Genomic DNA, 72,089 nt, shown 5'->3' with positions numbered 1-72,089 from the left:
ATAGTTGTTGCCAAGTTTGTCATGAGTACGTTGGTACCCCATATGTGGGGGTAAACCACTGTTTGGGCACACGTCAGGGCTCGGAAGGGAGGGAGCACCATTTGACTTTTTGAACGCAAGATTGGCTGGAATCAATGGTGGCACCATGTTGCGTTTGGAGACCCCTGATGTGCCTAAACAGTGGAAACCTCTCAATTCTAACTTCAACACTAACCCAACACACACCCCTAACCCTAATCCCAACTGTAGCCATAACCCTAATCACAAACCTAACCCCAATACACCCCTAACCACAACCCTAACCCCAACACACCCGTAACCCCAATCCCAACCCTAAGCCTAATTCCAACCCTAACCACAACTTTAACCCCAACACACCCCTAACCCTAACCATAACCCTATCCACAAGCCTAATCTTAAACCTATTTCCAACCCTAACCCTAATTCCAACCCTTCACTCTAATTCCAACCCTAACCCTAAGGCAATGTGCCCAAGTTGTGGATTCGTGTGAGATTTTTCCCCACGATTTTTGAAAAATCTGCAGGTAAAAGGCACTACGTTTTACCTGCAGATTTACAGCGTATTTCCAGTGTTTTTTTGTGCGGATTTCATCTGCGGATTCCTATTGAGGAACAGGTGTAAAACGCTGTGGAATCCGCACAAAGAATTGACATGTTGCGGAAAATACAACGCAGCGTTTCCGCGCGGTATCTTCCGCACCATTGGCACAACAGATTTGGTTTTCCATAGGTCTACATGGTACTGTAAACCTGATGGAAAACTGCTACAAATCCGCAGCGGCCAATCCGCTGCGGATCCGCGGCCACTCCGCTTTGGATCCGCGGCCCAATCCGCACCGTGTGCACATAGCCTAATTCTAACCCTAGCCCTAACCCTAATCCTAACCCTAACCCTAATCCTAGTTCTAACCCTAACCCTAGTGGAAAAAATAAAAATAAATATATTTTCTTTATTTTATTATTGTCCCTACCTATGGGGTGATAAAGGGGGGGGGTCATTTACTATTTTTTTTATTTTGATCACTGTGATCAAAATATACCTGGAACGAATCTGCCGGCCGGCAGATTCAACGGGCGCACTGCGCATGCGCCCGCCATTTTGGAAGATGGCGGCGCCCATGGAGAAGACGGACGGACACCAGGAGGCACGGTAAGTATGAGGGGGGGATTGGAGCATGGGGGGGATCATAGCACGGGGGTGGGATCGGAACAAGGGGGGAGCGGGCAGGAGGACGTAGGGGAGCGGACCGCAGAACGGAGGACTGGGGAGGAGATCGGTGGCGGGGGGCAGATCAGGGTGTCCAGCCATGGCTGATGATATTGCAGCATCGGCCATGGCTGGATTGTAATATTTCACCAGTTTTCATAGGTGAAATATTACAAATCGCTCTGTTTGGCAGTTTCACTTTCAACAGCCAATCAGAGCGATCGTAGCCACGGGGGAGTGAAGCCACCCCCCCCAGGTTGAAGTACCACTCCCCCTGTCCCTGCAGATCAGGTGAAATTGGAGTTAACCTTTTCACCCGATCTGCAGGGATGCGATCCCTCCATGACGCCACATAGGCGTCACAGGTCGGATTGGCACCGAATTTCATGACACCTACATGGCTTCACAGGTCGGGAAGGGGTTAAATTGTCCTATCATGAACTTGAGAATTTATAACGCTGCCTCAGGCCTTTAGAATCTGAGCTGTAGATATTAGGTTTTCTTATTTCAGCTTCTCTTATCATTGCAAAGTCTGACTTTGGAGTGAGTTTCCTTGGTGCCTTTTTCTAGGAAGATTGTACATTTTCTTCCATCTTTCACACTATAGATTGATGGACACAAACTTATTTGGAAATGGCCTTATAACTAGTGATTAGCAAGTATGCTCGCTACTAGAGTTTTCGGGGCATGCTCGGGTGTTCTCCAAATATTTTGGGCGTGCTCAGAGTTTATGCTTGAGTCTTTGCAGCTGCATGATTTGGGGATTGCCTGTTTGTTAGGGAATCCACACTTATATTGAGACTATCTAGCAAACGCAAATCATGCAGCTGCAAAGACTCAAACATAATCTCCAGCTTTCAACTTCTCCACAACAATATCACGGACCTGCCTGTTGTGTTCCTTGGACTTCATGGTGCTCTCTGTGCTTCAAACAGAACCCTGAGACTATCACAGAGCAGATGCATTTATACGGAGACTTGATTACACAGAGGTGGATTATATTTATCATCAGTAGGCATTTAAGACAACATTGGATCATTCAGAGATCCACAATGAACTTCTGGAGTGAGTTTTCTGCACTGAAAGTTAAGGGGCAGAATAATATTGCACGCCCCACTTTTCAATTTTGGAATTTCCACAAAAATTTTAAATACATTTCGTTCAACTTCACAATGGTGTTCCACTTGTTGTTGATTTTTCACCAAAAATTTACATTTGGTATCTTTATGTTTGAAGCATGATATGTGGGAAAAGGTTGAAAAGTTCCAGGGGCCCGAATACTTTCACAAGGCACTGTATAACTTCTTAATAAAATTATGTTTCAAACATTATGGTTAAGTAAAGTAGACATGTGGAAAATGTTATTTATTAACTATTTTGTGTGACATGACTCTGATTTAAGAGAATAAACATTAATAGTTTGAAAATTGCTAAATTTTTAACATATTCACCAAGTTTCCAATTTTTCTCCAAATAAACATAAGTCATATCAGACAAAAATTATCACTAACATGAAGTTCAATATGTCATTCTCAGAATCAGTGTGTTAGGAGTTGAGTTTCCTCTGCTGCACAGGTGGAATCTCGATCCGTGTCTGCTGCGGTCTCCCATTCTGCATCAGCCGCAATGGGGTCTGCTCAGCGGAGGCGTCGCTCCCAGCGTCTCGCTGGGGCTGATTCTGTGCAAAGGGTTGCTACTGCCTTTTCTGGCTCTCCCATTGTACCCTGCACTGATCTGCGGCGAGCAGACTTCTCTGGGACTAAGTCCTTATTTTCACACACTGAGCATGCCCAGGGCAAGATCTCTCAGTGGAGGTCTAGGGTCACACGCTCAGGTACTGCAGCGACTCCCATTGGTCCTTCTCATGGAAGATCCTGCAGGTACTAGGACTAGTTCTGCTTTGCGCACTGAGCATGCCCAGGGCAGGATCTCTCAGTGGAGGTCTGGGGTCACGTGCTCAGGTGCTGCAGCAATTCCATTGGTCCTTCTTTCACAGGTCCTGAATGTGCTGCAGCTATTTAAGGTTCGCATGGCCGCACGGCCATGCGCTAGTATTGTCTTTATATTATGTGTGTGTGTAGATGGATGAATGTCGAAGGATGAAAGCTCCTAAATATCCCATTCCTAGTGTTGTTGTCTGTTTGTGGATGGTGGTAGCTATATAGCGCCCGACTAGCCATCAGCACGTAACACACATTACAGCGTCCAGTTGCTGTGTCCGCCAGTACGGCGCCGTGCGCTTTCTCTGCGCTTTCCTGGCCCAAGCCTGGGTGGTTAGTGGCGTCCATCGGTCCGGCACCGCACGCACTCTCGTGCCTTTGTATATTATTATTTCTGTTTCTCTGACACCCCAGTTGCCGTGTCGAGCGCATTAGGTCTTTGAACTCAAATCCTCAGTCTTGGGATTGAGATTAGAGACTCCTTGCTTGCGCTCTATGTACGGTACCGCGGTCCTGTGACGCAACAGGGTTCGCTTCCAGCATTCAGGGTGAAGTTAACCCATGAGTGTATTTTTATAGTACCGCCATATAGTCCGTCTCTACTAGCAGCAGGGTTTTTACCTGCACGGTGGACCTCGGACTGCGAACGCACCTAATTCCATAACATCTTATTCTTGGTGCGTTCCGCCAGTCCTTAACATAATACCAAGGTCTGGCTAGTAAATGACGGACGATCAGCGTTCACAGCGGTACATCCAGCAGCTGTAGGGAAGGTTGGCGGCTCTCGAGCGTTCAACCTCAGCTGTGGATGTCACTGCTGTCGCTGTTCAGGCTGCTAGTGTGGCTGCAGCCACCTTGTCCACTGCCGCCCCTGTACCGACTCTATCTCACCTCCCGCTACCAGAGAAATTTTCTGTTGGCAGTAAGTTCTGTAGGGGTTTCGTGAGTCAGCGCTCAATACATCTCGAGCTTCTGGCCTCTCGTTTCCCCACAGAGCGGGCTAAGGTGGGGTTTATTGTATCTCTACTGTCGGACAGGGCGTTGCAGTGGGCTACGCCACTGTGGGAGCGTGGCGATCATGTGGTGCAGAGTGCTCCGTTGTTTCTGAGCACTCTGAAAGAGGTCTTTTTAGGACCCCGTGTCACCCATGATACGGCGCTCCAACTGTTGGCATTGACTCAGGGCTCGTCCTTGGTCAGCCATTTTGCTGTCCACTTCCGCACCTTAGCATCTGAGTTGGAGTTGTCGGATAAAGCCCTTATTCCAATATTTTGGAGGGGGTTGGCTGACCATGTTAAGGATGCCCTGGCCACTAGCGAGATTCCCGCCACACTGGAGGAATTAATAACCGTATCCACTCGTATTGACCTCCGTTTTCTCGAGCGGAGGTTAGAGCGGGCCCAGTGTAGGCAGAGGTTTCGGCTGGCTCCCACCTTCGCCAAACCTTTGGAATCTCCAGTCCAGGCACCTGAGTACCATGAGCCTGTGGTAGTGTCACGAGCGGGATCTAAGTCCCGGACCGTTTGTGCACAGGTTTGTCATGTTTGCCAACAGTCAGGACATCTTGCCGCCAGATGTTCCCAGCGGTCGAGGAAACGTCAGCGTCTAGTGGTAGTAGGTGGAGGTGCACTAGACACGGCGACATTTGCCTCCAAATTGTCCTTTAAGGGGACAATAACATTAGGCTCATCTTTCCACTCGGTAGAGCTCTGCGTGGATTCTGGGGCGGAGAGCAATTTCATGTCTTCTGCCTTCGCCCAACGTCACGCAGTACCCCTGGTTATGCTACCTAAACCAGTAACAGTGCGAGTGGTGAATGGGTCGACACTCCCCGCACAGATAACACATCAGACTATCCCTTTTACTCTGTCCATGTCACCATCTCATCAGGAGATTATATCTCTGCTCATCATTCCTAAAGGAATTGATGAGGTCCTGTTGGGGATACCTTGGCTACGGTACCACTCTCCCCATATCGAGTGGTCCTCGGGCAGAATTCTGGGATGGGGTGAATCTTGTGGGGGCAGGTGTCATCAAGAGTGCGTTCAGGTTGCTACTACAGAGGTACCCGCAGATCTTTCCTCTCTCCCCAAGCAATATGGGTCTTATGCAGACGTGTTCTCCAAAAAGGCGGAGGAGACCCTTCCGCCCCATCGCCCCTATGACTGTCCTATTGATCTCTTGCCTGGTGCTGAGCCTCCCCGGGGTCGAGTTTATCCACTATCTCTTCCGGAGACGGAGGCAATGTCTCAGTACATTCAAGAGAATTTGGCAAGAGGGTTCATCAGGAAGTCAGTGTCACCTGCTTGGGCAGGGTTCTTTTTTGTGCAGAAGAAGAATGGGGAACTACGTCCATGCATAGACTACAGGGGCCTTAACGCTATCACCGTTAAGAACAATTATCCTTTGCACTTGATATCTGAGCTCTTCGATAGGCTTCGGGGAGCTAGAGTGTTTACTAAACTAGATCTGCGGGGTGCTTATAACCTGATTCACATCCGTGAAGGAGACGAATGGAAAACGGCGTTTAACACTAGAGATGGGCACTATGAATATCTGGTGATGCCCTTCGGGCTCTGTAATGCACCTGCCGTTTTCCAAGACTTTGTCAACGACATCTTCCGGGATATGCTTTCCACCTCAGTTGTAGTCTATCTGGATGATATTCTCATCTTTTCTGCAGATATTGATTCCCACCGGAGAGATGTTGGCAGAGTCTTCGACCTCCTACGGGCAAACTCTCTGTATGCTAAGTTGGAGAAGTGTGTGTTTGAGCAGGAGTCTTTACCTTTCCTGGGCTATATCATCTCCGCCCAGGGATTGGCTATGGATCCTGCCAAACTACAGGCTGTGATGGACTGGCAGGAGCCCCACTCTCTTAAGGTGGTGCAGCGCTTTATGGGGTTCATTCATTATTACCGCCAGTTCATTCCCCACTTCTCAACTCTGGTAGCTCCCTTGGTAGCCCTCACCAAGAAGGGAGCGAATCCCAAATTGTGGTCGGAAGAGATCTCCAAGGCCTTCACTGCTATTAAGTCTCATTTTGCTAGCGCTCCCATCCTACATCGCCCTGATGTGGATAAGTCATTCTTAATGGAGGTGGATGCCTCATCCGTTGGTGCTGGAGCAGTCCTCTATCAAAAGGATGCTCAAGGTCGGAAGCATCCTTGCTTCTTCTTCTCCAAGACCTTCACACCAGCGGAGAGAAATTACTCCATCGGGGATAGGGAGTTGCTAGCAATGAAGTTGGCCTTTTCGGAGTGGAGACACCTTCTGGAAGGTGCGCGGTTTCCCTTCCAAGTTTTCACGGACCACAAAAATTTGGTTTATCTACACACTGCCCAGCGGCTGAATTCTCGTCAGGACAGATGGTCCTTATTAGGGTTGAGCGAAACGGGTCGAACATTTTCAAAAGTCGCCGACTTTTGGCTAAGTCGGGGTTTCATGAAACCCGATCCGACCCCTGTGCGGGGTCGGCCATGCGGTACGCGACTTTCGCGCCAAAGTCGCTTTTCAATGACGCGAAAAGCGCCATTTCTCAGCCAATGAAGGTAAACGCAGAGTGTGGGCAGCGTGATGACATAGGTCCTGGTCCCCACCATCTTAGAGAAGGGCATTGCAGTGATTGGCTTGCTGTCTGCGACGTCACAGGGGCTATAAAGAGGCGTTCCCGCCGACCGCCATCTTACTGCTGCTGATCTGAGCTTAGGGAGAGGTTGCTGCCGCTTTGTCAGAAGCAGGGATAGCGTTAGGCAGGGTCCATTAACCACAAAACCGCTTGTGCTGCAGCGATTTGCACTGTCCAACACCACCCTCGGTGTGCAGGGACAGTGGAAGTTTTTTTTTTTTTTTTTTTCCCCTCAGCGCTGTAGCTCATTGGGCTGCCCTAGAAGGCTCCCTGATAGCTGCATTGCTGTGTGTACGCCGCTGTGCAAACCAACTGCTTTTTTCAAAGCACAAATCCTCTTGTTCCTTCCTTTCTGCACAGCTATCTTTTTTGTTTGTCCACACTTTTTATTTCATTTGTGCATCAGTCCACTCCTTATTGCTGCCTGCCATACCTGGCTGAGATTACTGCAGGCAGGGAGATAGTAGCTGCCTGCCATACCTGGCTGAGATTACTGCAGGCAGGGAGATAGTAATTGTAGGACATTCCCTGTTTTTTTTTTTTTTTTGGTGGGAGATTAAGATTGGCAATTTGGCATTTCTGCTAGAGTGCCATCCCTGTGTGTGCCATCTCTCTCACATAGTGGGCCATAGAAAGCCTTTTCATTTTTCTGTATTTTTTTTTGTGGGGTGTATAAATTCTCCCTGATAAAAATACAGTGGGAGATTAATATTGGCCTTTGGGCTTGTGTGCCAGTCCTGAGTGTGCCATCTCTCTCACAAATAGTGGGCCATAGAAAGCCTATTTTATTTTTTTTGGGGTTTTATAAATTCTCCCTGAAAAAAAGGGAGATTAATATTGGCCTCTGGGCTTGTGTGCCAGTCCTGAGCGTGCCATCTGTGCCAGCCCTAGGCGTGCCATCTCTCTCACAAATAGTGGGCCATAGAAAGCCTATTTATTTTTTTTTTTGGTTTTATAAATTCTCCCTGAAAAAAAGGGAGATTAATATTGGCCTCTGGGCTTGTGTGCCAGTCCTGAGCGTGCCATCTGTGCCAGCCCTGAGCGTGCCATCTCTCTCACAAATAGTGGGCCATAGAAAGCCTATTTAATTTTTTTTTTTGTTTTATAAATTTTCCCTGAAAAAAGGGAGATTAATATTGGCCTCTGGGCTTGTGTGCCAGTTGTGAGCGTGCCATCTGTGCCAGTCCTGAGCGTGCCATCTCTCTCACAAATAGTGGGCCATAGAAAGCCTATTTAAATATTTTTTTGGTTTTATAAATTCTCCCAGAAAAAAAGGGAGATTAATATTGGCCTCTGGGCTTCTGTGCCAGTCCTGAGCGTGCCATCTGTGCCAGTCCTGAGCGTCCCATCTCTCTCACAAATAGTGGGCCATAGAAAGCCTATTTTATTTTTTTTTTGGGTTTTAGAAATTCTCCCTGAAAAAAGGGAGATTAATATTGGCCTCTGGGCTTGTGTGCCAGTTGTGAGCGTGCCATCTGTGCCAGTCCTGAGCGTGCCATCTCTCTCACAAATAGTGGGCCATAGAAAGCCTATTTAAATATTTTTTTGGTTTTATAAATTGTCCCAGAAAAAAAGGGAGATTAATATTGGCCTCTGGGCTTCTGTGCCAGTCCTGAGCGTGCCATCTGTGCCAGTCATGAGCGTCCCATCTCTCTCACAAATAGTGGGCCATAGAAAGCCTATTTTATTTTTTTGGGGGGTTTTATAAATTCTCCCTGAAAAAAAGGGAGATTAATATTGGCCTCTGGGCTTGTGTGCCAGTCCTGAGCGTGCCATCTGTGCCAGCCCTGAGCGTGCCATCTCTCTCACAAATAGTGGGCCATAGAAAGCCTATTTAATTTTTTTTTTTGTTTTATCAATTTTCCCTGAAAAAAGGGAGATTAATATTGGCCTCTGGGCTTGTGTGCCAGTTGTGAGCGTGCCATCTGTGCCAGTCCTGAGCGTGCCATCTCTCTCACAAATAGTGGGCCATAGAAAGCCTATTTAAATATTTTTTTGGTTTTATAAATTCTCCCTGAAAAAATCATTTTATTTTATTTGGTTTCTAAATTCTTCCTGATAAAATCATATTTTTTTTATTATTTTTTTTTCTAAAGTCTCCCTGAAAAAAAAAAAAAAAAAAAAAAAAAAACAGTGGGAGATTAATATTGGCCTTTCTGCTTGTGTGCCAGTCTTGACTCCTGGGTGTGCCATCTCTCTCTCTCTCTCTCTCCAATTGTGGTCCATAGAAAGCCTACATTTTTTTTCCTTGATTTGGGTTCCAAAATCTACCAGAGAAAATAACTCCATCAATCATTGGTAGAAAAATATTGGCCTCTGGGCTTGTGTGCCACTCCTGATTCCTGTGTGCGTCATCTCTCACTCAGTGGCCCATAGAAAGCATATAGTTTGTTACATTTGTTTTCTAAATTCTCCCTGCAAAAATCTATTTTTTTTTTTTTGGGGGGTTTCTAAAGTGTTCCTGAAAAAAATAAAAATAAAAAAAAAATAATAGTGTGACATTAATATTAACATTTGTGCTTCAGTGACAGTCCTGCGTGTGGGGCATCTCTCTAATTTGCAGCCACCAAAAAAAGAGTGTGTAACATTGGGCCTGATTTTCGCTGTGGTCTCACCAACCTGTAAAGGGGTAGCTAAATCATACTGAAGTTATAGCTCACCGTGTAAGTTGTGTGACTGCAACAAATAACGTTAGTTTGGTTACGTTTTTAAAACAATGAGGAAGTCTAGTGGAAGAGGTCGTGGCCGGGGGCGTTCATTGTCAGCTGGTAATGAGGGTAGTGGTAGTGGTGGAGCATCAGGTGGTCGTGGGGGAAAAAATATTGCACCTAAGTCTGGAGCTGTGGAGCCAGGTTCGTCGTCCGGCTACACAAGGCCTCGAACGCTCCCTTTTCTGGGATTAGGAAAACCGCTTTTAAAGCCGGAGCAGCAAGAGCAAGTTTTGGCTTATCTTGCTGACTCAGCCTCTAGCTCTTTTGCCTCATCTCGTGAAACTGGTAAAAGTAAAAGCAGCGCGTCGTTAGTGGATGTTCACGGTCAGGGACAAGTCACTTCCTTGTCCTCTTCAGCAAAAACAACAACAGAGAAGAATGCAGCAGGCGACACAACGGGTTACTCCATGGAGCTCTTTACACATACCGTCCCTGGCTTAGAAAGTGAAGCAGTTAACAGTCCATGCCCATTACAAATTGAATCTGACATGGAGTGCACTGACGCACAGCCACAGCCAGACTACTATGCTGGTCCTTTGACTCAGACCACAACATTGCCCTCGCAGGGTGCTGATCAAGAATCAGACCCTGATGAGACTATGTTGCCCCATCACAAACGCTATACCACCGAACGACACGGTGACACAGACGAAGTTGCGCAGGAGGTACAAGAAGAGTTATTAGATGACCCAGTTCTTGACCCCGATTGGCAGCCATTGGGGGAACAGGGTGCAGGCGGCAGCAGTTCTGAAGCAGAGGAGGAGGAGGGGCCGCAGCAGGCATCAACATCGCCACAGGTTCCATCTGCCGGGCCCGTATCTTGCCCAAAACGCGTGGCAAAGCCAAAACCTGGTGGAGGACAGCGTGGCCATCCGGTTAAAGCTCAGTCTGCAATGCCTGAAAAGGTATCCGATGCTAGAAAGAGTGCAGTCTGGCATTTTTTTAAACAACATCCAATTGATCAGCGCAAAGTCATCTGTCAAAAATGTTCTACTTCCCTAAGCAGAGGTCAGAATCTGAAAAGTCTCAATACTAGTTGCATGCATAGACATTTAACCACCATGCATTTGAAAGCTTGGACTAACTACCAAACGTCCCTTAAGGTTGTTGCACCCTCGGCCAATGAAGCTAGTCATCAACGCAACATCCCTTCCGGCAGTGTAGGACCACCATTTAGCGCACCACCTGCTGTATCTGTGCAGGTATCTTTGCCAGGCCAAAGCAGTCAGGGTCAGGGAATCACCAGTTTCGTAGTAGGAAACACTGCATCTAGGGCACCGGCGGCAACAATACCATCTCCCACCGTCTCTCAGTCTGCCATGTCCACCGGCACCCCCGCTAGTTCCACGATCTCCAGCTCTCCAGTCCAGCTCACCCTACATGAGACTATGGTTAGAAAAAGGAAATACTTAGCCTCGCATCCGCGTACACAGGGTTTGAACGCCCACATAGCTAGACTAATCTCGTTAGAGATGATGCCCTACCGGTTAGTTGAAAGCGAAGCTTTCAAAGACCTGATGGACTACGCTGTACCACGCTACGAGCTACCCAGTCGACACTTTTTTTCCAGAAAAGCCATCCCAGCCCTCCACCAGCATGTTAAAGAGCGCATCGTCCATGCACTCAGGCAATCTGTGAGCACAAAGGTGCACCTGACAACAGATGCATGGACCAGTAGGCATGGCCAGGGACGTTACGTGTCCATCACGGCACACTGGGTAAATGTGGTGGATTCAGGGTCCACAGGGGACAGCAAGTTTGGGACAGTTCTGCCTAGCCCACGGTCTAGTAAACAGTTGTCTGTAGCCGTTCGCACCCCCTCCTCCTCCTCCTCCTCGTCCTCCTGCAGAAGCAAGAGCTCGTCCACAGACCGCAGTCGCACAAACACTCCATCCGCACCTGCCACTGTTGCACACCAGGTCTCCCATTATGGGGCAGCTACTGGCATACGTCAGCAGGCTGTATTGGCTATGAAGTGTTTGGGCGACAATAGACACACCGCGGAAGTTCTGTCCGAGTTCTTGCAGCAAGAAACGCAGTCGTGGCTGGGCACTGTAGATCTTGAGGCAGGCAAGGTAGTGAGTGATAACGGAAGGAATTTCATGGCTGCCATCTCCCTTTCCCAACTGAAACACATTCCTTGCCTGGCTCACACCTTAAACCTGGTGGTGCAGTGCTTCCTGAAAAGTTATCCGGGGTTATCCGACCTGCTCCTCAAAGTGCGTGGACTTTGCGCACATATCCGCCGTTCGCCTGTACACTCCAGCCGTATGCAGACCTATCAGCGTTCTTTGAACCTTCCCCAGCATCGCCTAATCATAGACGTTGCAACAAGGTGGAACTCAACACTGCACATGCTTCAGAGACTGTGCGAACAGAGGCGGGCTGTTATGTTTTTGTGGGAGGATACACATACACGGGCAGGCAGTAGGATGGCAGACATGGAGTTGTCAGGTGTGCAGTGGTCGAAGATTCAAGACATGTGTCAAGTCCTTCAGTGTTTTGAGGAATGCACACGGCTGGTTAGTGCAGACAACGCCATAATAAGCATGAGCATCCCCCTAATGCGTCTGCTGATGCAAAGTTTGACGCACATAAAGGATCAGGCGTCTGCACCAGAGGAAGAGGAAAGCCTTGATGACAGTCAGCGATTGTCTGGTCAGGGCAGTGTACATGACGAGGTACCGGGCGAAGAGGAGGTGGAGGATGAGGAGGATGATGGGGATGAGTATATTTTTAATGAGGAAGCTTTCCCGGGGGCACGGGAAATTGGTGGCGTGGCAAGGCCGGGTTCTGGTTTTTTGAGGGACACAAGTGACGTAGATTTGCCTGCAACTGCCCCTCAACCAAGCACAACCGCAGATTTGACAACGGGAACTTTGGCCCACATGGCGGATTATGCCTTGCGTATCCTCAAAAGGGACACACGCATTACAAAAATGATGAACGATGACGATTACTGGTTGGCCTGCCTCCTTGATCCTCGCTATAAAGGCAAATTGCAAAATATTATGCCACATGAGAACTTGGAACTAATATTAGCAACAAAACAATCAACTCTTGTTGACCGTTTGCTTCTGGCATTCCCTGCACACAGCGCCCGTGATCGTTCTCACACGAGCTCCAGGGGCCAGCAGACCAGAGGTGTTAGAGGGGCAGAAATCAGAAGTGGCGTTGGACAGAGGGGTTTTCTGACCAGGTTGTGGAGTGATTTTTCTATGACCGCAGACAGGACAGGTACTGCAGCATCAATTCAAAGTGACAGGAGACAACATTTGTCCAGTATGGTTACAAACTATTTTTCATCCCTTATCGACGTTCTCCCTCAACCGTCATTCCCATTTGATTACTGGGCATCCAAATTAGACACCTGGCCAGAATTGGCAGAATATGCATTGCAGGAGCTTGCTTGCCCGGCAGCTAGTGTCCTATCAGAAAGAGTATTCAGTGCTGCAGGTTCAATACTAACAGAAAAAAGGACTCGTCTGGCTACCCAAAATGTAGATGATCTAACCTTCATTAAAATGAACCACAACTGGATTTCAAAATCTTTTGCCCCACCCTGCCCGGCTGACACCTAGCTTTCCTATGAAAAGGTCTTGCCTGTGGACTATTCTGAATGACTTTTCCAATCTCGTAATTTTCTTCACCTGATTGTCCAGCATACGACATGTTTCCACCTCACGAAATGGCCAAACTCCCCACACGGGGCCGTGCTATCGCCACTTTGCGCTTGGACCCTTGAGAGTGCTGTTTGTCTGAAGAGGTGGGTGTGGCCGCTTTTGGTCGACGGCACTGCCACTGGGTCCCTCATAGTACAATAAAGTGTCTCTGGCGGTGGTGGTGCGCACCCAACGTCAGACACACCGTTGTAATATGAGGGGCCCTGTGCCTGTACCGCCGGCCACAAGACAGTTCCCCCCCCCAGCTCAAACAGTGCTCTACCACTAGCAAAATTATCTCTCACAGCTTCACCAATGTGTAGTCTAGCCGCTGACATCCTTCAATGCCTGGCACTGACAATACCATTGTTTTGACATTTTTGTTATGTTAGGCCTTCGAAGCCTGTCTGCGGTCCCTTCTTTCTACAACTACTACACTGACCAGGCCACTGCTGGCCGTGTTACCCTGGAACCAATTTAAAAGTGCCTACAGTCAGCCCAATTTTGTTATGTTAGGCCTTCGAAGACTGTCTGCCGTCACTCCTTCCACTAGACTTCCACTGACCATACACTGCTGCCCGTGTACCCCTGGAACCAATTTAAAATTGCCTACAGCCATGTGTTATTATTTTAGGCCTTCGATGCCTGTCTGCGGTCACTCCTTCCACTAGGCCTCCACTGACCACACCACTGCTGTCCGTGTACCCCTGGAACCAATTTAAAATTGCCTACAGCCATGTGTTATTATTTTAGGCATTCGATGCCTGTCTGCGGTCCATTTTTTCAACTACTACTACACTGACCAGGTCACTGCTGCCCGTGTACCCCGGGAACCAATTTAAAATTGCCTACAGCCATGTGTTATTATTTTAGGCATTCGATGCCTGTCTGCGGTCACTCCTTCCACTAGGCCTCCACTGACCACACCACTGCTGTCCGTGTACCCCTGGAACCAATTTAAAATTGCCTACAGCCATGTGTTATTATTTTAGGCATTCGATGCCTGTCTGCGGTCCATTTTTTCAACTACTACTACACTGACCAGGTCACTGCTGCCCGTGTACCCCTGGAACCAATTTAAAATTGCCTACAGCCATGTGTTATTATTTTAGGCCTTCGATGCCTGTCTGCGGTCACTCCTTCCACTAGGCCTCCACTGACCACACCACTGCTGTCCGTGTACCCCTGGAACCAATTTAAAATTGCCTACAGCCATGTGTTATTATTTTAGGCATTCGATGCCTGTCTGCGGTCCATTTTTTCAACTACTACTACACTGACCAGGTCACTGCTGCCCGTGTACCCCTGGAACCAATTTAAAATTGCCTACAGCCATGTGTTATTATTTTAGGCCTTCGATGCCTGTCTGCGGTCACTCCTTCCACTAGGCCTCCACTGACCACACCACTGCTGTCCGTGTACCCCTGGAACCAATTTAAAATTGCCTACAGCCATGTGTTATTATTTTAGGCATTCGATGCCTGTCTGCGGTCCATTTTTTCAACTACTACTACACTGACCAGGTCACTGCTGCCCGTGTACCCCTGGAACCAATTTAAAATTGCCTACAGCCATGTGTTATTATTTTAGGCCTTCGATGCCTGTCTGCGGTCACTCCTTCCACTAGGCCTCCACTGACCACACCACTGCTGTCCGTGTACCCCTGGAACCAATTTAAAATTGCCTACAGCCAGCCCAATTTTTTTATTTTAGGCCTTCGATGCCTGTCTGCGGTCCATTCTTTCAACTACTACTACACTGACCAGGTCACTGCTGCCCGTGTACCCCTGGAACCAATTTAAAATTGCCTACAGCCATGTGTTATTATTTTAGGCCTTCGATGCCTGTCTGCGGTCACTCCTTCCACTAGGCCTCCACTGACCACACCACTGCTGTCCGTGTACCCCTGGAACCAATTTAAAATTGCCTACAGCCATGTGTTATTATTTTAGGCCTTCGATGCCTGTCTGCGGTCCATTCTTTCAACTACTACTACACTGACCAGGGCACTGCTGGCCGTGTACCCCTGGAACCAACATCAGAAAATATAAAAATAAGTATTTTGCTTATAAAAAAGAAAATACTGGTGAGATATCAAATGCAGACATTTTAACATTAAAAACAAACACACAACTAAAATCTGGTACAGTACTAAAAATGGCCACCAGCTACAATTACTTTCTCCTGCAAGTAGTTAACTGAAAGTTTTTTTAAATTGAAAACACACATATGGCATCCACCGAGTGTTGTCCTGTCGCGTCTTCTTTATATTATTGCCGAGAAGATGCAAAATAATGAAAATAATAAAATCATTAATTACCAAAATAATAGAGAAAGTCAACACCACATTGCAAATAAACATTCATTCCAAATAAAGAAGCAGGGCGCGTCCGAGGGTGAGTATATACCTAATAAGAATATAATCACCCTCGGACGCGCAATGCTTATTTCCAACAGCCTTCCTTCCTAAGAATCAGCCCTTCCGTCGTGTAGAGAGACGTTGTGTTACACTCCAAGGTGTTCCCCAGGTTGCCTTTCCTGAGCTTCGATCTTCAGGCTCTCGTTTAGTAGTTCTTGGAAACTACTCTGCATTAGGCCTTCAAATTGGGTATGGGGTGTAGAGAGATGGTGTGTTACACTCCAAGGTGTTCCCCAGGTTGCCTTTCCTGAGCTTCGATCTTCCGGCTCTCGTTTAGTAGTTGTTGGAAACTACGCTGCATTAGGCCTTCAAATTGGGTATGGGGTGTAGCGAGAGGGTGTGTTACACTCCAAGGTGTTCCCCAGGTTGCCTTTCCTGAGCTTCGATCTTCCGGCTCTCGTTTAGTAGTTCTTGGAAACTACACTGCATTAGGCCTTCAAATTGGGTATGGGGTGTAGAGAGAGGGTGTGTTACACTCCAAGGTGTTCCCCAGGTTGCCTTTCCTGAGCTTCGATATTCCGGCTCTCGTTTAGTAGTTGTCGGAAACTACGCTGCATTAGGCCTACAAATTGGGTATGGGGTGTAGAGAGAGGGTTTGTTACACTCCAAGGTGTTCCCCAGGTTGCCTTTCCTGAGCTTCGATCTTCCGGCTCTCGTTTAGTAGTTCTTGGAAACTACACTGCATTAGGCCTTCAAATTGGGTATGGGGTGTAGAGAGAGGGTGTGTTACACTCCAAGGTGTTCCCCAGGTTGCCTTTCCTGAGCTTCGATATTCCGGCTCTCGTTTAGTAGTTGTCGGAAACTACGCTGCATTAGGCCTACAAATTGGGTATGGGGTGTAGAGAGAGGGTTTGTTACACTCCAAGGTGTTCCCCAGGTTGCCTTTCCTGAGCTTCGATCTTCCGGCTCTCGTTTAGTAGTTCTTGGAAACTACACTGCATTAGGCCTTCAAATTGGGTATGGGGTGTAGAGAGAGGGTGTGTTACACTCCAAGGTGTTCCCCAGGTTGCCTTTCCTGAGCTTCGATATTCCGGCTCTCGTTTAGTAGTTGTCGGAAACTACGCTGCATTAGGCCTACAAATTGGGTATGGGGCGTAGAGAGAGGGTGTGTTACACTCCAAGGTGTTCCCCAGGTTGCCTTTCCTGAGCTTCGATATTCCGGCTCTCGTTTAGTAGTTGTCGGAAACTACGCTGCATTAGGCCTACAAATTGGGTATGGGGTGTAGAGAGAGGGTGTGTTACACTCCAAGGTGTTCCCCAGGTTGCCTTTCCTGAGCTTCGATTTTCATGCTCTCGTTTAGTAGTTGTCGGAAACTACGCTGCATTAGGCCTACAAATTGGGTATGGGGTGTAGAGAGAGGGTTTGTTACACTCCAAGGTGTTCCCCAGGTTGCCTTTCCTGAGCTTCGATCTTCCGGCTCTCGTTTAGTAGTTCTTGGAAACTACACTGCATTAGGCCTTCAAATTGGGTATGGGGTGTAGAGAGAGGGTGTGTTACACTCCAAGGTGTTCCCCAGGTTGCCTTTCCTGAGCTTCGATATTCCGGCTCTCGTTTAGTAGTTGTCGGAAACTACGCTGCATTAGGCCTACAAATTGGGTATGGGGTGTAGAGAGAGGGTGTGTTACACTCCAAGGTGTTCCCCAGGTTGCCTTTCCTGAGCTTCGATATTCCGGCTCTCGTTTAGTAGTTGTCGGAAACTACGCTGCATTAGGCCTACAAATTGGGTATGGGGTGTAGAGAGAGGGTGTGTTACACTCCAAGGTGTTCCCCAGGTTGCCTTTCCTGAGCTTCGATCTTCATGCTCTCGTTTAGTAGTTGTCGGAAACTACGCTGCATTAGGCCTACAAATTGGGTATGGGGTGTAGAGAGAGGGTTTGTTACACTCCAAGGTGTTCCCCAGGTTGCCTTTCCTGAGCTTCGATCTTCCGGCTCTCGTTTAGTAGTTGTTGGAAACTACGCTGCATTAGGCCTTCAAATTGGGTATGGGGTGTAGCGAGAGGGTGTGTTACACTCCAAGGTGTTCCCCAGGTTGCCTTTCCTGAGCTTCGATCTTCCGGCTCTCGTTTAGTAGTTCTTGGAAACTACACTGCATTAGGCCTTCAAATTGGGTATGGGGTGTAGCGAGAGGGTGTGTTACACTCCAAGGTGTTCCCCAGGTTGCCTTTCCTGAGCTTCGATCTTCCGGCTCTCGTTTAGTAGTTCTTGGAAACTACACTGCATTAGGCCTTCAAATTGGGTATGGGGTGTAGAGAGAGGGTGTGTTACACTCCAAGGTGTTCCCCAGGTTGCCTTTCCTGAGCTTCGATATTCCGGCTCTCGTTTAGTAGTTGTCGGAAACTACGCTGCATTAGGCCTACAAATTGGGTATGGGGTGTAGAGAGAGGGTTTGTTACACTCCAAGGTGTTCCCCAGGTTGCCTTTCCTGAGCTTCGATCTTCCGGCTCTCGTTTAGTAGTTCTTGGAAACTACACTGCATTAGGCCTTCAAATTGGGTATGGGGTGTAGAGAGAGGGTGTGTTACACTCCAAGGTGTTCCCCAGGTTGCCTTTCCTGAGCTTCGATATTCCGGCTCTCGTTTAGTAGTTGTCGGAAACTACGCTGCATTAGGCCTACAAATTGGGTATGGGGCGTAGAGAGAGGGTGTGTTACACTCCAAGGTGTTCCCCAGGTTGCCTTTCCTGAGCTTCGATATTCCGGCTCTCGTTTAGTAGTTGTCGGAAACTACGCTGCATTAGGCCTACAAATTGGGTATGGGGTGTAGAGAGAGGGTGTGTTACACTCCAAGGTGTTCCCCAGGTTGCCTTTCCTGAGCTTCGATTTTCATGCTCTCGTTTAGTAGTTGTCGGAAACTACGCTGCATTAGGCCTACAAATTGGGTATGGGGTGTAGAGAGAGGGTTTGTTACACTCCAAGGTGTTCCCCAGGTTGCCTTTCCTGAGCTTCGATCTTCCGGCTCTCGTTTAGTAGTTCTTGGAAACTACACTGCATTAGGCCTTCAAATTGGGTATGGGGTGTAGAGAGAGGGTGTGTTACACTCCAAGGTGTTCCCCAGGTTGCCTTTCCTGAGCTTCGATATTCCGGCTCTCGTTTAGTAGTTGTCGGAAACTACGCTGCATTAGGCCTACAAATTGGGTATGGGGTGTAGAGAGAGGGTGTGTTACACTCCAAGGTGTTCCCCAGGTTGCCTTTCCTGAGCTTCGATATTCCGGCTCTCGTTTAGTAGTTGTCGGAAACTACGCTGCATTAGGCCTACAAATTGGGTATGGGGTGTAGAGAGAGGGTGTGTTACACTCCAAGGTGTTCCCCAGGTTGCCTTTCCTGAGCTTCGATCTTCATGCTCTCGTTTAGTAGTTGTCGGAAACTACGCTGCATTAGGCCTACAAATTGGGTATGGGGTGTAGAGAGAGGGTTTGTTACACTCCAAGGTGTTCCCCAGGTTGCCTTTCCTGAGCTTCGATCTTCCGGCTCTCGTTTAGTAGTTGTTGGAAACTACGCTGCATTAGGCCTTCAAATTGGGTATGGGGTGTAGCGAGAGGGTGTGTTACACTCCAAGGTGTTCCCCAGGTTGCCTTTCCTGAGCTTCGATCTTCCGGCTCTCGTTTAGTAGTTCTTGGAAACTACACTGCATTAGACCTTCAAATTGGGTATGGGGTGTAGAGAGAGGGTGTGTTACACTCTAAGGTGTTCCCCAGGTTTCCTTGCCATTGCTTCGGTCTTCCGACTCTCGTTTAGTAGTTGTAGAAAAGTACACTGCATTAGGCCATACAAAATGGGTATGGGGTGGAGAGAGATGGTGTGTTACACTCCAAGGTGTTCCCCAGGTTGCCTTTCCTGAGCTTCTATCTTCAGGCTCTCATTAAATTGTGGTTAAATGGAACAACTGCATTTGGCGTACTAGTTGGTTTGGGGCCTACTATCGGTGTCTGCCACTCCTTGCTGTTCTCCTCCACTGAACAAAGCTGTGCCGCCTGTTTACTACGGTTGCCAATTTTGAACTGCATTTCGACTACTTACTGATTTGGCCCTACTCTCTGTGTCAGCCTCTCATTCCAGTTGTCCTCCACTGCAATGCCCCCTGGTTATTCCTGTGTTACCAATTTTGAACTGCATTTAGCCCACTTTCTTCTTTGGGCCTATATCTGTGTTTCCACTTCATCGTGCCCATTGCCCAGCCAGTGATAGATGAGTCTGCTGGTACATTGACCCATAACGCAACATTCCCCGTGCACGCTACACAACAACATTGTGACCCTGCTGAAAGTCAGGTTGCTCTTCCCGCATACCATACCACCTTACACGGGGACAAAGAGGAAGGTGCAGATGAAAGTGCAGGTTCCTTCATCAGGTGGGGGGAGGAATACTAGTTGGCGACGTCACTGGCACAGGGCCTCTCATAGTACGCAAAAGTGTTGCTGCCGGTGGGAGGCGCCCCCGCCGTGCAAACACACCGCTGTACTTTGAGGGGCCCTGTGCCAGTGCCAATGCCAACGAGTGGGCCCCCCCTGCTTGCTCAGGTTCACAGCACTTGCAAAGTTGAAATACTTACCTCTCCCTGCTCCACTGCCGTGACGTGGTCCAGATTTCCTGGGCCCACTAATTACTTGAACCAGCCCTACCCCCCACAACTTTAGCCAAATGACCCCCAATTTCAAATGCCTTCCAATTATTATAAGGTAAATTACGCTTGACAAGCTTCATTAAGAAGAATGGATGGTTTTGACATTAAAATGGCCACTCTAGGTGTTTTCCTGGCCCCCACTCACTGCCGACTATGCTGCCCCATTGACTTGCATTGGGTTTCGTGTTTCGGTCGATCCCGACTTTACGTCATAATCGGCCGATTTCACTCGACCCGACTTTGGACATAGTCGGGTTTCGCAAAACCCGGCTCGACTCTAAAAAGGTCAAGGTCGCTCAACTCTAGTCCTTATTTTTCTCCCAGTTTCATTTTACTCTGCATTATCTCGCCGGGGAGAAGAATATTCGTGCCGACGCTCTCTCTCGCTCCCTTATGTCAACTGAAGAGGAGGAAGAGGAGCCTCGGCTTATTGTCCCTTCAGAGAGCCTGAGGACCGTAGCGCCGGTTTCGCTAGAGTCTGTGCCTCCGGGTAAGACTTTTGTGCCCATTAATCTGCGACCGGAGGTTCTCTCTTGGGCTCATTCGTCCAGGGTGGGTGGACACTTTGGGACAAAAAGGACATCTGAGCTACTGGCGAGGACGTATTGGTGGCCACATATGGTCCGGGATGTCAGAGGTTACATTCAGGCGTGTGTCTCTTGCGCCAAAAATAAATCTCCCCGTCAAAGGCCAGCTGGGTTACTCTGTTATGACCTGGTGGTTAGGAGCACCCGACCTGATAGTTAAACTCATACAGGACGAGCTCTGGGATGTGGGAGCTCTGCTGACCGCAAGCCCTAATCCTATCGCACACACTAAAAATAGCCGTGGAGCGCTCCTGACGCTCCCTAGGCGCCTCGTCACAGCCTCAGAGCTAGCTAGCCCTAGAGATAGAAAATAAAGCCTACCTTGCCTCAGAGAAATTCCCCAAAGGAATACGTAGCCCCCCACATATAATGACTGTGAGTAAAGATGAAAGTCACAAACGCAGAAATGAAATAGGTTTCAGCAAAGGGAGGCTAGACTTACTAAATAGACAGAGGATAGGAAAGGAATCTTTGCGGTCAGCACAAAAACCTACAAAAGACCAAGCAGAGTGTGCAAAAGGGTCCTCCGCACCGACTCACGGTGCGGGGTGCCACTCTGCATCCTAGAGCTTCCAGCTAGCAAGACAAAATCAGGATAACCAGCTGGACAAAGAAACAATGAGCAAAAATAACAATAAGGAACTTAGCTTCTGCAGGAGAAGACAGGTCACCAGGCAGATCCAGGAGCGAACTGAACCAATGCTAAAACATTGACAGCTGGCATGGAGTAACGATCTGAGTGGAGTTAAATAGAGAAGCCAACCAAAGGATAAACCACATCACCTGTGTAAGGAACCTCAGAAGCAGCAGCTTCACTCATAGCCACCAGAGGGAGCCCATAGACAGAACTCGCCGAAGTACCATTCACGACCACAGGAGGGAGTTCGACAACAGAATTCACAACAGTACCCCCCTTGAGGAGGGGTCACCGAACCCTCACCAGAGCCCCCAGGCCGATCAGGATGAGCCAAATGAAAGGCACGAACAAGATCGGCAGCATGAACATCAGAGGCAAAAACCCAGGAATTATCTTCTTGACCATAACCCTTCCACTTGACCAGGTACTGGAGTTTCCATCTCGAAACACGAGAATCCAAAATCTTCTCCACCACATACTCCAACTCCCCCTCGACCAACACCGGGGCAGGAGGATCAACGGAGGGAACCATAGGCGCCTCGTATCTCCGCAACAACGACCTATGGAACACATTATGGATGGCAAAAGAAGCTGGAAGGTCCAAACGAAATGACACAGGATTAAGAACCTCAGAAATCTTATATGGTCCAATGAAACGAGGCTTAAACTTAGGAGAGGAAACCTTCATAGGAACGTGACGAGATGACAACCAAACCAAATCCCCAACACGAAGTCGGGGACCAACACAACGCCGGCGGTTAGCAAAACATTGAGCCTTCTCCTGGGACAATGTCAAATTGTCCACCACATGAGTCCAAATCTGCTGCAACCTGTCCACCACCGCATCCACACCAGGACAGTCCGAAGGCTCAACCTGCCCTGAAGAGAAACGAGGATGGAAACCAGAATTGCAGAAAAAAGGAGAAACTAAAGTAGCCGAGCTGGCCCGATTATTGAGGGCGAACTCAGCCAAAGGCAAGAGGAACACCCAATCATCCTGATCAGCAGAAACAAAGCATCTCAGATATGTCTCCAAAGTCTGATTAGTTCGTTTGGTTTGGCCATTAGTCTGAGGATGTAAAGCCGAAGAAAAAGACAAATCAATGCCCATCTTAGCGCAAAAGGACCGCCAAAACCTCGAAACAAACTGGGAACCTCTGTCCGAGACGATGTTCTCCGGAATGCCATGCAAACTAACCACATGCTGGAAAAACAATGGCACCAAATCAGAGGAGGAAGGCAGTTTAGATAAGGGTACCAAATGGACCATCTAAGAGAAGCGATCACAAACCACCCAAATGACCGACATCTTTATAGAAACAGGGAGATCAGAAATAAAATCCATGGAAATATGCGTCCAGGGCCTCTTCGGAATCGGCAAGGGCAAAAGCAACCCACTGGCACGAGAACAACAGGGCTTAGCCCGAGCACAAATCCCACAGGACTGCACAAAAGAACGCACATCCCATGACAAAGAAGGCCACCAAAAAGATCTAGCCACCAAATCTCTGGTACCAAAGATTCCAGGATGACCAGCCAATACTGAACAATGAATCTCTGAGATAACTCTACCAGTCCATCTATCAGGGACAAACAGTTTCTCCGTAGGACAACGGTCAGGTCTATCAGCCTGAAACTTTTGCAGCACACGCCGCAAATCAGGGGAAATGGCAGACAAAATTACCCCTTCTTTAAGAATACCCACCGGCTCCGGAACACCCGGAGAGTCAGGCACAAAACTCCTTGACAGGGCATCAGCCTTCACATTCTTAGATCCCGGAAGGTATGAAACCACAAAATCAAAACGGGAGAAAAAGAGCGACCATCGAGCCTGTCTAGGATTCAACCGTTTGGCAGACTCGAGATAAGTCAAATTCTTGTGATCCGTCAAGACCACCACGCGATGTTTAGCTCCTTCAAGCCAATGTCGCCACTCCTCGAATGCCCACTTCATGGCCAACAACTCCTGATTGCCCACATCATAATTGCGCTCAGCAGGCGAGAATTTTCTAGAAAAGAAGGCACAGGGTTTCATCACCGAGCCATCAGAACGTCTTTGCGACAAAACAGCCCCTGCTCCAATTTCAGAAGCATCAACCTCCACCTGAAAAGGGAGCGAAACATCTGACTGGCACAACACAGGGGCAGAAGCAAAACGACGCTTCAACTCCTGAAAAGCCGCTACAGCCGCAGAGGACCAATTGACCACATCAGCACCTTTCTTGGTCAAATCAGTCAACGGTTTAGCAATACTGGAAAAATTAGCGATGAAGCGACGATAAAAATTAGCAAAGCCCAGGAACTTCTGCAAGCTCTTCACAGATGTCGGCTGAGTCCAATCGTAAATGGCCTGAACTTTAACAGGGTCCATCTCGATAGTAGAAGGGGAAAAAATGAAACCCAAAAATGAAACCTTCTGAACAGCAAAGAGACACTTTGACCCCTTCACAAACAAGGAATTCGCACGAAGGACCTGGAACACCATTCTGACCTGCTTCACATGAGACTCCCAATCATCCGAAAAGACGAAAATGTCATCCAAATATACAATCATAAATCTATCCAGGTACTCTCAGAAGATGTCATGCATAAAGGACTGAAACACAGATGGAGCATTAGAAAGCCCGAATGGCATAACCAGGTACTCAAAATGGCCCTCGGGCGTATTAAATGCTGTTTTCCATTCATCACCCTGTTTAATTCGCACAAGATTATACGCCCCTCGAAGATCTATCTTGGTGAACCAACTAGCCCCCTTAATCCGAGCAAATAAATCAGACACCAGCGGCAAAGGATACTGAAATTTGACTGTGATCTTATTAAGAAGGCTGTATTCAATACAAGGTCTCAAAGAACCATCCTTCTTGGCCACAAAAAAGAACCCTGCTCCCAATGGTGACGACGACGGACGAATATGACCCTTCTCCAAGGATTCCTTTATATAACTCCACATAGCGGCGTGCTCTGGCACAGATAAATTAAACAGACGGCCCTTAGGAAACTTACTACCCGGAATCAAATTAATAGCACAGTCACAATCCCTATAAGGAGGTAGGGCACCAGATTTGGGCTCTTCAAATACATCCCGGTAATCTGATAAAAACTCAGGGACTTCAGAAGGAGTTGAAGGCGAAATTGACAGCAATGGAACATCACCATGTACTCCCTGACAACCCCAGCTGGACACAGACATAGATTTCCAATCCAACACTGGATTATGGACCTGTAGCAATGGCAACCCCAAAACGACCACATCATGCAGATTATGCAACACCAAAAAGCGAATATCCTCCTGATGTGCAGGAGCCATGCACATGGTCAATTGAGTCCAGTACTGAGGCTTATTCTTGGCCAAAGGCGTAGCATCAATTCCTCTCAATGGAATAGGATACTGCAAGGGCTCCAAGAAAAAACCACAGCGCCTGGCAAACTCCAAGTCCATTAAATTCAGGGCAGCGCCTGAATCCACAAATGCCATTACAGAATAGGACAACAGAGAGCAAATCAGAGTAACGGACAAAAGAAATTTAGACTGTACCGTACCAATGGTGGCAGACCTAGCGAACCGCTTAGCGCGCTTAGGACAATCGGAGATAGCATGAGTGGATTCACCACAGTAAAAACACAGCCCATTCCGACGTCTGTGTTCTTGCCGTTCAGCTCTAGTCAAAGTCCTATCACATTGCATAGGCTCAGGCCTATGCTCAGAGAATACCGCCAGATGGTGCACAGCTTTGCGCTCACGCATGCGCCGATCGATCTGAATGGCCAAGGACATAGACTCATTCAGACCAGCAGGCGTGGGAAATCCCACCATGACATCCTTAAGGGCTTCAGAAAGACCCTTTCTGAAAATTGCCGCCAGGGCACATTCATTCCACTGAGTAAGCACAGACCACTTTCTAAACTTCTGACAGTACACCTCCGCTTCATCCTAACCCTGACACAAAGCCAGCAAGATTTTCTCTGCCTGATCCACTGAATTTGGTACATCATAAAGCAATCCAAGCGCCAGAAAAAACGCATCTACATCTCGCAATGCAGGATCTCCTGGCGCAAGGGAAAATGCCCAGTCTTGAGGGTCACCACGCAACAAAGAAATTATGATTTTTACTTGTTGAACGGGGTCACCAGAGGAGCGGGGTTTCAAAGCTAGAAACAGTTTACAATTATTTTTGAAATTCAAGAATCTAGATCTATCCCCAGAAAATAAATCAGGAATAGGAATTCTAGGCTCTAACATAGGATTCTGAACCACAAAATCTTGAATGTTTTGTACCCTTGCAGTGAGATGATCCACACAAGAGGATAGACCCTGAATGTCCATGTCTAACCTGTGTCCTGAACCACCCAAAGGTCTAGGGGAAAAGAAAGACAAAACACAGTGCAAAGAAAAAAAAATGGTCTCAGAAGTTCTCTTATCCCTCTATTGAGATGCATTAATACTTTGGTCCAGCTGTACTGTTATGACCTGGTGGTTAGGAGCACCCGACCTGATAGTTAAACTCATACAGGACGAGCTCTGAGATGTGGGAGCTCTGCTGACCGCAAGCCCTAATCCTATCGCACACACTAAAAATAGCCGTGGAGCGCTCATGACGCTCCATAGGCGCCTCGTCACAGCCTCAGAGCTAGCTAGCCCTAGAGATAGAAAATAAAGCCTACCTTGCCTCAGAGAAATTCCCCAAAGGAAAAGGCAGCCCCCCACATATAATGACTGTGAGTAAAGATGAAAGTCACAAACGCAGAAATGAAATAGGTTTCAGCAAAGGGAGGCCAGACTTACTAAATAGACAGAGGATAGGAAAGGAATCTTTGCGGTCAGCACAAAAACCTACAAAAGACCAAGCAGAGTGTGCAAAAGGGTCCTCCGCACCGACTCACGGTGCGGGGTGCCACTCTGCATCTCAGAGTTTCCAGCTAGCAAGACAAAATCAGGATAACCAGCTGGACAAAGAAACAATGAGCAAAAATAACAATAAGGAACTTAGCTTCTGCAGGAGAAGACAGGTCACCAGGCAGATCCAGGAGCGAACTGAACCAATGCTAAAACATTGACAGCTGGCATGGTGTAACAATCTGAGTGGAGTTAAATAGAGAAGCCAACCAAAGGATAAACCACGTCACCTGTGTAAGGAACCTCAGAAGCAGCAGCTTCACTCATAGCCACCAGAGGGAGCCCATAGACAGAACTCGCCGAAGTACCATTCACGACCACAGGAGAGAGTTCGACAACAGAATTCACAACATTACTCTATCCCTTGCTGGTGGCAGATAGGCCCTGGGAGATGGTCGGGATGGACTTTGTTGTGGGATTACCCAAGTCTCGCGGCTGTACCATCATTTGGGTCATCACCGATCATTTCTCAAAAATGGTGCATTTGGGGGGGCGTGGCCTGTCTGCCGATGGAGTAGGTCGCACAGAGCGGGAGCTCCTCAGCCAGGAACCTTAAAGCGGCACATTTCTACCTCTCCGGTGTCCTCGTTTGCCTCCAAAACATCGGTACTGGCTCCCGGTGCGTCGGTGAGTGTATGGGGAAATCCAGAGCTGGCACCCGTGACCCCTCCAGGAGAATTCCTGACTTCTTTGCGGCCACCCCACAGCCACCGCCGGTATCCAAGATGGCGCCGTCTTCCCCCAGGCCTTCCCGCTCTTCACAACGCAACGCTCAGGCGTCACAGTCCGGCGCTGCGGCGTCGCATTCAGGCGGAGCAGCGTCGCATTCAGGCGGAGCAGCGTCGCATTCAGGCGGAGCAGCGTTAAATTCAAGCGGTACGGCGTCTGATTCGGCCGACGGTCCGGTGACTGCTTCTCTCCTCAAAGGACTTCTTGGAGATCTCAGAACCTCCATCCAAGACGATATGCGCACTATGTTGGCTGAGTTGAGAGGGGAGGTGGCGGAGCTGGGTAATCGCACGGACCGTTTGGAATGCAAGATGGCGGAGCTAGTTTCTTCTCATAACGATCTCTGGGACGCCCATGAGACCCTGCAAACCCTGGCCGCTAAAACTCACTCTAAAGCCCTGGACCTGGAAGATAGGTCCAGGAGAAATAACGTCAAACTTAGAGGCATTGAGGAGTCTGTCCTAGCAGGGGATTTGAAGCTATTTCTGCAGGATTTTATGGCGGCGGCCCTACCGCAGTTCGCGCCAAAGGACTTCATAATTGACCGCGTGCATAGGATCCCTAAACCCTCTGGCCTGGGGCCCTCCATCCCCAGAGATGTGCTGGCACGCATACATTTTTTCGAAATGAAGGAGGACTTTCTACAGGCCCTGAGGAGGAACCCAGCTCTCCCTGAAAGATTTGCAAGCATCTCAGTCTTTCCGGATCTCTCCCCGGGTACTTTGGCCCTGCGGAGGGCCTTTGCCCCTTACACTACCATCCTCAGAGAGAAGGGCATCCTGTACCGTTGGGGGTTCCCTACCAAGCTGCTCATCCGCAAAGACGGATCAATCACCACCTGCCTAACTCCGTCCCACGCAGCTTCTGCTCTCTCTAAATGGGGACTCCCGACTCCAGACCCCTCGATCTCCGTGAACCTTTCTAAGCCTGGAGCTGGCGGAGGCTTCAGGGCCCGCATTACACCGGACTGGGAGGTGGCCTGAGCCCACTGCAACTATGGTTCCTGGCTATTTTCCCGCACGGATACACTTGGTTTTTCCTTTTTCTTTTTTTTTGAAGCTGCGTTGGTTTCTCTTTTGAGAGTTCCCGCAGCATTTGTTTGCCCCATAGGTGAACTGTTTTTCTGATTCTCACCTTCTGGACTCAGGGTATCCCTGAATGGACCTCGGTCCACTGGTTTATTTGTCGTATGTCTTGTTTGTTTCCCTTTTTCTCCCCTCCCTGTTCCCGGTCTGCCCTTACTTATGTCCTAGTCTATTGGCCACATGTTTTCTATGCCTTTGCACAGACTATCGGTGTATGAGGATTGTAAAACTGTTTTTATGTCTTTCCAATGAGTATCTCACTGTATTCAATTAACGTTAATGGCCTCAACTCGCCGGGCAAGAGGTCTGTGGTCTGGCGTCAGTTGGGCAAATCCCACCATGATATTTTATGTCTTCAGGAAACTCACTTGCTGGAATGTGATAATCCCAGAATGCAATCAGGTTTATACCCGCATCAGTTTTTCGCCAATGGCCCGTCAAAAAAGGCGGGAGTAGCCATTTTTTTCAGCAGGTCCAACTCCTTTCAGCTGGTTCGCTCTATAGCGGATCCGTTGGGTAGATTCATTGTGGTTCTATGCCTTATTAATAATGCCCCCTATACTATTGCCTCGATCTACGCTCCTAACGTAGGGCAGCTTAAGTTTCTGGAGGGCGTTTTCAAAACTCTACACGACATCCAATCACAAACTGATTGCTGGTGACTTCAATGCCCCAATGTCTAGGGTTCTTGACTGCTCTGCCTCTTCCCTGACTAGATGCGAGATCGGGCCTCTAGCTGACTCTTTCCACTTGCATGATGTTTGGCGATATCTGCATTGCGGTGAGAGAGATTACACATTTTTGTCTCCCAGGCACGGTTCCTATAGCAGGATTGATTTTGTGCTGGTGAATGACGTGGCTCTTCCTCACTGCATCTCATCGGATATAGGCAGTATCACCTGGTCGGACCATGCCCCGGTGTCCCTTGCCCTGAAAGACCCCTTGGCCATCAGACCCCCTGCGTACTGGCGTCTCAATGCCCATCTCCTTGCTGACCAATCCAACTCCCAATGTATAGAGGAGGCCTTGGGGGAATTTTTTGCCTCCAATGACACCCCTGGCATAGGTGATGACACCCTCTGGTTCGCCCACAAGGCGGTAATTAGGGGCCATTGCATTAAGCTGGCGGAAAAGGCTAAGAGGAAGTACAATGCGGCCCTCCATATAGCCCTAGACGAATTATCTCGTTTGGAGTCTGCCCATAAACTAGCCCCCACTCCAGCGCTTCTTTCTGACCTTTCTAAAGCCCGAATGCATGTTCGTAATCTACTCCTCCACAAGGCTGAGAGGGCCCTGAGGAAAACTAGAGCCAAATTTTACACAATGGGGGATCGAGCGGGCGCTGTTCTGGCCAGACGTGTTAGGAAGAGAGAGGCTCAATCCAAGATCCCATTTTTGCTCAGGCCTGACGGCTCCCAGGTTCGCAACCCGATTCAGATTGCTGAGGAGTTTGCATCTTATTATTCCTCTCTCTATGACCTCGGGTCTGACCCAGGGATTCCCCAGCCTTCGCGGGAGTCAATTTTGGCGTTCTTGGAGAGGGCTAATCTCCCCTCGGTCACCCAGGAGCAGCTCTCTTTCCTAAACGCTCCCATTGTCGAGTCTGAACTCTCGCAGATTGTTAGAGAGGCCAATAAGAGTTCTTCCCCGGGGCCTGATGGCTTTTCTTTCCTTTACTATACTCAGTTCTTTTCTATCCTCTCGCCCTATCTTTTGCGCCTTTTTAATAATTGGTCGTCGGTTGGCAGTATTAGGGCGGAGGGGTTGGAGGCTTCCATTGCGACTCTCCCCAAACAAGGAAAACCCACAACATCTCCGGGGAACTTCCGCCCGATAGCACTTCTAAACTGCGACGTGAAGTTTTATGCAAAAGTCTGGGCCAACAGATTATTCTCGGTCCTTCCTAGTCTCATCCACCCCGACCAGGTTGGGTTTGTTCCTGGCAGACAGACCAGGGATGGCACCAGGCGCCTGGTTGATCTCTTGGATGTGGTGGAGAGGGGGAGCCTCCCCAGTGTATTCCTGTCGCTGGATGCCGAAAAGGCGTTCGACAGGGTGCACTGGGGTTATATTGAACTCACACTGGAGAAATTTGGGCTCACCAGGCAGATTGGCAAAGCGGTTATGGCATTATATTCCAATCCTTGCGCGTCGGTTCGATCGGCGGGATTCAGGTCTCGGACATTCCCTATTCGGAATGGTACTCGTCAGGGCTGCCCCCTCTCCCCTATCATCTTTGCTCTGATCATGGAGCCTTTGGCTGCCATGGTCAGGCAGTGCGCGGACATAAAGGGAGTCGAGGTGGGGGGATCTGAACATAAAATCGGTCTCTATGCCGACGACGTGGTCCTGACCTGCACCTCACCCTTAACCTCACTGAATGCGATCACTTCCATCCTATCTGAGTTTTCGGCGGTTTCATATTATAAGCTTAATTTGACCAAATCCACAATTTTTCCCCTTTTCCTCCCCGCTCCCCTTCAGATTCAAATTCAATCTCAATATGCGTTTATTTGGGCTCCCTTGGGCTTTACGTACCTAGGCATCAGGATAACTAAGCTAGATAACATAGTCCGTATGAATTGTGAAGAAACTCTTTTGGAGGTTAGGAGGGGCATGGAGCAATTATCAAGTGCGTCCCTCTCGTGGATGGCCCGCATACAAACGGCGAAAATGCTATTCCTTCCCAAAATAATGTACCTTTTTCAGTGCCTCCCCCTTTTCATACCCTCGAAGTTTATTTCAGCTTTTCAATCCCTTATAGACCGGTTTATTTGGAATAAGAAGCCCCATAGGGTCAAGCGTCGGATCATGTCCCTACCGTACTCTGTGGGGGGGGTTGGGAGCTCCTGCGGTGCAGTCTTACTATAGGGCGGCGATCCTTGAGCCCCTTAAAATATGGTGGGAGGGGAACTCTTGTTTGCCCTGGTTTTTGATTGAATCTCATTTTGCCCCCCAAAACTCGCTTAGATTGCTCTTGGAGCTTCAGTTGCTTCAGGTCCCTCTTGTGGGCCCCTGTCTCCGTTCAATTAGGAATGCTTCTAAACTATGGGCGCTGCTCAGTACTTCCCATCTAATGTTTATGTTTGACTATGTTTCTTTGCAGGCTCTGGAGTGTGCCATTGGCCACATTTCTCTTTCCTCCTGGACGAGGCGTGGGGTGCTCCGGGTGGCGGACCTTTTTGGCTCGGACGGCATTTTGTCGTTTGAGGACCTCTCAGGGAGATTCTCCCTTACTAAGTATGACTTCTTTCAATACCTGCAGATTCGCAGCTTTCTCAGGACATGTCGGCCATTCGGGGCGCCACCGCCTTTGACAGAGGATCCGGCCCACAGATTCTTCAGACCGGCCACTATTATGCCACATGGCATCTCCATAATCTATAAAGCCCTCATCTCATCTGGTTCTACTGACAAGCTTCCTTTCATGTCTTCCTGGGAGTCCGCGCTGGGTTTTGAGGCCCCCCTGGAGGATTGGCAATTTGCTATGGTTCACCCTCCCAGGTTTTCGTCTTGCCTTGGCCACTTGGAACAGGTGAAAAAAATTCAGCTCCATTGGTACCTCACCCCCGTCCACCTGGCGAAGGTTTTCCCAGCTTCCTCCCCTCTCTGCTGGAGGAAATGCGGCGCCTTTGGGTCTTCCTCTCATATTTGGTGGTCGTGCCCGCAGATTCAGGTCTTCTGGCGCGAAGTGGAGGCTTTGATTGTTGATCTGACCCGTCTCCCCCTTGTGCTGAGTGGTCAGCTCGCTGTTCTGGGCATCTCCCTCATTGATCTCCCCTTCCCCCTTCGACCCATAGTCTCTAATATCCTAGTTGCCGCTAGACAATGTATCGCGAAGCATTGGAAATCCTCGGATGTCCCCTCCAGAGCAGAGCTGATCTCCAGGATCGACTTACACTTCTGCTATGAGGTTATTATGGCTCAGGGTATATCGAGGAGAGCTAGGGTCCTCTCGTGGTGGGACCCCTGGATGTCCTCGGCATATATATCCCAGTCTGCTCTCTCCCTTATTTAAATTGTATGCTTCTCTAATTCTGTTCTTTTTGGCTTTATCTGACACTGTATTTGTGTATTTTGTACTGATTACATTGTGGTCTTTAATATGTTATGCATTGGACCTTTCCCCTTATTACCTTTCCTCCCCCCAGTCTTATGTGTTGTTTAATATGCAAAATTTTTCAATAAACATTGATTGGTTAAAAAAAATGGTGCATTTGGTGCCGCTACCACGGTTACCTTCTGCTCGGGCCTTGGCAGCGTTGTTCATAAAACACATCTTCCGCCTACATGGTATGCCAGACAAAATTGTCAGTGACCGGGGTCCCCAGTTTGCGTCTCGGTTCTGGAGAGAGCTTTGTCGTCTTCTCAGCATTGAGTTGAATCTCTCTTCCGCATATCATCCCAAGACGAATGGCTTGGTAGAGAGGGACAACCAGACCTTGGTCACATACCTGCGACATTTTGTTTCAGCCAGGCAGGATGACTGGGCATCCTTGCTATCATGGGCAGAGTTTGCACTGAACAATGCCGTAGCCGATTCCACTGGACAAACCCCATTCCTCCTCAACTATGGTCAGCATCCACGGGTACCTGTGCCTATGCCCGTGTATTCCGCAGACCTCAGGGTGGCAGACTGGGCTGTGGAGGCACGGGATATTTGGGACCGCACTCAGGATGCCATTCGGGCCTCCAAGGAGAGAATGAGGTCCTCCGCCGATGCTCATCGGTGCCCTGCTCCGACCTTTGCTCCTGGCGACTTAGTGTGGCTCTCCGCCCGTAACATCAGGCTGCGAGTTGAGTCCACTAAGTTTGCTCCTCGCTACTTGGGTCCCTTCAAGGTCCTCGAACAGGTTAATCCTGTGGTCTATCGTTTGGCCCTCCCGCCACGCCTGGGTATCACCGACACCTTTCATATGTCCCTCCTGAAACCCGTGTACATGTCCCGGTTTTCCGAGTCATCTGCTGGGACATCGGGTTCATCTACGGACGATTACGAGGTGAACGCTATTTTGGGGTGCAAGGTGGTACGTGGCAAAAAATTTTATTTGGTGGACTGGAAGGGTTATGGTCCTGAGGACAGGTCCTGGGAGCCTGCTGAGCACATTCGGGCTCCGCAGCTCATTGCTGCCTTCGAGTGTAGCGAGGCCCAAGGAGGGGGGGCCCTAGGTGGGGGGGTAATGTTAGGAGTTGAGTTTCCTCTGCTGCACAGGGGGAATCTCGATCCGTGTCTGCTGCGGTCTCCCATTCTGCATCGGCCGCAGTGGGGTCTGCTCAGCGGAGGCATCGCTCCCAGCGTCTCGCTGGGGCTGATTCTGTGCAAAGGGTTACTACTGCCTTTTCTGGCTCTCCCATTGTACCCTGCACTGATCTGCGGCGAGCAGGCTTCTCTGGGACTAAGTCCTTATTTTCACACACTGAGCATGCCCAGGGCAAGATCTCTCAGTGGAGGTCTAGGGTCACACGCTCAGGTACTGCAGCGACTCCCATTGGTCCTTCTCATGGAAGGTCCTGCAGGTACTAGGACTAGTTCTGCTTTGCGCACTGAGCATGCCCAGGGCAGGATCTCTCAGTGGAGGTCTGGGGTCACGTGCTCAGGTGCTGCAGCAATTCCATTGGTCCTTCTTTCACAGGTCCTGAATGTGCTGTAGCTATTTAAGGTTCGCATGGTCGCGCGCTAGTATTGTCTTTATATTATGTGTGTGTGTAGATGGATGTATGTCAAAGGATGAAAGCTCCTAAATATCCCATTCCTAGTGTTGTTGTCTGTTTGTGGATGGTGGTAGCTATATAGCGCCCGACTAGCCATCAGCACGTAACACACATTACAGCGTCCAGTTGCTGTGTCCGCCAGTACGGCGCCGTGCGCTTTCTCTGCGCTTTCCTGACCCAAGCCTGGGTGGTTAGTGGCGTCCGTCGGTGCAGCCCCGCACGCACTCTCGTGCCTTTGTATATTATTATTTCTGTTTCTCTGACACCCCAGCTGCGGTGTCGAGCGCATTAGGTCTTTGAACTCAAATCCTCAGTCTTGGGATTGAGATTAGAGACTCTTTGCTTGCGCTCTATGTACGGTACCGCGGTCCTGTGACGCAACAGGGTTCGCTTCCAGCATTCAGGGTGAAGTTAACCCATGAGTGTATTTTTATAGTACCACCATATAGTCCGTCTCTACTAGCAGCAGGGTTTTTACCTGCACGGTGGACCTCGGACTGCGAACGCACCTAATTCCATAACATCTTATTCTTGGTGCGTTCCGCCAGTCCTTAACAGTGTATTAGGTGTCGAGCTCCCACCGCTACACAGGGGGAATCTCGAACCATGTCTGCTGCGGTCTCCCATTCTCCTCCAGCCGCAGTAGAACCTGCTCAGCAGAGACATCAGTCCCAGTGTCTGGCTCAGCCTGATACTGTGCGAATGGTTACTGCTACCTTTCCAGGCTCTGCCTTTGTAGCCAGCACTGGTCAGTGGTGAGCAGGCTTTTCTGGGACTAAGTCCTGCTTTTCAGGCACTGAGCATGGAGGTCAGGGGTCACACGCTCAGGTCCTGTAGCAGCTCCCATTGGTCCACCAGGAAGGTCCTGAAAGAGCTGCAACTATAAAAGGTTTACATGGCCGCACAGCCATACGCTAGTATCAAATGTGTTTGGCTTATGCCAGTGGATACTGTACCACTCTGTACATATGTGGTATGAGGCTGTAGCTTTTGGACTGTACACTCAGGCAGGCAGCTAGCGTCAGTGAGGGAAATTAGTCTTAGCTTACCATCTGGTTCCTTCATGTGTGCGGTTAGCACAGAAGAGTCCCAGAGCAAGCACAACCCTTAGTTAGGGCAATAGTTTTGTGTACAGCGCGACTCTGTGAGTCAACAGAGATCGCTTCCAGTTCACACGGGGTGAACAGCACCCTCTACCCAGATTTCAACCTTGGAAATTGGAACTACACAGCTCAATTTCTCTCACCCTCCCTCCTGCATTTAAGTTTCTGTTTATCACAGAATGATTACATTTTTCTGTCAGTTGCAACAGCGATATTTGCAACAGAGTCAACAGGAAATGCTGCAAAAGTGGGTGTAACTTTTTGATTAGCTTTCCGCCAGCTGATGCTCAACTGTCATAATAGTACTAGGAAAAGGGTCTGATTCATGGTAAAGACTATTGACATAAACCTAATGAAGAATTATAAATTAAGATAAGTTTTCTCTTTATGATCCTCTTATCCTGGCTAAAGAAGAAATCGGTTATAAAGATAATCTCTCAATCTGTAGGACACATCCCATTCTAGATTTTAGAGACAACCTTTTCATTTAAACAGGCATCATATAATGCTAATATACGAAATACCCACTTGTATACACAGATATTTCTGAACTGTTCCCCGTCACATTACTCTCCCCAACCACAGCAGTGACCAGCAATGTGTAATAATTTCCCGGTGTCAGGCCTTCAATCGTATCAGAAGTTGAAGTCACGGTTTTATTGAAAGTTGGTTCTCCCAGAATCTGGATTTCATAAGAACTGGCATTTCCATCTGGCTTCGCCCAGCTCAGAAATATAGAAGTGGTGGTGATGATCCCAGTCATCAGGTTCTTCACTACTTCAGGTTCTGATATAAAACAGAAAATATATAAATACTAAACAACAGTAGAATTTATACAGAAATTCCCATGATGAGAATATATTGCAGCTTCTCGTGGTTCAATATTTCATTATGAGGTAAATACTCAAAGACGACAACTAAAAATGTCTAGTTTCATAGAAATACCCACTTGTATATACAGATATTTCTGTACTGATCCCTGTCACATTATTCTCCCCAACAACAGCAGTAACCAGCAATGTGTAATAATTCCCCGGTGTCAGGCCTTCAAACGTATCAGAAGTTGAAGTCACAGTTTTATTGAAAGTTGGTTCTCCCAGAATTTGGATTTCATAAGAACTTGCATTTCCATCTGGCTTCGCCCAGCTCAGAGATATAGAAGTGGTGATGATGATCCCAGTCATCAGATTCTTTACTACTTCAGGTTCTGGTATAAAACAGAAAATATATAAATACTAACCAGCAGTAGAATTTATATAGAAATTCCCATGATGAGAATATATTGCAGCTTCTCGTGGTTCAATATTTCATTATGAGGTAAATACTGAAAGATGTCTACTAAAAATGTCTAGTTTCATAGAAATACCCACTTGTATACACAGATATTTCTATACTGTTCCCCGTCACATTATTCTCCCCAACCACAGCAGTGACCAGCAATGTGTAATAATTCCCCGATGTCAGGCCTTCAATAGTATCAGAAGTTGAAGTCACGGTTTTATTGAAAGTTGGTTCTCCCAGAATTTGGATTTCATAAGAACTGGCATTTCCATCTGGCTTCGCCCAGCTCAGAGATATAGAAGTGGTGTTGATGAGCCCAGTCATCGGGTTCTTCACTATTTCAGGATCTGGTATAAAACAGTTAAATATATCAATACTAACCAACACTAGAATTTATACAGAAATTCCCATGATGAGAATATATTGCAGCTTCTCGTGTTTCAATATTTCATTATGAGGTAAATACTCAAAGACATCAACTAAAAATGTCTAGTTTCATAGAAATACCCACTTGTATACACAGATATTTCTGTACTGTTCCCCGTCACATTATTCTCCCCAACCACAGCAGTAACCAGCAATGTGTAATAATTCCCCGGTGTCAGGCCTTCAATCGTATCAGATGCTGAAGTTACAGTTTTCTTGAAAGTTGGTTCTCCCAGAATTTGGATTTCATAAGAACTTGCATTTCCATCTGGCTTCGCCCAGCTCAGAGATATAGAAGTGGTGTTGATGATTCCAGTCATCATGTTCTTCACTACTTCAGGTTCTGGTATAAAACAGAAAATATATAAATAATAACCAACAGTAGAATTTAGGCTAGTTTCACATTTGCGTTTAAAAACACAGCGTTAAAAACGCAATCGCAGGTGGTGAAAAAAAGCATGTAAACGCGTGCAAACGCTGCGTTTTTTAGACGCATGCGTTTTCGTATGCGGAAAAAAAAAAGCTGCGTTTTGACGCGTTTACATGCGTTTTCTCCTGCGTTTGCATTTTTGAAACGCATGATGAGAAGTGTGTGACAGCTGCCAATCAACAAAATCAACTAGAAAACCCACTATAAATAGAAATAGCTAGGGTTAGGGTTAGGGTTTGGATACCTAGGGTTAGGGTTTGGATCCCTAGGGTTAGGGTTAGGGTTTGGATCTCTAGGGTTAGGGTTAGGATCCCTTTATCACCTTGATGGTGGGGGGTTAGGGTTTGGATCCCTTTATCACCTTGATGGTGGGGGTTAGGGTTTGGATCCCTAGGGTTAGGGTTAGGATCCCTTTATCACCTTGATGGTGAGGGGTTAGGGTTAGGGTTAGGGTTTGGATCCCTTTATCACCTTGATGGTGGGGGGTGGCTTATCAGTGTGTAGACTTGTTTTTTTCTATGGAAACGCATGCGTTTAAAACGCAACCAAACACATGTGCATAATAATGCATGCGTTTACATAGACAGCAGTACGTTTTTTGCGGCAAAAAACGCCTCTAGAAATTACTATATGTTGCATTTCTGCAACAAAACGCAAGCAGAGAAACGACGCATGCGTCGTCAAACGCAGCAAAACGCATACAAATAAACGCATGCACTTTTAATGTTAAATATAGGGAAAAAAACGCATTCGTTTTTTGCGCTAAAACGCAGCGCCAAAAAACGCAAATGTGAAACCAGCCTTATACAGAAATTCCCATGATGATAATATATTGCAGCTTCTCGTGGTTCAATATTTCATTACGAGGTAAATATTCAAAGATGTCAACTAAAAATGTCTAGTTTCATAGAAATACCCACTTGTATGCACAGATATTTCTGTACTGTTCCCCGTCACATTAGTCTCCCCAACAACAGCAGTAACCAGCAATGTGTAATAATTTCCCGGTGTCAGGCCTTCAATCGTATCAGATGCTGAAGTTACAGTTTTCTTGAAAGTTGGTTCTCCCAGAATTTGGATTTCATAAGAACTTGCATTTCCATCTGGCTTCGCCCAGCTCAGAGATATAGAAGTGGTGTTGATGATTCCAGTCATCATGTTCTTCACTACTTCAGGTTCTGGTATAAAACAGAAAATATATAAATAATAACCAACAGTAGAATTTAGGCTAGTTTCACATTTGCGTTTAAAAACACAGCGTTAAAAACGCAATCGCAGGTGGTGAAAAAAAGCATGTAAACGCGTGCAAACGCTGCGTTTTTTAGACGCATGCGTTTTCGTATGCGGAAAAAAAAAAGCTGCGTTTTGACGCGTTTACATGCGTTTTCTCCTGCGTTTGCATTTTTGAAACGCATGATGAGAAGTGTGTGACAGCTGCCAATCAACAAAATCAACTAGAAAACTAACTATAAATAGAAATAGCTAGGGTTAGGGTTAGGGTTTGGATACCTAGGGTTAGGGTTTGGATCCCTAGGGTTAGGGTTAGGGTTTGGATCTCTAGGGTTAGGGTTAGGATCCCTTTATCACCTTGATGGTGGGGGGTTAGGGTTTGGATCCCTTTATCACCTTGATGGTGGGGGTTAGGGTTTGGATCCCTAGGGTTAGGGTTAGGATCCCTTTATCACCTTGATGGTGAGGGGTTAGGGTTAGGGTTAGGGTTTGGATCCCTTTATCACCTTGATGGTGGGGGGTGGCTTATCAGTGTGTAGACTTGTTTTTTTCTATGGAAACGCATGCGTTTAAAACGCAACCAAACACATGTGCATAATAATGCATGCGTTTACATAGACAGCAGTACGTTTTTTGCGGCAAAAAACGCCTCTAGAAATTACTATATGTTGCATTTCTGCAACAAAACGCAAGCAGAGAAACGACGCATGCGTCGTCAAACGCAGCAAAACGCATACAAATAAACGCATGCACTTTTAATGTTAAATATAGGGAAAAAAACGCATTCGTTTTTTGCGCTAAAACGCAGCGCCAAAAAACGCAAATGTGAAACCAGCCTTATACAGAAATTCCCATGATGATAATATATTGCAGCTTCTCGTGGTTCAATATTTCATTACGAGGTAAATATTCAAAGATGTCAACTAAAAATGTCTAGTTTCATAGAAATACCCACTTGTATGCACAGATATTTCTGTACTGTTCCCCGTCACATTATTCTCCCCAACAACAGCAGTAACCAGCAATGTGTAATAATTTCCCGGTGTCAGGCCTTCAATCGTATCAGAAGTTGAAATCACATTTTTATTGAAAGTTGGTTCTCCCAGAATTTGGATTTCATAAGAACTTGCATTTCCATCTGGCTTCGCCCAGCTCAGAGATATAGAAGTGGTGGTGATGATCCCAGTCATCAGGTTCTTCACTACTTCAGGTTCTGGTATAAAACAGAAAATATATAAATACTAGCCAACAGTAGAATGCATACAGAAATCCCCTTGATGAGAATATATTGCAGCTTCTCGTGGTTCAATATTTCATTATGAGGTAAATACTGAAAGACGTCAACTAAAAATGTGTACTTTCATAGAAATACCTACTTGTATACACAAATATTTCTATACTGTTCCCCGTCACATTATTCTCCGCAACCACAGCAGTGACCAGCAATGTGTAATATTTCCCCGGTGTCAGGCCTTCAATAGTATCAGAAGTTGAATTCACGGTTTTATTGAAAGTTGGTTCTCCCAGAATTTGGATTTCGTAAGAACTGGCATTTCCATCTGGCTTAACCCAGCTCAGAAATATAGAAGTGGTGGTGATGATCCCAGTCATCAGGTTCTTCACTACTTCAGGTTCTGGTATAAAACAGAAAATATACAAATACTAACCAACAGTAGAATTTATATAGAAATTCTCATGATGAGAATATATTGCAGCTTCTCGTGTTTCAATATTTCATTATGAGGTAAATACTCAAAGACATCAACTAAAAATGTCTAGTTTCATAGAAATACCCACTTGTATACACAGATATTTCTGTACTGTTCCCCGTCACATTATTCTCCCCAACCACAGCAGTGACCAGCAATGTGTAATAATTCCCCGGTGTCAGGCCTTCAATCGTATCAGATGCTGAAGTTACAGTTTTCTTGAAAGTTGGTTCTCCCAGAATTTGGATTTCATAAGAACTTGTATTTCCATCTGGCTTCGCCCAGCTCAGAGATATAGAGGTGGTGTTAATGATCCCAGTCATCAGGTTCTTCACTACTTCAGGTTCTGGTATAAAACAGAAAATATATAAATAATAACCAATAGTCGAATTTAGGCTAGTTTCACATTTGTGTTTAAAAACACAGCGTTAAAAATGCAAACGCAGGTGTTAAAAAAACGCATGTAAACGCATGCAAGCGCTGCAATTTTTAGACGCATGCGTTTTCGTGTGCGGTAAAAAAAAGCTGCGTTTTGACGCGTTTACATGCGTTTTTTCCTGCGTTTGCGTTTTTCAAACGCATGATGAGAACAGTGACAGCTGCCAATCAACAAAATCAACTAGAAAACCCACTATGAATAGAAATAGCTAGGGTTAGGGTTAGGGTTTGGATCCCTAGGGTTAGGGTTAGGGTTTGGATCCCTAGGGTTAGGGTTAGGGTTTGGATCCCTAGGGTTAGGGTTAGGATCCCTTTATCACCTTGATGGTGGGGGGTTAGGGCTAGGGTTTGGATCCCTTTATCACCTTAATGGTGGGGGGTTAGTGTTAGGGTTTGGATCCCTAGGGTTAGGGTTAGGGTTAGGATCCCTTTATCACCTTGATGGTGAGGGGTTAGGGTTAGGGTTTGGATCCCTTTATCACCTTGATGGTGGGGGGTTAGGGTTAGGGTTTGGATCCCTTTATCACCTTGATGGTGTGGGGTGGCTTATCAGTGTGTAGCCTTGTTTTTTTTTCTATGGAAACGTATGCGGTTAAAACGCAACCAAACGCATGTGCTTAATAACGCATGCGTTTACATAGACAGCAATAAGCTTTTGCGGCAAAAAAACGCCACTAGAAATTACTACATGATGCATCTCTGCAACAAAACGCAAGCAGAGAAACGACGCATGCGTCGTCAAACGCAGCAAAACGCATAAAAAAACCGCATGCATTTTTAATGTTAAATATAGGAAAAAAAGCATGCTTTTTTTGCGCTAAAACGCAGCGCCAAAAAAAGCAAATGTGAAACCAGCCTTATACAGAAATACCCATGATGAGAATATATTGCAGCTTTTCGTGGTTCAATATTTCATTAAGAGGTAAATACTCAAAGATGTCAACTAAAAATGTCTAGTTTCATAGAAATACCCACTTGTATACACAGATATTTCTGTACTGTTCCCCGTCACATTATTCTCCCCAACAACAGCAGTAACCAGCAATGTGTAATAATTCCCCGGTGTCAGGCCTTCAATCGTATCAGATGCTGAAGTTACAGTTTTATTGAAAGTTGGTTCTCCCAGAATTTGGATTTCATAAGAACTTGCATTTCCATCTGGCTTCACCCAGCTCAGAGATATAGAAGTGGTGGTGATGATCCCAGTCATCAGGTCCTTCACTACTTCAGGTTCTGGTATAAAACAGAAAATATATAAATACTAACCAACAGTAGAATGCATACAGAAATTCCCATGATGAGAATATATTGCAGCTTCTTGTGGTTCAATATTTCATTATGAGGCAAATACTGAAAGACGTCAACTAAAAATGTGTACTTTCATAGAAATACCCACTTGTATACACAGATATTTCTGTACTGTTCCCCGTCACATTATTCTCCCCAACCACAGCAGTGACCAGCAATGTGTAATAATTCCCCGGTGTCAGGCCTTCAATCGTATCAGATGCTGAAGTTACAGTTTTATTGAAAGTTGGATCTCCCAGAATTTGGATTTCATAAGAACTGGCATTTCCATCTGGCTTAGCCCAGCCCAGAGATATAGAAGTGGTGTTGATGATCCCAGTCATCAGGTTCTTCACTACTTCAGGTTCTGGTATAAAACAGAAAATATATCAATACTAACCAACAGTAGAATTTATACAGAAATTCCCATGATGAGAATATATTGCAGCTTCTCGTGGGCCATTGTTTCATTACGAGGTAAATACTCAAAGACGTCAACTAAAAATGTCTAGTTTCATAGAAATACCCACTTGTATACACAGATATTTCTGTACTGTTCCCCGTCACATTATTCTCCCCAACAACAGCAGTAACCAGCAATGTGTAATAATTTCCCGGTGTCAGGCCTTCAATCGTATCAGAAGTTGAAATCACGTTTTTATTGAAAGTTGGTTCTCCCAGAATTAGGATTTCATAAGAACTTGCATTTCCATCTGGTTTGGCCCAGCTCAGAGATATAGAAGTGGTGGTGATGATCCCAGTCATCAGGTTCTTCACTACTTCAGGTTCTGGTATAAAACAGAAAATATACAAATACTAACCAACATTAGAAATTATATAGAAATTCTCATGATGAGAATATATTGCAGCTTCTCGTGTTTCAATATTTCATTAAGAGGTAAATACTGAAAGATGTCAACTAAAAAGTCTAGTTTCATAGAAATACCCACTTGTATACACAGATATTTCTGTACTGTTCCCCGTCACATTATTCTCCCCAACAACAGCAGTAACCAGCAATGTGTAAAAATTTCCCGGTGTCAGTCCTTCAATCGTATAAGTAGTTGAAATCACGTTTTTATTGAAAGTTGGCTCTCCCAGAATTTGGATTTCGTAAGAACTGGCATTTCCATCTGGCTTCGCCCAGCTCAGAGATATAGAAGTGGTGGTGATGACCCCAGTCATCATGTTCTTCACTACATCAGGTTCTATGATGAAATAGAGAATATGTAAATAATGTAGATCTCTGGCTTTTATATAAAAATTAGAATGTTAGGATTATATTGCAACTTCTTATGGTCAAATAGTTTTATAATCTACTTACATATTAAAAGATGGTAACTAAGAATTTGCACATTTTCTCGTTCTGTTTTCTCTCTGGAATTAAGAGTTTTATCCAGAAATAGAAAAACATAGCTGCTTTTTTTCAGAAACATCTTAATTCCTGAACATGTGTTGTTTATAATATTGCACCTGGATCCATTGAAGTGAAAGAACTGTGCTGCAAAACCAACTCATGATTTCTACCAGCTCAGACTTATAGTTTAGTACTATTGATGATGATTTCTGTCATCAGTTTTTAATGAAAATACTATTACAAATTTTAATATTTGAATATTAGATGTATATCGTTTTAAAGCATTACGTAAGTGAAACTAGACTAAACAATGACAGGATGGGAGAATAACTTGTGGGCACTTGTAGGCATTTGCAGCAATTTTGAGGCTTGTTGTACTTCAATGTTTTTTACTCTACAAAAATAATACATTTTCGAATACATCCTGGATTAATCAACGGAATGTTCTCCATAAAACATTTGAGAAGCCCATTTACGAGTGTGTTTATATTTGTTGATTGATCTTTCGCCCATGTGCAAGTGCCTAAACTTGCAGATATGTAGATAAATGTAGTCATCGAAAATATAATATAATGCTTGTGATTATGCCTTCAGTTTTAGTTTTAAGACTATTACCTTTGTAAATCAAATCGCTGATTGCAACATCAATTTTTAAAAAAAGGTAACCTCTTTCAGATATATGATGTACCGGTACGTCGTATTTAACAGAGACTTGCCGACATTTGATGTACTTGGTACATAATGGGCGGCACGGTGGCGCAGTGGTTAGCACAGCAGCCTTGCAGCGCTGGAGTCCTGGGTTCAAACCCCACCAAGGACGACATCTGCAAAGAGTTTGTATGTTCTCTCCGTGTTTGCGTGGGTTTCCTCCCACATTCCAAAGACATACTGATAGGGAATTTAGATTGTGAGCCCCATCAGGGACAGCGATGATAATATGTGCAAAAACTGTAAAGCGCTGCTTATAAAAATAAAGATTATTATTAATGGCAATCTTGCAAGCACCGCTCCTGTGCCACTGGGAGGTTTGTTTAAGGGATAGCTGAGACCCCACTGTCACAACCAGAGGTGTTGCCCACATTGCCCCTGGCTATTTAACCTAGCATTTAGAAGGCTAGGAGTGGGAGGGGGCTCCCTCTCCAATCCTATCGGACCCCTATGATGTGATCACGAGGGCCCAATGGTTGCCATGATAGCAGGAGGTCAAATAATGAACTCCTGGTCTGTCAGCTATGGAGACCTGTCAGGCCATGCCAGGAACGTGGTTTAATAGGTGTTTTGTCAGTGTAATACTGAAAGGTGTAATGTATGGCTGTACATGTGCATTTCCATACATTATATCAGTGATCATACTAATAAAATTCAACGTCTCATAGAAGACTAAGTGAAAAAGTAAAAAAAAAAGTTTAACTTTTTTTTTAAATATAAATAACAAAATATAGAACAAAATAAATGAAAAAAAATTATTCCAATAAATACGTATATTTATGTAAAAACAAAAATAAACAAAAGGAGTACATGTATTTGGTATTGCTGTATCCAGAATGACCCGATCTATAAAACTCATTCCTCAAAAAACAAGAGCTCACATGACTCTGTCAGTAGAAATATAAACAAATTATAGGTCTCAAACATGGTGATGCAAATCTTTTCTTTATAAAAAAATAAGCGTTATAAAAAAAGCAAATCTGGCATCACTGTAATACCACTGACCTGAACAGTAAAGCAGTCTAATCATTTATACTGCAAGGGGAACGTGTCAAAAATCTAAATAAAACCAATTCTTGACCTGCTGTTGGTGTGTGTCATGCTCACGCCCTGACTGGTGGGTGTGAGCTCAGGGGGTTTGTGGCCCCACGGATGAGCACGGATGAGATTCAGACGAGTAGGCTGGCACGGCTTAGATACAGGGCAGGCAGAGACACAGACTGGCAGGAACGGCAGAGACACAGGACTGGCAGGAACGGCAGAGACACAGGGCTGGCAGGAACGGCAGAGACACAGGGCTGACAGGAACGGCAGAGACACAGGGCAGGTTGGGGTGGTGTATGAAGGAACAGGTTGGGACCTGTTCACACAGGAGGTGCAGGTACGGAAACAATCCAGAAGGAAAGAAGAATGAAGGAACAGGTTGGGACCTGTTCACACAGGAAGAGAAGTGAAAGGCTGCAGATAGGAGAGGAAGAGCAGCAAGTGATAGCGTAGCAACAAAAGCTAAGCAGAGCAGAACCGCAAGTTATGCGGAGAGGAGCTGCAGCAAGAGGTTTCTGCAGAAGCTAAGCAGAGCGGAGCCACAAGGAATGAGGAGAGGAGCTGCAGCAAGAGATTACTGCAGCAGCAGAAGCTAAGCAGAGCGGAGCCACAAGGAATGTGGAGAGAACCTGCAGCAAGAGGTTTCTGCAGCAAAGCAGAGCAGAACCGCAAGGAATGCAGAGAGGAGCTGCAGCAAGAGATTACTGCAGCAGCAGAAGCTAAGCAGAGCGGAACCACAAGGAATGCGGAGAGGAGCTGCAGCAAGAGGTTTCTGAGCAGCAAAGCAGAGCAGAACCGCAAGGAATGTGGAAAGGAGCTGCAGCAGGAGATTACTGCAGAAGCTAAGCAGAGCAGAACCACAAGGAATGCGGAGAGGAGCTGCAGCAAGAGATTCCTACACCAACAGGAGCGGAGCAGAGTAGAACGGAGCTGAACCGCAGTAGTGCGGAGCAGAGGTAAAGCCACAAAGGTACAGAGCAGGCAGAGCCGCAGGAGTGTGGAGCATAAGCAGACTGAGAACACAAGGAAAGACACATCAGGGAAGGAAGCCACAGACAAGGAGACCAAGATAAGACTAAGTTCAGACAAGGTAATGGAACAAGACAAGGAACAAGAACAAAGACACAGGGACCAGGATATTCTGCCTCCTGGAGGGCGGACAACAAGATCAAAGCAAGAACACTGAGAAAAGCCTCTAAAGAGGGAGAAACACAGAGCAGGGCCTGGCAAACTCAGAAGCTAAACACAAACTGAGCTAACACGTTGCACAGGCCCAGTCCACTGGGTGGAGCTGCACTAAATACTGGAGGCCTCTTGGTAATAGGTCAGGAACAGATTAGACAGGTGCACCTGATTCCTATAAGAACCAGAGAGTTCAGGCGCCAGCCCCCTATGCACACAGCCAGGAAGCATGCAGAGAGCAGAGGTACAGAATATGGAGCTGGCAAGAAGCAGAAACCACATCATGACCTGGAGCAGTGGGTAAGATAGTGTGAGAGATGAGAGGCCATGCCATGATGCCAGCAGAGTTGTTACAATGTGTTTATTCTGCCTCCTAAAGATGTCAGTGGGGCTCGGCTCACATTTATCCTGCACTCTAACCTGAGCGCTTACAATAGGGTTTCCATGTAAATCTCTGCACTACACATTTCAGAGGAAACCCCTGAGGGAATATTCCCTATAATTAAGTAGATGGAGGCACTGTGGCACTGTCTGGCCTATGATCCAGAGGTGTGGGATGTTTTAAGTGAGCATAAAAGCTAGGTTGCCACAGTTTTTTGTACTACTGAAAAGACGAACACCACTGAACAGAGGCCAGAGTCCAGAATAACTCTGCTACCTCAATATTGTGAGTGGATCCATCCGGGGTCTTTTTTGAATCATGTCAATTGGAGATTTAGACTGAAACCCTGATGTAAGTTTTCAGTGTAGAGACGCAGGATAAATGTGATCCCAAATGATATGTGAAATTTTCCCAATAAAACCTTCATGTCTCCACTCAGGTAAATCATCTCTCAATGGAAATATAGTGGGCATCCACATAACTGGTAACAGTATGATTCTGGAAAAACAAAATGGCTCTTCATTCCTAAAGTAAATTCCGTGAATTATGCATTCCCAAATCCTCTCTCTTCGAAGTCCCACAGTGTGCCTAAACCCCAGCTAGTTTCTACTTGTTTGTCAGTACTGTAGCGATGAGAGCTCGCTTAAAGAAACACTTCCATCAAAGTTTTTATGCTTTTAAGATATTGTAATCAACATATTATAAAGCACTGTGTATTTTCAGTAACTCATTTCCCACTTCTACCCAGTTAATTCTTATTTTTTCCAGGCTCTTGTCCCTGCAAAAATCATTCCCCTCTTCAACTCCTGACCCACATTCTCTCCACTCTCCCTGCCAAGGAAATATGTAGTGTATGCGTCTTACAGGGAAAATTGACCTCTTGTTTCTACATATAGTTCAGAAGTATTCAGCTAGTCAGTTTTTAACCAAGTGATATTATAGACCTAAACAGAAGAACTAACTTGTGAGAAAGGCAAAATGAGCAATTGTAAGTACACAATGCTATATAATATAATGATTGCAGTATATTAAGAGGATACAAATTTTGATGGAAGTGCTCCTTTAATTTACAGGGCTTGTATCTCCAGAACCATGAGCTGGGCACAATATTCCGGGTAATATAATGTGAAGGCACTGCAATCTACTGGGCATGGCAATGGCAGATTTACAGTTTTCACTCACATAACCGCTTGACTCTGGAAAAAGCCCATTGAATCAAAATCGTCACTACACCAATGGATAAATTCCCAGGGTAAAATTTACAATGCTGTATTACTTGTGGGGGGAGCCTGCTCTTCTGATCCTTAGACGCTTTTACATTTTTACCAATTTCCCCATGTGAAAATGTAAAATAGTATGTCCACTTCGGAATAACTCCCTTTGATGGGGGCTCCGGTGCTGAGCCCACATCTTTCCTCGCACATGTCAGCTGTTTTGATCAGCTGACATGAGCCTCTAACAGCCATGGGTGGAATTGCGATCCACCAGCCTCTCTGACAGCGACATTTACCTTGCGCTTCTGGCTCCGGTAATGGTGCTGGAAATCCTGCCCATCGGTGACCCATCACATGATCGACGATCACTGATGGGTTGGCATGACAACCAGCAGACCTTTATGGTTGTCATAGCCAGATTGCTGTGAGTGCCACCCAGTGGTCGGAGCTCATAACAAGTGAGCATTTCTGCTACAGACAGGCAATCTGATCATCACCTGTGTGTAGTAGAGCCAATTAGACAACTGCAGCTTCTAGTCTCCCATGAAGACTATTGAAGCATGCAAAAATTAAAAAACGTTTTTAAAAATATTACAAAAATGTAAAAAAATAAAAGTTGAAATCACCCCCCTTTCACCTTATTCAAAATAGAACAATAAATAAAATCAAACATACACATATTTGGTATTGCCCGATCTATCAGTGTAAAAAATAATTAAGCTGTAAACAGAGTAATGAGAAGAAAAAATTCAAAAGTCCAGAATTACGGTTTTTTTTGGTTGCTGCTACATTGCCCCAAATCCTGAAAAATGGAGATGCTACAGAACTCTGAAAATGTGGCCTTTTTTTAATCAAAATTTGGATTTTTTTCACCACTTAAATAAAAAAAGAACCTAAACATGTTTAGTGTCTATGACCTCGCAATGACCTGGAGAATCATAATGGCAGGTCAGTTTTTGTGAACATTGTAAAAAAGAATAAAAAACAACTGTAGACTTGCACTTTTTTTGCAATTTCACAGCACTTGGAATTTTTTTACTGTTTTCCAGTACACAATATGTTAAGACCAATGATATCGATCAAAAGAGCAACTTGTCCTGCAAAAAATAAGCCCTCCCTTGGCCATTTTGACAGAAAAATTAAAAGTTATGGCTCTGGGAAGAAGGGGAGCAAAAATGAAAATGCAAAAATGAAAACACCTCCGGCCATGAAGGGGTTAATTATGTTTTCTTCACCGCCCTACGGTGTAAAATTCTGTGACAGATTCGTGGTGTCACTGAATTCTTAGATTAACTCATTGATCGGTGTAGTTTGTAAATCGTGGTTAATTATAAGGGTCCTGCTATTCTGGCAACATGGCTCTGCCAATGTAACATGGCACCCACAAACCGTTAACATGTTTCAGCAAAATCTGCATTTTAATATGGCTCTCCTTCCCTTCTGAGCTTTCCACTGTGTCTGAAATATAGTTCCTGACTACATATAGGGTGTATGTTAGGGCTAGCGGAACGCACCAAATATTAAGACAGATAGAGTATGGTGCGTTCGCAGCCCGGGGTCCACCGTGCAGAGATGGAACCTGCTGCCAAGTAACGACGGACTATATGGCGGTAATCATAAGCATACACACGTGGGTTAAACTTCACCCAACGTGAAGGAAGCGATCCTGTTGCGTCACAGGACCGCGGTACCGCACATAGAGCGCGAACAAGCAGTCAGCGAACTCAACCCCAACTAGGATTGAAGTCCGATTAGACCCTTGCTGGCACAACACCGCAACTGGGTGTGTAAGGAAACCAAATAACGACTATAAGGCACAAGAGTGCATGCGGTGCCGCACTGACGAACGCCACTAACCACCCAGGCTTGGGTAAGGAAAGCACAGAGGAAGTGCACGGCGCCGTACTGGCGGTCACAGCAACTGGACGCTGTAATGTGTGATTCGTGCTGTAGGCTAAGTCGGGCGCTAGATAGCAACCATACACCTTCCGCGAACAGACATTCAATAGGGTAGGGGTATCCAAGGACGACTTGCACTCACAACATACACACATTAACAATTGTACACTAGCGCATGGCCGTGCGGTCATGCGCAGTTTATATAGTTGCAGCACAGGAAGTGGCCACAGAAACTTTGCCCTTCCAAGACCTGCCAAGAGGACCAATGGAATGTGCTGCAGAGCCTGAGCACATGACCCTCGATCTCCAACGGGAGATCTTGCCCTGGGCATGCTCAGTGTGTGCAGACAAGGACTTAGTCCCAGAGAAGTCCGCTCGCTGCTGACCAGCACTGACTTTAATGGCAGAAGCTGAAGAAGCAGCAGTAACTCTCTGTACAGCGTGAGACTGAGCAAGACGCTGGGACCGACGTCCCTGCTGAGCAGACTCCACTGCAGCTGGATAAGAATGGGAGACCGCAGCAGAGATGGCTCGAGATTCCCCCTGTGCAGAAGCGGGAACTCGAGACCTAACATTACCCCCCCTCCTAGAGCCCCCCCTCCTTGGGCCTCGCTACGCTCGAAGGCAGCAATGAGCTGTGGGGCCCGAATGTTTTCAGCAGGCTCCCATGACCTGTCCTCTGGGCCATAACCCTTCCAATCCACCAGATAGAACTTTTTGCCGCGTACCACCTTGCACCCCAAAATAGCGTTCACCTCGTAATCGTCCGTAGACGAACCCGATGTCCCGGCAGATGACTCGGAAAACCGGGACATGTATACGGGTTTCAAGAGGGACACATGAAAGGTGTCGGTGATACCCAAGCGTGGAGGAAGAGCCAAACGGTAGACCACAGGATTAACTTGTTCGAGAACCTTGAAGGGACCCAAGTAGCGAGGAGCAAACTTAGTGGACTCAACTCGCAGCCTGATGTTACGGGCGGAGAGCCACACCAAGTTGCCAGGAGCAAAGGTCGGAGCGGGACGCCGATGAACATCGGCGGAGGACCTCATTCTCTCCTTGGAGGCCTGAATGGCATCCTGCATGCGGTCCCAAATGTCCCGTGCCTCCACAGCCCAGTCTGCCACCCTGGAGTCAGCAGAAGACACAGGCATGGGCACAGGAACACGCGGATGCTGGCCGTAATTTAGGAGGAATGGAGTCTGACCGGTAGAGTCGGCTACGGCATTGTTAAGTGCAAACTCTGCCCACGGTAGCAAGGATGCCCAGTCATTCTGCCTGGCAGAAACAAAATGTCGTAAATATGTGACCAAGGTCTGGTTGGCCCTCTCTACCAACCCATTCGTCTCGGGATGATATGCCAAAGAGAGATTCAACTCAGTACTGAGTAGACGACAAAGCTCTCTCCAGAATCGAGACGCAAACTGGGGACCCCGGTCACTAACAATTTTGTCTGGCATACCGTGTAGGCGAAAGATATGCTTGACGAACAAGACAGCCAACGCCCATGCAGAAGGTAGCCGTGGAAGAGGCACCAAGTGCACCATTTTGGAAAAATGGTGGGTGATCACCCAGATAATGGTGCAGTTACGAGACTTGGGTTAGCCCACCACAAAGTCCATCCCGACCATCTCCCAGGGCCTGTCCGCCACCGGCGGAGGATAAAGCAAACCAGCTGGCCGTTGCCGAGGAGTCTTGTTCTTGGAGCAAGAGACACACGCCCGAACATACTCTGCGACATCACGAGCCATATGCGGCCACCAGTACGTCCTCGCCAGTAACTCAGATGTCCTTTTGGTACCAAAATGTCCACCCACCCTGGACGAGTGTGCCCAAGAGAGAACCTCCGGTCGCAAATTGGATGGAACAAAAGTCTTGCCCGGGGGCACAGACTCTAGCGAAACCGGGGCCACAGTTCTCAAGCTCTCGGTGGGGACAATAAGCCGAGGCTCCTCCTCCGCAGATGACACAACGGAGCGAGAGAGAGCGTCAGCCCGAATGTTCTTCTCCCCAGAAAGAAAATGGAGGGTGAAATGAAACCGGGAGAAGAATAAGGACCATCTGGCCTGGCGAGAATTCAACCGCTGGGCTGTCTGCAGGTACACCAAATTTTTATGATCTGTGAAGACTTGGAAGGGAAAACGTGCACCCTACAAGAGATGTCTCCACTCCGAGAAAGCCAACTTCATGGCTAGCAACTCCCTGTCCCCGATGGAATAATTCCTCTCTGCTGGTGAGAAGGTCTTGGAGAAAAAGAAGCAAGGATGCTTCCGACCTTGAGCATCCTTTTGGAAGAGGACTGCTCCAGCACCAACAGAAGAGGCATCCACCTCCATGATAAATCGCTTATCAACATCGGGGCGATGTAGGATGGGAGCGCTAGCGAAATGTGACTTTATAGAGTTAAAGGCCTTGGAGACCTCCTCAGACCACAATTTGGGATTCGCCCCCTTCTTGGTGAGGGCAACCAAGGGAGCTACCAAAGTTGAGAAGTGCGGAATGAACTGGCGATAATAATTAATGAACCCCATAAAGCGCTGCACCGCTTTAAGAGAATGGGGTTCCTGCCAGTCCATCACAGCCTGTAGTTTGGCAGGATCCATAGCCAATCCCTGGGCAGAGATGATGTAGCCTAGGAAAGGTAAGGACTCCTGCTCAAACATACACTTCTCCAACTTGGCATAGAGGGAGATTGCCCGTAGGAGGTCGAAGACTTTGCAAACATCTCTCCGGTGGGAGTCAATATCTGGAGAGTAGATGAGAATATCATCCAGATAGACTACGACCGAGGTGGAAAGCATATCCCGGAAGATATCGTTCACAAAGTCTTGGAAAACGGCTGGGGCATTACAGAGCACGAAGGGCATCACCAGATATTCATAGTGCCCATCCCTGGTGTTAAAAGCCGTCTTCCATTCATCCCCCTCACGGATGCGAATCAGGTTGTAAGCACCCCGCAGATCTAGTTTAGTAAATACCCTTGCTCCCCGAAGCCTATCGAAGAGCTCAGATATCAAGGGCAAAGGATACTTGTTCTTAACGGTGATGGCGTTAAGACCCCTGTAGTCTATGCATGGACGCAATTCTCCATTCTTCTTCTGCACGAAGAAGAACCCTGCCCCAGCAGGTGACACTGACTTCCTAATGAATCCTCTTGCCAGATTTTCCTGGATGTACTGTGACATTGCCTCCATCTCCGGGAGAGATAGCGGATAGACTCGACCCCGGGGAGGCTCAGCACCAGGCAAGAGATCAATAGGACAGTCATAGGGGCGATGGGGCGGAAGGATCTCCACGGCCTTTTTGGAGAACACGTCTGCATAAGACCAATACTGCTTGGGGAGAGAGGAAAGATCTGCGGGTACCTCTGTAGTAGCAACCTGAACGCACTCCCTCTGACACCTACCCCCACAAGATTCGCCCCATCCCAGGATTCTGCCAGAGGACCACTCGATATGAGGAGAGTGGTACCGTAGCCAAGGTATTCCCAACAGGACCTCATCAATTCCCACAGGAATGACGAGCAGAGATATAATCTCCTGATGAGATGGCGACATGGACAGAGTAAAAGGGATGGTCTGGTGTGTTATCTGTGAGGGCAGTGCCGACCCATTCACCACTCGTACCATTACTGGTTGAGCTAGCATAACCAGGGGTATTGCGTGACGTTGGGCGAAGGCAGAAGACATAAAATTGCCCTCCGCCCCAGAATCCACGCAGAGCTCTACCGAGTGGGAGAATGAGCCTATAGTAATTGTCCCCTTAAAGGACAATTTAGAGGCAAACGTCGCCGTGTTTATTGTACCTCCACCTACTACCACTAAACGCTGACGTTTCCTCGATCGCTGAGAACATCTGGTGGCTAGATGTCCTGACTGCTGGCAAACATGACAGACCTTGAGTGCACAAGCGGTCCGGGACTTAGATCCCGCTTGTGACACTTCCCTGGCCTCATGTGACTCAGGAACCAGGACCGGAGATTCCAGAGGTTTGGCGAAGGTAGGAGCCAGCCGAAACCTCTGCCTACACTGGGCTCGCTCTAACCTCCGCTCGTTAAAACGGAGGTCAATTCGAGTGGAGACAGTTATTAACTCCTCCAGTGTGGCAGGAATCTCCCTAGTGGCCAGAGCGTCCTTAACATGGTCAGCCAGGCCCCTCCAAAATATGGGGATAAGAGCTTTATCCGACCAATCCAGCTCAGAAGCTAAAGTGCGGAATTGGACGGCGAATTGACTGACCAAGGACTCACCCTGAGTTAATGCCAGCAGTTGGAGCGCCGTATCATGGGTGACTAGAGGTCCTAAAAAGACCTGTTTCAGAGTGCTCAGAAACAGCGGAGCACTCTGCACCACATGATCGCCCCGCTCCCACAGCGGCGTAGCCCATTCCAACGCCCTGTCTGACAAAAGAGACACTATAAATCCCACCTTAGCCCGCTCTGTGGGAAAACGTGCAGCCAGGAGCTCGAGGTGAATAGAGCACTGACTCACAAATCCCCTACAAAACTTGCTATCACCAGAAAATTTTTCTGGCAGCGGGAGGCGAGAAAATGTCGGAGCAGGGATGGCAATGGACAGGGTTGCTGCAGCCACGCTAGCAGCCTGTACAGCAACTGCGGTAACATCCACAGCTGAGGTTGCGCTCTCAAGAGCCGCCAACCTACCCTCCAGCTGCTGGATATACCGCAAAGATTGCTGTTTGTCCGTCATTACTAGCCAGACCCTGGCGCTAGTGTAATGTTAGGGCTAGCGGAACGCACCAAATATTAAGACAGATAGAGTATGGTGCGTTCGCAGCCTGGGGTCCACCGTGCAGAGATGGAACCTGCTGCCAAGTAACGACGGACTATATGGCGGTACTCATAAGCATACACACGTGGGTTAAACTTCACCCAACGTGAAGGAAGCGATCCTGTTGCGTCACAGGACCGCGGTACCGCACATAGAGCGCGAGCAAGCAGTCAGCGAACTCAACCCCAACTAGGATTGAAGTCCGATTAGACCCTTGCTGGCACAACACCGCAACTGGGTGTGTAAGGAAACCAAATAACGACTATAAGGCACAAGAGTGCATGCGGTGCCGCACTGACGAACGCCACTAACCACCCAGGCTTGGGTAAGGAAAGCACAGAGGAAGTGCACGGCGCTGTACTGGCGGTCACAGCAACTGGACGCTGTAATGTGTGATTCGTGCTGTAGGCTAAGTCGGGCGCTAGATAGCAACCACACACCTTCCGCGAACAGACATTCAATAGGGTAGGGGTATCCAAGGACGACTTGCACTCACAACATACACACATTAACAATTGTACACTAGCGCATGGCCGTGCGGTCATGCGCAGTTTATATAGTTGCAGCACAGGAAGTGGCCACAGAAACTTTGCCCTTCCAAGACCTGCCAAGAGGACCAATGGAATGTGTTGCAGAGCCTGAGCACATGACCCTCGATCTCCAACGGGAGATCTTGCCCTGGGCATGCTCAGTGTGTGCAGACAAGGACTTAGTCCCAGAGAAGTCCGCTCGCCGCTGACCAGCACTGGCTTTAATGGTTGAAGCTGAAGAAGCAGCAGTAACTCTCTGTACAGCGTGAGACTGAGCAAGACGCTGGGACCGACGTCCCTGCTGAGCAGACTCCACTGCGGCTGGATAAGAATGGGAGACCGCAGCGGAGATGGCTCGAGATTCCCCCTGTGCAGAAGCGGGAACTCAACACCTAACAGGGTATTTCCGCACTCAGGAGAAATTGCACAAAAAAGGTCCTATTATCTCTTAGAAAACATCATTTTAGTGGTAAAAATTTAATTATTATTTCTTTACCACAAAACAGTATAAAATTATGTGACACACCTATAGTGTTAATATGTTCACTGCACCACTAGATTAATTCATTGAGGGGAATAAGTAAAATAGGGTCCCTTGTGGGGTCTTTCCACTGTTTAAGTACATCAGGGGCTCTGCAAACGTGACACGCCGCCCACTATATTTTCCAGCCAATTTTTTGCTCCAAAAGTTAAATAATGCTCCCTCCCTCCCGATCTTGCCAAGTGCCCAAATAGTAGTTTTCCACCCCATATGGGGTATCGGTGTATTCCAGAGATATTGCACAACAAATTTTGGGGTTCATTTTCTCCTATCTTTATGAAAATGCAAAATTTGGGGCCAAAGCAACATCTTTTGTGTGAAAAATTTGATTATTTATTTTCACAGCTCGTTATTAAATTCTGTGAATCACCACACCTCTAGATAACTTCCTTGATGGGTGTAGTTTCCAAAATGTGGTCTTTTGTGGCAGTTTCAACTGTTTAGACACATCCGGGTCTCTGCAAATGCAATGTGGTATCTGCTAGCCAATTTTGGTGCTTCTTCCCTTCCGGGTCCCACTGTGTGCCCAAACACTGTTTTTTTAACACTTAGAGTATTAGAGTACTTCAGAGACATTGCACAACAAATTTTATAGTCCTTTTTCCCAGTTACCCTTGTGAAAACGTAAAATTTGGAGCTAGAGCAATATTTTTGTGAGAAAAATGTAAATGTTCATTTTTTCTTCCCACATTGCTTTAATTCCTGTTTAGCCCCTACAGGGTGAATAAACTTCTAAATTGTGGTTTCGAGCACAGTGAGAGGTACAATTTTTTAAATGCTATCACTTTTGGGTATTTTCTGCCACATAAGCCCCTCACAGTCACTTCAGATGTAATGTGGTAATTTCATGAGAAGGCTACAATGTCTAGTGGGATTCACTAAAATGAATACTCTTTACCTCTTTGTGACTCAAACATTTTTGATGGAAGTCATCCAATAGGACTCATACTTATATACACAGTATAACCAAGGCTTTGATATATTTCATTCATGAGTGGCTCTCACACCTGCTCACAACACTTACTTGTATAGGATGATACAGAAACAGTTGACCCCCTTGTACCATTAGCCACAGAATATACTAAAAAGGTGTAATAAGTTCCTGGCATTAGCTCATCAAAAGTAAAAATCGTATCCTCAGATTGGTAAGATAGTGAACTTCCAAACATTTGGGTTATATAATATGTTGCATTCCCTTCCGGTGGCTGCCAATTCAAAGATATAGATTTTGTGGTGACATCAACAGTTGTTAAATTTTGGACAACTCCAGGAACTAAAAATTGAAGGAAAAAAAATTGAGACAGTAACCTGATTGCTTTTATACTACTAAATCTAGAATCAAAGCCCAATTTACACCTCGGATATATACTAGAAGAAGCAGAGAATAACAAGAACTTGATAATGTTAGTAGCTTGGAGAACTTCGTGACTTGTAAATGTATTTTTTGGCAGGTGGCTGTCACTAGCACTGTATAGGTTTTTGGATGTTAAAATGGAAGCCCTATAGCTAATATTATAGAGACAGACAACAACACTGTTATAAATGCATTTGTATCTGATGTCTCATGCAAATACTGGATTAAAAAAATGTGATGTTCAGTGTGACACGGCTCGTACATAGTTTGGTCTTGTCTGTGGCAACATATAGATGTGAAACCTAACCAATAAAGAAACAAGACAGAAGAAAACTCAACACCTTTGAAATGTGGTGCTGGAGAAGAATATTACTAATAGCATGGATGGCAAGAAGAACAAACAAATTATTTTGGAAACAAATTAAGTCATGCATGTCACATGAAGCAAGGATCCCAAAGCTTCGACTTGCCTACATTGGATACATCAAACAAATAGAGCAATCACTGGGAGATATCATTGTCAGAAGAATAGAAGAAAACAAGGTGGCAAAGAAGACGACCAGCCTGATGGCATGATACTATCAAGATAATGAAGAAGACCCTGGTAGATCGATCTTCGTACAGAGCTCTCATCCATCAGGTCGACATGACTCAAGATGGAGCTGAAGGCCATTAAAATAAATAATTTAAACTATTGGACCAGCGGATTACTGCACTTTACACTATGCTGTTATGTGATATTGAACATTGCTGACGAATGTGTGCATAAGGTTATGTGTGCATGTGAGTATATCTAGGTATACAGTAACATATGCACTACCTGTGTTGAAGTATATTGTGAAAGGTACGTCATTCGCGGATACCACAACAGTGTAGAAGTTTCCAGGGATCAAATTCAACAAATCAAGAGATGTTAATGATGAGTCGAGACTATGCTCAGATGAGGGAACTCCTGTGACGGTTACAGTATAATTTGCAGGACCAGCTAATGGTTGTGTCCATTGTACAGTTGCACTTAAAGATGACACCGCACTAACGTGAAGATTCTGGATAATACTGGGATCTGAAATAGAAAACTAATCAATACGATCTTACTAATTACCATTAAACAATTAGCACCTTAGTAGGCAACGTCCTGCATTAGGTAAAGTAGAGGTCACTTTGAATCAAAGGTTTATCATCAGCTGCTTGTGACTGGTTCTAGAGGACACTTGGCAAACACAAAGCTCTGTCAGAAATTATAGCAATTTAGGAAACAGGCAAACAAAGATAGTCAAATATTAAAAATGTTCATGATATCACATATACAACGACATTAATACTACTGTAATTTGGATGAGATAAAAATGTTTGTCAGTATTCACTGACCTCACTGACACATATACCTTTTGGCTGGTGTTTTAGTAAATTAACCATTTTCTGTCCCATATTTCGCATACACAATGGCAATTAAGGGTGAGAAAGAACAAACTATTTAGTAGTAGGCTACTCACACAGCAAAATCCATGACGTGCAGAATATTAGTCATATGCCTTTAAAGGAAAAACATGATATATCTAAAGGTAAAGAACAAAGAATGGAAACTTTCTAAGTAAAAATCACACAAAATCACGGGTTTTATGGGTTTTATAGCTTTATTTCTTGTCAAGACAGAGAGAGTACAGCTGTAATATAGAGTACTGCCATATGTATTTCTCGTGGATCATGGATCTGTAATAAAGACAGAAACAGTGATAATTACTTTGGAACATTTTACTACCATTACAGCAAAAAAGGCAAACAACCAATTAGTCGACATTACAATTGTAGAATTTCAATCTGTGCTGTAAGCACAAACACGTATCATCACAAGATGGGTGCAAAATCAATCAGATGAATACTCTTTATAGCACTGTCTACTGAGAATAATTTCTTTTCAATTTTAACAGTGCCCTAAAACATGAAAAATATGCTAAATTTACGCATTGTCTGTCAGAGCACTCTAGTCCCTAATATATAGATACTTATAACAAATTCACAAGTCCTTATCCTCTTCCCGACAGCCGCTGCAAAAGGTTGGCACTAGTCGGGAGTAGGTGTATGGAGCGGGCTCACACGCGAGCCCACTCAATACCCGGAAGATAAAGTCTTTGTGACACAGCCAGGATCTGCCTCTGACTGACACAAGTGAACTATTAACCTGTTAAATACCACTTTAATTCTCTGACAGCAGCATTAATGATGCCCTATCTTATGGGCACGACAATCAATGGGTGATCATGGGGCAATGATGGGTTGCTATTACAGCCAGGGGTCTGTTGAAGACTCATGTGTCTGAAATCATGAAGCTTCATTGAAATCCAGTCTGTTACTGAGTCTGTGACATTGAATTTTACTACATACAGCAATATAAATATATAAATATAAATATTACAAATGTTAAAAATGCATAAAAATCTTAGTCACCTCCCTTTTCCACCTTTAAAATTAAAATTTTAATACATTTAATTAACCTGATCAGTAAATACTGTAAACAAAAAAAATTCAAAAGACCCAAATTGTATTTTTTTGTCATTGTAATTTTGCAAAAATATGCAGTAAGAAGCAATTAAAATATTATATTCTTCTCAAAATGGTATAAATGAAATGAGGTCTAAAATTGACAAGAGGCAAATGACTGAAGACAAATATAAAACCTTTAAAATGAACCATTCAAAAAAATGAGTAACTGTAATACAAAAGTATAATTTTAAAGTAGGTTGAAACTAACACAGATTAACACACTGTAGCAAGTTTGTAAAAAATCTACCTTGTTGTAAAATCCACCAATTAAAATCATGACTCATGAAGACAACAGCAATGTTGACTATTAGAGCATGTGGACATCACAGATACGCAGTGTCAGACTGAAGAACATTGGGCCCATCAGAGGATATGATTCTGAGGGCCCACCTTTCTCCCCCACTCAAGAGCCCTATATCAGCTGCAAGATTTGCACTAAGAATTCTCCAGAAGGAGAAGGCAGGGCCCACCGGAGTATTCTCCGGTTTTCTGATGGGCCAGTCCAACCCTGCAGATACGGTCCATTTAAAAGGAATTTGTCAATAGAATCAACCCTCCTATATAAGCATGTAAGTCATATAAAGTTGAATAATGATACCTTGTCATTTGTGATCCGGTGTCTTATTCCAGGAAAGTCCACATGTTTCTTAATATGTAAATGAGCTATTGAGATCTATGGGTCGGACACAGATCTCCAAGAGAATCTGCCTCTAGACCTCTTCTTAAATGAAAGGGAATGTTACTACTGTAGAGTGAGACATGTAATGACTGACAGTTTTCTCTCTTAAGCTACATGTCTCACACTGGTAGCTCCCCCTTTCATTTAAACTAAATTCTGAAGGCAGATTCTCAGGGAGATCTATGTCCAGCCCATAGATCTTAACAGCTCATTTACAAATTAAGAATAATCTTGTAAAGTAAATTGAAGTTTACCTAAAATACATAAATGAACATCAGTGAATGAAATCATCATTTGTCAGATATAAATATCAACATATCAAATAAAAAAGTAAGGTAACAAAAAAACATTTACCTCTTCATGGTTTGTTCTCCTGTCTTGTGCACAAACTAGACATTTTTAGTTGATGGCTGCAGAAATATGTGACTGCAAATATCCAGAAAACTCATGTAAGAGTTACCTATAGTTACCACAAGAAGAAGCCACAGAAAATGTCATTTGTAGCCAACACAAAAATGTGCTTTCAAAAGGAGAGACTGTTCCGAAGGAAAAGATTCGGCATCGACCAGAAGTGAGTGGGCAATGTTCTTGTCAGCACGTGGTGGGGCAGCCCTTGCATGGAGGGTTCAGTGTCTTACCTGGGACTGATACTGGAGTAGCATGACCGAGAAGGAGACATCCATTTACTGGAGCGCTGCTTTACAGGAATAGTCAGCCATGCACCAGACAGGCAGTTCTGGAAGAGAAATTTCCTGACACCAGTGTGAGTCCACAGTATAAACGTGATAGAGCAAGAGGACCTGGTAAACAAGATTACTGATAGGGGAGTACAGAGGATGTTATTAAATCTAATTGCTTTTGCTCTGAGTGATACAAGTAGGTTGTTAAAAAAAACAGTTTCTACTGTATGTTTATTGGCATTCTATTGAGAATGATTTCATCCACTTAAGGAAGCAGGCATTTTTCATTTTTGCATTTAAAGAGTACCTTTCACTGGATTCCTTTAATTCAATCGGATTACGTCCTCCAATTGATGTTGCTGTACTGATTCTGAAACAACTTTTATTTTTCTTCTGTACCCCTCCATTTCTAAATACTGCACCTGAAAACAGACATACACGTTTTCTCCTAAATGAACCACACATACCACAGAACGTCTTATTGCAATTAGTTTCTTCTTGATTAAAATTGATGTGTCTTGTTCATATAATAAACTGGCCCCTGTCAAGCATACATAGCAATGTGCTGCTGAAGAAGGGTTTTGACAGAACAAAAAAAATAAATCTCCTCTGCTGACTGTGCACGGAGGATGGAGGCTCGATAAAAAAACTGTCACAATTCCTCTGTTCAGAGTGTCTGGGACTCAGTGATGGACAGCTCTGTCATCCTATCCTGTGCTGGGGAGTGCTGAGCTGTCAGTGCTTTGATTGACAGCTCGGTTGACCTATCTAAGACTGAAAGGTGCAGAGATTTCCACAGGTCCTCCCTGTTCTTGGTAATTGCCCTATTTAGGTGAGCTGTCTGACCCAGATCACTGCCAATCAAAAGCTTGTTCTAATCTTGTGCTCTCTGGTGTGTGTTCACCTTCTGTACTGTAAGTTCTGATCTTCTGCTACCGACCTTTGGACCATGTTCTGACTATCTGTTTGTTATTGCCCCTATGAATCTGATATTCTGCTGCTGACCACTGGACCATGTTCTGACTACCTGTTTGTTATTGACCCTTTGCATCTGACATTCTGCTGCTGACCTTTGGACCATGTTCTGACTACCTGTTTGTTATTGACCCTTGCATCTGATATTCTGCTGCTGACCTTTGGACCATGTTCTGACTACCTTGTTTGTTATTGACCCTTTGCACCTCATATTCTGCTGCTGACCTTTGGACCATGTTCTGACTACCTGTTTGTTATTGCCCCTTTACTTATCTACTTTTTCTCTGGCATTCTGACCTTGGCATGTGACCTGACTTACGACTTCATGTTTTTCTTTGGTCTACTACATGATCTTTTGGTATTGACCCCAGAACATCTGATTTCTCTGACTTACAGCCTGTTCGTGGGTTGTGACTAGCATCACAAAAACATTTGCTCTCAGTAAGCCAAAGAGAAGATATATTTCTTCTGTTATGCACCTTCTTGGGCATCTCAGTGGTATGTATGCTTACAATACAACTCCTTTGTCAGTTGAGACACATAATTTACACCACTTTAGTGAATTAAATTATAATGAATCAGACTTGCGCACTAAGGTACTCCCTAACATGCATTAGCTCCACCTTCATCTCTAAATATAGCCAAAGCTAGCTGGGAGTGGTGTAAAATGACAAAAGTTGCAACACTTTTGTAGAACCTATAGTTACACAAAAATATTGTGACATTTAAATGTGCTTTACACTAGAATTATACCTTGATGAATCAGGCACATTTTTTCTTGAATCTTGAGTCCATTTGAGGTTTCTGAAACCATGGTACTTTAGTATTTTTTACTTGTCCATTATGAAGGACTACAGGTATGTTACGCTTTCATGGCCAGTTTCACACAAGTGTATTACTGACCCTCATGTGACACATGCATCCTATAGCTGTCTATCCAACTATGCCAGGTATATAATAAAGAAGTACACATTCTGGTTCTACATGGTTACTTATGACCTCTATAACTATGAATAAGTTTTTTTATACCCATTTGCTCTATAAATTGAATATAGATCAAAATTTCATGTAAGAAAAAATAAAAAAAAAACTGTCTGACCCCAGGCTCATTGCAGTTACCATGCAAAACAAGTTCTCATAGCGTCTGTCCCATAAACATTTACGATAAACTCAGATGATATAAAAAGATTGCTAATAAGCAAAACCTGGCACTTTTATTGACAGCTGCATTTGAGCAGAGTGAGCTGTCAATGTGCCAGGATGCCCTTACAGCCTCCACTCAGTATAGTGATTGCTGCTCTGAACGGTAATCACTCCATCAATGCCCACAAGTCTGAAAGCTGATGGCTCCAGGGAGTAAATAAGTTCATTTTCTCCAGATAGCCGCACTTTTACAAAAGTGGCCAAGCAGCATTGTAACACTATTCACCAGCAGATTAACCCTATATTTTCAGGTAAATAGCATTTTCCATGGTGAGTATAAAATAAGTACATAGCGGGGGGCGTGGTTTGCACGGGAGCAGGAGCAGACCTACTTTACAGGAGCTCCTGTAATTTCCCAGATTCAAGCTACTAAAAAGCTAAAAAAAGTGGATTATTTGGGTCCTAAAGCTCTATCAACATGCCTGGAACTGACTCCAAGAAGAATGGACCCAGTCCTGTGAAGAGAAAACCTTCTCCAGGACAGAAACATAGCTGTGGCTCTGGAGGAGTGCTGTCCCTGCAAGGAGGAAAGCATGGAGGATCTGCACAGCCGAAGCCGACACCCTGTCAGACCCCAGCTAAACCAAGGACTCCTGGAGTAAAGCTGATCTCCGGGGTGCAGACCAGCAAGAAAGCTCCCCTTCCAGCGGTGCTGTCACTGGTGAGTGGCAGCAGAAAGAAGCAGGGAGCTGTGGTGGAACTGGGCGCTGGGATGAAGCAAGCAACAGCTGAGAACAAAGAGATGGCTCATCCTTTACAGGCGCCCGGCAAGCTGCAGCTGCCCAGCCAAGCACGGAGGAGCAGCCTAAACCACAGGGCACAGGAGTTTGTGCCGAAGACACTGACAGCTGCCGGGACCCGGAGTGAGACCGCGACTCTGACCGCTGAACAGGGGTCACAGAAAGGAATGCCGCTCTATGCAGAGAAAGCGGTAACGGGGTCGCCCCAGGGGAGTTTCACAGTGGAATTACAAGAGGGAGCGCTGCTGCATATGGAAAAGAGCGACAGGTTGCTGAACCAAGGGAACCTGGATAAAGAAGAATGCGCTACTACTACAGGAGAGGATTATAAAACAAACGGACTTGAGAATGGAGAGGATCAAGGGACTTCTGTGTGGGTTAGGCTAGGGTCACATTGCGTTAGTGCAACCCGTTTAGCGCTAGCGGGTTGCGCTAACACAATGTTTTTAATGTGGCCGCGTCCCGGGGTCGCGGTAACGTCCCCGCTCTCACAGATCCCCAATCTGCGAGAGCGGGGAACGGACTGCGGGCGCGCCTCGGACGCTGCAAGCAGCGTCCGCGGCGCGCCAGGAAACACCGGCGCGTCGCTAGCGCGTGACGAACATGGCACGCGCTAGTGCTGCGCGTTCCCATTGCCGTGAATGGGCGCGCTAACGGACGCGTTGCACGGCGTTAATTTCGCCGTGCAACGCTGTCCGTTAGCGCGTTCCCATTAACGCAATGGGAACCAAGCCTAAGCAATGTGCTGCACTACCCCATTTTAAATGAACAGTCATCTCCTTACAATAGCACCGCAGGGGGCTTAGCTGGGTTTACCAGCATTAAGGGGAAACACGACACTACTGAAGTACAATTACAGCACAGCCCTACTGTTGTAAGCCCCCCCTGCCATAACATCTTAGAGCTGCAGAGAGAGAATCCCAATGAAACACCACTAGGGGAAATATCTAGGAGTCAAAAAATTATAATGGATGATCTTGGGTTTAATTCTGAGTTTTATGAGTCCCTAATTACTTACTTTAATAGAAACAGAGCTACAGGAAGAAAGCAGGAGGGGGAAGGGGAAGAAGTAGAAGATGTAATGACTAATATATCTAACAGCTGTAATGGATCCTTAGAGGGATCAGAGCGTTCAATATCAAACGAGTCATCTGTGAATAGTGAAGGCTTTAATTTCTCTGACTATGAAACGGATAATTATTCCGGATATTCTACATCAAGTGAGGCTTCCTGTGAGTCATCTAAATTGCCTAAAAAGCGCAGCTTTAAAAACTCTTCCCCTGCTTTATTAACATTGGAAGGGATCCCAGCATCTGATGACTATCCAACTGAGGGTTTTATGGTGTATCTCCTCAAATCATTTTTGACCACTATGAATATTTGTGGTAAAGATGTCATCCCTGATCCTAAACAATCATTTAATTCAAAGGCTTCCCAAGCTTTTATAAAAAAGCTTTTCCAAGAGATAATAAAATCTGTAAACTCTCTCACTGAGTCAATCCCCCCTAGCATAGCTACTGGAACTTCACTTGCTCAAGAATCATTTGCATATAAAAACAAACTTGAAAAAAACGAACAAAACTTATCTCAAGCAATCTCTAAGCCTTCAGAATTATTGGAGGGGATTCAGAAAAAAATGGATCTCCTAAAGGCCAATTTAAACAACTTTGAGGATTTTAGAAGGAAGAATAACGTTAAGATCAGGGGTATACCAGATTCAATTCAGGCTTCCCAGATGGAGAGTTATGTATCATCAATGATCTCTAACTTATTTCCTAACTCTACCGAAGGCCCTCTGATAGAAAAGGTTGTCAGAATACGCAGACCACCCACGCTTCCCAGGGATTTATCATGTGACGTCATTGTTACTTTTTACCCAAATTGGGTCAGGAACGCGCTCTTAGGTATCTCAAAAAATCCGAGATTTCTCTCTTCCCCTTACAAGCAACTGTTTTTTTATAAGGATTTGTCTAAAGTCACTCTCCAAAACAGGTGAGTTTTTTCGCATACCACAAGAGAACTACTGCGTGCAGGCCTCTCTTACTCCTGGACAAGATCATCAACCCTCCGGGTGAGACTTCCGTCAGGTTTATTTCATGTTGCCTCTCCGGACGAGGGTATTGAATTTTTAAAACGCATTGGAATCAACTCCTCTGAAGCCACATCCAGTTCCCTACCAACAACTTGAAGGGTAACTGTTCTGGTTGAACAATCTACAAAGATCTGTTATTTGACTAGCTGTAACAACTTAATTCCACTTTAAAAGTTTTTTTAAAAATTTTTTTCGTTACTTGTTTGTTTCTTGGATCAAAACCGAACTTTCCTCCACTAGGTCTTAGGGGTGCCATGTGCACTCTGGGACTTGGGCAGGCATTATATCACACATTATGCGACCTTTAATCTACTTTTATCTCGCAGGCTATAAAAAACGTGTATACTAATATTACTGAGCATCATATAATATTGACTTTTCAGCGACGTTATCTGATATTCCACTTATTGTGTTTATAAGTAGGCATCATATTCATACAGTATATCTCTATGCTTAGGCTACTTTGAATCCGACATGTATATGGTTGTTTTCTCTTTTAGGCCCAGCTATTAAGCAACATTTTTCTTTACTGTAAATGCTTATTATTATTCTACTTCATCGCACAGGCTACTTTAATTCTGACTTGTATACTTTTGTCTATTCTCTTGGGCCTAGTTATTAAGCAACATTTTTCTTTACTGCTAATGCTTATTTTTACTATACTGCATCGCAAGACTAATTTAATTTTCGTCCCTTTGTTAGTGACATATATATGTAGTATATTTAAGCTACCAATTTATGGTCTGTTTTCTAATGCCTGATATTTCATTCCCCATTTCACTTGGGGATTCCTTTCCTTTTCCCTACCCTATGTTTATTTCCTTCCCCTTTCTCTCATTTCTACCTGTTTAAAATTGAAAATACCAATAAAAACGTTTGAAAACAAAATAAGTACATAGCCTCATATGGAATATAGCCCATATAAAAATCATACTTTTAGATTTCTAATCGCTGCTTCTATTCTGCAGAAACTGAAGTTTAGTCAACATATTACAATTGAAAACATGACACTATATGTACATTGTAATATTGTTTTATATTTTATATTTTATAAGTGCCTACCTTGCTTACCGTAAGTTGCAAAATACTCCGGTCACATGGAAGCGCACAGGACACAGATGAAAGGATTAAAAGTTTCTTTGTTTATTGAAATCCACAACGCGTTTCAACGGAACAGCTCCGTCTTCATCAGGTGCCAGTATACTGGCACCTGTGCGCTTCCATGTGACCGGAGTATTTTGCAACTTACAGTTTATTCCTCTCCTGAGGCACCCGGCAGGAGCTGCATCGGACCTTTCTCAATCAACATCTCCCCTGACCGCCAGCCTGGCGCTCCGTTAGCCTGTCCTTTCTGTATCTATTTGTACCTTGCTTACCGTGTCCTATTGCCAACCATACATGTTCCATAAAGTAGATCGGATGTGAAAAAAAATTAACTTTATGTTTGTCAAATATTAAAATAATAAGTATAAGCAGTAATTCTTCTATTCGGAAGAGCATGGTTGTCAATACAGCAATCTCAGTTATTATTTATTACCAAAGGTTACAGCCACAAAATTGATTGAATCTATTTTATTTTGGGTTCTGAAGATAATTAGAAGCAGGATGATTTACATTAATGACATAAAAGGGACATAGCAGCAGTTTTACTACAATTATATGTCATCTAGATGTGATTAATAACTAGAATTGCAATAATCTCATCCTTTTCGCTGCTGTAAGGGAAATGTTTGGGAAATATTCAGATGAATGAGAGACCATCCTCAATTATGGTCAAATGCTTTAATGGGGCATTTGGTGTGGGATTGTCCTCATCAACCCTTACACTAAAAAAATATATATGTAAGTCTACCTCTTCACAAGAAATGTACATTTATAAAACTATAACTTATTTATTATAGCTCCCAGCTGTAAAATTACTACAGAATACAATACGGAGGTTTTCCATTGAAATGGATTTACATTATTTTCATCGAGTCTGGTCTTTGCTAATCACCGAGACAGACAGGATCTAAATAAACCAAAACATGGTGTCAATCATCTTCAGAGCACTGAAAAAGAAGATTATGTACATGGTAACAGCACAAATAGTACATATGCTAAGAAAATAAAAATGATTTAAACTGATTATCATATCAAATACATTTAATAAACACTGAGTCTGAACTGTGAAAAATCATTTCTTGTTACCTTGATAATTTGGGCTACCACAATCGTTTTAATACGATTAGGCCAGGCTTAGCTAAATCAACCAAAAGAATCAGACATTTTGGTTCTTTTACCTTTTAAACTTATAACTATTCGTCACCTTATCATTTTTGATTATTTTATTAATTATTAGTATTTAATTTTGGTGTTCCATGTGTAAGGGCTAGTGATGAGCAAGTGTGCTCATTACTCGAGATTTCCGTGCATGCTCCTGTGTTCTCTGAGTATTTTGGGCGTGCTTAGAGATTATGTTTGAGTCGCCGCAGCTGCATGATATGCGGCTGTTAGACAACTTGAACACATGCAGGGATTGCCTGTTAGGGAATCCCCAAGTGCATTCAGGCTGTCTAGCAGACGCAAATCATGCAGCTGTGGCAACTCAAACATAATCTCTAAGCACGCCCAAGATACTCGGAGTACCCGAGCATGTTCGGAAATCTCAAGTAACGAGCAAACTGGCTCATCACTTGTAAGGACCATAAGATCGCAGAGACAAAGGACTTGGATGTGGTGTGGAGACATGTGACGCTCTGTCACCACTGTGGATCTGATGTGGAGATATATGAAGCTCTCTCACCACTGTGGATGTGATGTGGGGACATGTAAAGCTCTGACACCACTGTGAATGTGATGTGTGGAGACATATGAAGCTCCGTCACCCCTGTGGATGTGATGTGGGGACATGTGAAGCTCCGTCACCACTGTGGATGTGATGTGGGGACATGTGATGCTCTGTCACCACTGTGGATGTGATGTGGGGACATGTGAAGCTCCGTCACCACTGTGGATGTGATGTGGGGACATGTGACGCTCCTTCACCACTGTGGATGTGATGTGGGGACATGTCACACTCTGTCACCACTGTGAATATTATGTGTGGAGACATATGAAGCTCCGTCACCATTGTGGATGTGATGTGGAGACATGTGAAGCTTTCACACCACTGTGGATGTGATGTGGGGACATGTGAAGCTCGGTCACCACTGTGAATGTGATGTGTGGAGACATATGATGCTTCGTCCCCACTGTGGATGTGATGTGGGGACATGTGAAGCTCTGTCACCACTGTGAATGTGATGTATAGAGAAATATGAAGCTCCGTCACCACTGTGGATGTGATATGGGGACATGTGAAGCTCCGTCACCACTGTGGATGTGATATGGGGACATGTGAAGCTCCGTCACCACTAAGAATGTGATGTGGGGACACATATGACGCTCCATCCCCACTGTGGATGTGATGTGGAGACATGTGAAGCTCCGTCACCACTATGAATGTGATGTGTGGAGACATACAGTACAGACCAAAAATTTGGACACACCTTCTCATTTAAAGATTTTTCTGTATTTTCATGACTATGAAAATTGTACATTCACACTGAAGGCATCAAAACTATGAATTAACACATGTGGAATTATATACTTAAAAAAAGTGTGAATGTGGTTGGGACCATCAGTTGTGTTGTGCAGAAGTCTGATGGATACACAGCTGATAGTCCTACTGAATAGACTGTTAGAATTTGTATTATGGCGAGAAAAAAGCAGCTAAGTAAAGAAAAACAAGTGGCCATCATTACTTTAAGAAATGAAGGTCAGTCAGTCTGAAAAATTGGGCAAACTTTGAAAGTTTCCCCAAGTGCAGTGGCAAAAACCATGAAGCGCTACAAAGAAACTGGCTCACATGAGGACCGCCCCAGGAAAGGAAGACCAAGAGTCACCTCTGCTTCTAAGGATAAGTTTATCTGAGTCACCAGCCTCAGAAATCGCAGGTTAACAGCAGCTCAGATTAGAGACCAGGTCAATGCCACACAGAGTTCTAGCAAAAGACACATCTCTACAACAACTATTAAGAGGAGACTTTGTGCAGAAGGCCTTCATGGTAAAATAGCTGCTAGAAAACCACTGCTAAGGGCAGGCAACAAGCAGAAGAGACATGTTTGGGATAAAGAAAACAAGGAATAAACATTAGACCAGTGGAAATCTGTGCTTTGGTCTGATGAGTCCAAATTTGAGATCTTTGGTTCCAACCACCGTGTCTTTGTGCGACGCAGAAAAGGTGAACGGATGGACTCTACATGCCTGGTTCCCACCATGAGGCATGGAGGAGGAGGTGTGATGGTGTGGGGGTGCTTTGCTGGTGACACTGTTGGCGATTTATTCAAAATTGAAGGCATACTGAATGAGCATGGCTACCACAGCATCTTGCAGCGGCATGCTATTCCATCCAGTTTGCGTTTAGTTGGACCATCATTTATTTTTCAACAGGACAATGACCCCAAACACACCTTCAGGCTGTGTAAGGGCTATATGACCAAGAAGGAGAGTGAAGGAGTGCTACGCCAGATGACCTGGCCTCCACAGACACCAGACCTGAACCTAATTGAGATGGTTTGGGGTGAGCTGGACCGCAGAGTGAAGGCAAAAGGGCCAACAAATACAAAGCATCTCTGGGAACTCCTTCAAGATTGTTGGAAACCATTCCCGGTGACTACCTCTTGAAGCTCATCAAGAGAATGCCAAGAGTGTGCAAAGCAGTCATCAAAGCAAAAGGTAGCTACTTTGAAGAACCTAGAATATAAGACATATTTTCAGTTGTTTCACACTTTTTTGTTAAGTATATAATTCCACATGTGTTAATTCATAGTTTTGATGCCTTGAGTGTAAATGTACAATTTTCATAGTCATGAAATTCAGAAAAATCTTTAAATGAGAAGGTGTGTTCAAACTTTTGGTCTGTACTGTATGACGCTCCGTCCCCACTGTGGATGTGATGTGCAGACATATGAAGCTCTGTCACCACTGTGGATGTGATGTGGGGACATGTGAAGCTCTGTCACCACTGTGGATGTGATATGGGGACATGTGAAGCTCCGACACCACTATGAATGTGATGTGTGGAGACATATGATGCTCCGTCCCCACTGTGGATGTGATGTGGAGACATGTGAAGCTCAGTCACCACTGTGGATGTGATGTGTGGAGACATATGATGCTCCGTCCCCACTGTGGATGTGATATGGAGACATGTGAAGCTCGACCACCACTGTGGATGTGATATGGAGACATGTGAAGCTCGGTCACCACTGTGAATGGAATGTGATCACATTTTGCATAGGCCCATTTTCCGTTTTGTAATTTTTAAAATGTAAATGATGAATATATATATATATGTGTATATATATATTGCCTAACATACAAAGGAAATATGTCAGCTTAAACTGTAGGCCTTTTAGAGATAATTTAATCTTCAACATGTCTAACCGTTCACAATAACAGCAATTTTGAACAGGGGTGCCAGAACTTTTACATGCCACTGTATGAATGTATATATATATTTTTAGTCACCATCCTTGAGTTATTTATAGCTTTTTTTTCTTGATAAGACAATTAAATGGGTATCTTCGGTTTAATATTCCAGCATTACTTATGAATTTCTTGTTTATCTTTTATGAATAGATACAATCAGGCCCACTTATCTGTAGGACAGAGCGAAGTAGTTGATTCATTATTTTCAATCACGGTTCTTCTGACAGGGTGTTCAATGTATTTTCTTACTGTAAGTAGGTTAAAAGTAATGTGATTAAAAAATGAAATATGTCTTTTTTGTTAGCAAAGCGTAATACAGCATGTATAACATGAACACACGTGTGGGACTGAATGTAACCCCATAATCCCTTAATGTGTGCTCCATCATCTTTTCATAGCTGCCCCTAAAGTTATTTCTTCTAATGTGCTGCCTTTTCAAAGTGAAGACTTTAAAGATAGGGGCTAGCAGCTTTGGGCATAAGGCACTGATTGTAGATAAGTTGGTCTCTGACCATGTAACTGCTTGGATGCCTCTGTTCATAGCAATTGTGGCATCTAAGGTGTTTAAAAGGGGAGAGGTCTTTCTCTATCAGTCTGCCCAGTCTCAATGTTGCTCTCCAATGGCAGCAAAGGACCTGACAAAGGACCCCTTGTCTGCCACAAGCTGCTAATACATCCTTTCCCACCAAAAATGTGAAAACTAAATGTTTTTGAATCGCACACAAAAACTCTTTAAAAAGAACGAATCAGTTCTATCCCTAAATATAAAATGATAAAAAATGTAACCATTCCCATAAAAAAAAAATATATATAATATTTTGACTTTCCAAAAATGTCTTTTTTTCATGAAACCTTTTATGAGCACATAAGTTCTAAAATGTAGAAATTCTCATGTTAATTTGGCAT

At 45.5% G+C, this 72,089-nt stretch overlaps 1 protein-coding gene and 1 long non-coding RNA gene across 5 annotated transcripts; both read right to left on the bottom strand.

The window, feature by feature from the left end:
- Window positions 1-35,362: 35,362 nt before the first annotated feature.
- LOC138637786 (receptor-type tyrosine-protein phosphatase eta-like) lies at window positions 35,363-42,523 on the bottom strand. The gene is made up of 12 exons (XM_069726708.1): window positions 42,289-42,523; window positions 41,868-42,125; window positions 41,447-41,704; window positions 40,122-40,379; window positions 39,701-39,958; window positions 39,280-39,537; window positions 38,015-38,272; window positions 36,750-37,007; window positions 36,328-36,585; window positions 35,907-36,164; window positions 35,486-35,743; window positions 35,363-35,418 (listed from the first exon to the last, which is right to left on the bottom strand). The coding sequence occupies exons 1-12, from the start codon at window positions 42,521-42,523 to the stop codon at window positions 35,363-35,365; spliced, it is 2,871 nt and encodes a 956-aa protein (XP_069582809.1).
- Window positions 42,524-42,714: 191 nt separating this feature from the next.
- LOC138638063 (uncharacterized) lies at window positions 42,715-65,290 on the bottom strand. 4 transcript variants are annotated; one of them, XR_011312443.1, is made up of 4 exons: window positions 59,899-65,290; window positions 57,580-58,469; window positions 56,430-56,678; window positions 42,715-42,966 (listed from the first exon to the last, which is right to left on the bottom strand). It is a non-coding gene; the product is annotated as an uncharacterized lncRNA (long non-coding RNA). The 4 variants fall into 4 exon arrangements; XR_011312444.1 differs by having other exon boundaries at window positions 57,580-60,233; window positions 60,334-65,289; XR_011312445.1 differs by having other exon boundaries at window positions 57,580-61,686; window positions 61,752-65,288.
- Between the last annotated feature and the right edge of the window lie 6,799 nt (window positions 65,291-72,089).

The sequence above is a fragment of the Ranitomeya imitator genome, chromosome 5, assembly GCF_032444005.1.
Source record: "Ranitomeya imitator isolate aRanImi1 chromosome 5, aRanImi1.pri, whole genome shotgun sequence".
Taxonomy (NCBI): Eukaryota; Metazoa; Chordata; class Amphibia; order Anura; family Dendrobatidae; genus Ranitomeya; species Ranitomeya imitator.
The sequence above is the reverse complement of the archived record's forward strand: the minus strand, read 5'-3'. Positions and strand labels throughout refer to the sequence as shown.

Bases quoted from the DNA above. Each gene is read 5' to 3' on its own strand.
- LOC138637786 (XM_069726708.1), bottom strand. From the start codon at position 42,523: ATGACTGGGATCATCACCACCACTTCTATATCTCTGAGCTGGGCCAAA. The intron at 40,380-41,446 runs GTGGGTATTTCT...GTTTTATACCAG, and splicing joins AGAAATATCTGTGTATACAA to AACCTGAAGTAGTGAAGAAC. The intron at 37,008-38,014 runs GTGGGTATTTCT...GTTTTATACCAG, and splicing joins AGAAATATCTGTGCATACAA to AACCTGAAGTAGTGAAGAAC.